Source organism: Vipera berus (genome assembly GCF_964194415.1).
Source record: "Vipera berus genome assembly, chromosome: Z".
Classification (NCBI taxonomy): domain Eukaryota; kingdom Metazoa; phylum Chordata; class Lepidosauria; order Squamata; family Viperidae; genus Vipera; species Vipera berus.
In genome coordinates, this window is record NC_138205.1 from 34,063,821 (window position 1) to 34,122,717 (window position 58,897).

A 58,897-nucleotide genomic window follows, 5' to 3' on the forward strand; every position below is an offset into this window, starting at 1 on the left:
TTACAATATTAAAGTGCCTATTTTCTGGCTTTCATCTGGTTGTTCCGAAAGCGTGCAGCATTTTATCATTATAGTTCTGAACATCCTTCCTCGGCTGACGTCCACCAGTGCTGTTACAGTCCCGCACGGAAGTTTGTGCATCATGGGGGCTGCAGTCCGGTGCCTCTAGACAGCAAAAGGTTGGGGGAGGTCGATTGAAGATGTCACAAGGGCTTTGGCGAAGATTTCTCTCTTTAGCCTCCGTTCCCTTTTTAGGATTTTAGTATCAGACAAATAAAGTGGAAGAAACCTTCTACCTTTCAAGTCAAACAGCTTATTTGTTGGAGCGATGAGCGAATTGAAGAAAATTATCAACCCAGGCGAACTTCCTGCTTGTCGCATGCTGATGACGTACTGAAGAGGGACGAAGTTAGTCATATGATCAATTGCCTCTAGTGCTGCCTTCCTCCTCGAACAGTTCAGATCCAAAGGCTGCTTTCTCCTTCTCCCTCCCCCGTGCAAAGATGCACCGCCGGGGCGTGGGGGCCGGCGCCATCGCCAAAAAAAAGTTGGCAGAGGTGAGGTCCTTTCCTTCAGACGAGTGAAGTTCCTCTTTCCTCTCCCGCTCTTACCTATGCTATCCTTTCCCGAAGAAAAGGGTTTCACTTCCTAGCGAAAAGTGCTGGGAGTTTTCTGGTTTCCGCCTCTGGGATGTCGTGTATCCAAATGGTGAATGGGCCTGGGTCGGCGCTGAAGAGGAATAGAGAATAGGAGGAGGGGGGGGGGAGGAGATACTTTGCACATGCCCAGAGGTATATTCCTCTTCAGTAATGATTGTGCTAGAAATTAACCATGGAATTTCTTATTTTTATTATTATTCAGTTCTATTGCTAATCAGCTTCTTTTCTGCTCCGGAAAGTTAGTCCACTTCGCATTCTTTCTTTAACTCATCTCTGGAAAATGATTACATCCCATTTTCCTTTATTAATTATCCATACTTTAGAAGGACTGATATTCTATCAGATTTATTTATCAAATGTATATGCTACTCACCTCATGGTTTGAAGTGACTAAGTGGCTTACAACATAAAAATATGAATGTAAAAACTATTAAGTATAAAAACAGATTAAAATTACAAAGTATTAAAACTAGAGAGCAGAAGGTGGTGATGACTTCTCTGTTATTACAGTAGCCACCCCCAGCCAATAGCTTATCTTTCAAGACCCCATGCCATCAGGCATAGGCAAGTTTTAAGATATTTCCTGAAGGTCAGAAGGGTGGGGACAGACATCATCTCCTGCAGCAAGATGTTCCAAAGAACAGGACCATGCAGAAAAGGCTCTTCTGTATCCCACCAGCCACAAGTCCTTGGCTGATGGGGTCCACAGTAGGCCGCTTCTGTCAGCATGAGGAGAGCAGGAGGGCATACTTAGCTTTGCCTTGCAGAAGGAAAGAGATTCTAGGTGACAAATTTTTCTAACCATCAGTTTTCTAACCATTCTCAATATTTTGTGGTACATCCTAAAAATGTATTATCTGGCTGGATTTGCCAGAGTAAAGATTGCCTTGAGTAGAGGTCAATTCCCAATGCCTTAATGTTCTTACAGGGTTTCAATTCTTCAGGGTAACCTATAGCCTTGACATTTCCTTGAGGTCTCTCATATATGTTCTAATCAAGTCTATTCTCACTTAGGTTTTTGAGATCAGCCAAGGTTGGCTAAATGCTACCATTGAATCCCTTAAATTGACTACAATCAATGGCCCTGGTGAGGGTGGCTCATATATTTTATATAGGGCTGACTTTGAAGCCACTTGGAAACTGCAGTTGGGGCAAAATGCAGTGAGTTAAAGCTACTATAGATGTTTTACATCTGCATTATGGCCCCTACATTGGCTTCCAATACTTTCCAGTGCAATTCAACATGCTGGCTTTTAAAAGTTAGATATAGCCTGGCTCCCAAGAACCTTCAGGACCATTTCTTTCCAAGGAATTGGCCTGTCCAGTATGGTTCTTAAAGGAACAATTATTAATTTGTTCCTCATAGGAATGTTTATGTGGTGGTGCTGGGTAGAAATTATAGTACTGATCTTACAGACTCTAGTTGCCTCTTGTGAATAAGTCACTCTCAATCTCTGTATTTGCACAGCATACTAAATTGTAGACTCTTTGTCTACAGAACAGTGACCATGTAAAGAATAAGGCCATATTGAGCATAGCATGTTGTGTGAGACAGACCATCATGTTACATCAGAATGGGGTTTGCTTGTTACATGAACATAGCTGCTCTGGTTTTTTTTTTACCATGGTTTTGGTTTAGTATGTTGTGCAATCATAGTTAACAAAGCTTTATATAAATATTTATGGAAAATGATTTTCTCATGTAGTAGAAAAATTAAGCCTTCAGTATCAAAATATGGAGAAAATCTATGTGATCACTAAGAGTCAGTATGAATAGCACATAATATGACTAAGATTATGAGCAATAATATTAAAATTAATGATTTCTTTTCTTAGGCCAAATATAAGGAACGTGGGACAGTTTTGGCTGAAGACCAGTTAGCCCAGGTAAGATAAGAAAATGTCTACATTTGTTTTTTGAATTGGATGGATATCTTTAGCTCTAATCCCAGGCATTAAGTTGTAACTCTAAGCTTCTATACAAAATGTATATATAATTTATGGAACTTGATTACAGGAGGTGTTGAAATGATCAAAAATTTCAGCAGGTTGGAGAAAAGATTAGAAAAGTTCTATGTAGAAAATGTGTAATAGTAATATTTAAACACCTGCAAACTTCCTATAAATTCTGGTCTTTTTCAGTAGATTGTTTCTTGGGATAGATCATTCATTGAGTTAAAGCATTATTTTGAAAACTGATATTTGAATTGGAGAATTCACAATAACCTTGAATTGTGAAGGTTATTTAAAAGATTCTGTAGTATTTCAAACCAGCTAATTTTGTTACTCTATTATCTTTTCCAAATACATTTACAGATGTCTAAGCAGCTGGAGACGTTTAAAAGTAACCTGGAAGAGTTTGCTAGTAAACACAAACAAGAAATCCGTAAAAATCCTGAATTCAGAGTCCAGTTCCAAAATATGTGTGCAACAATTGGTGTTGATCCACTAGCCTGTAAGCAATGGGGAAGGAGTGGAAATCTTTGATGGGGGAACCATAGCTCCTCAGTTGATGTTGAATACAACTAGCATTTCTTGGTTAGCTGCAGGTATTGGTAATTAAGCAATATCTGGCCTTCTCTGTGCTTTAGATATAAAGATGGTCTGTGCTGAGTATTATTTACAGCCAACAAAAATTAAAATAAAGAAATAACCATGAAACTTTTTTAGCAGATGGGAAATCTCTAGAATAGCCTAGTAAATCAGTCCACAAGTATGACTAATCTTCAGAGTTTTTCTCCCAAAATCATGCTAAGGTTTAAAGGCCTTAGAGGAGTGGGAAATCATGTAGAAATGCAGGATTATATGATAGTAAAATAGCTTCCTACCACAGAAACTGAAAAAGTATGGATGCAGCAATACAAAATGGATGGCAGAATGAAGAACATATTGTTTATTTCAGTGTTTCTCAACCTCACCAACATTGAAATGTGTGGACTTCAACTCTAGGATGGGGAATTCTGGGAGCTGAAGTCCAAACATCTCAAGTTGCTGAGGTTGAAAAGTATTGTTTTATTCCATCCTTTATCAGCTTCTATTCACATACATAGAATTCCTTGTCATCATTGGCAGCAAGGTGAGCTGTTCTTTCTTTGCCTGTTTCAGTAGGAAATGAACATAAAAGAGGAAATGGATCAGCATTAGACAGCAAATAGTTTCTAAAGCATAAAGAGAGGCAGTCATAATTTCCCTTTAAGGACTAGGAGACCTTGGTGAGGGGAGGGATATCTCTGAGAAAATGCATAGCTCATTTTTTTCCTAAAATAACATACTTTTTTTGCAGCTGGTAAAGGATTCTGGTCAGAAATGTTGGGTGTCGGAGATTTTTACTATGAGCTAGGTGTCCAGATTATTGAAGTCTGCTTGGCTCTCAAGCACAGAAATGGAGGTAAGTGTATTTAGTAATTCACATGCAGGGCCCAATTTTCTTCTTCCGAATTTTATTGATAAAATGCTCTACATGTAGGAGGCCTTCAACTTCCATTCCCACCTATCTCCCCCTACCAAATTAATGTGTTTCTTAGGCCTTTTTTTGTTTTTCTGGAATGTTAAGGAAGAGGGAGGCCCTCATATTCTCACCCCCTCCCCCTTAAAATTCAAATGAAAGTTCATTTTTTCCCACCTGGCGTGGTAAGGTTACTTCCCTTCCTTCCCAAGCCTTGGAAATTTGAGTTTCTAAATTACAACCCCTAAGCCCACTTTCATTGCCCATTTCTGTAATAATATGCTTTTGTGATTATCATAGCTTGCAAACCTTTTGGGTACCCTAATGTTGTCTTACAGAAATATTAACAATCCAGTGTTATGTATCATAACTAAGAAATTAATTCCATTAATAAGTACGTATAACCTAGTATAAAATCCTCACCACTTTTGCTACCAAGTAATCTATTTTTGGAGACACTTAATTTGAGAGAGTAGCCTTAAAAGCTTTACACATATCTACTATGCTGCAGCCTGTTTCACACATTCTGCTAAGTCAAGAGGGGGACACTGTGCAGCCCAGTAGCTCTTTTAAAGACTCCCAGAGTGCTTGTTTGCAGAATTAAAAGTCAAGCTCCCATTTTTCTCCCCAAAACAATGAGAATTTTGACTGTGTCTGCTTTAGTGGCTTCATAACATGGCTCTATGCTCATATTTTCTTTAAAAGAATTGCACTGCAATCCTATACACATTTATTCAAAAGCAAATTTAACTGTGAGGGTGAAAGTTAATTCTCTGAGCTTGTGGGTTGGTTTCTGAACATTTATTTACCAGGCTAAATAGCATCTTCAGCGGAGTTAGGGGGATGTTGGTGTCAGTGTTCTTCTATAAAGGCTTCAGGTGTGGGTATGTTGAGTGAAGGTCTGTGATGGTCAGAGTGAGTCTTGTAATGGGTCTTGTGATGGGAAGGTTACCTCAGGTCAGGGTTATTGGGAGGTGAACTGGTGGGGGGGCTTGCATGGATTGGTTGAGGGTCAGTGCTGTCTTTGGTTGGTTGTGTGGTTGATTTGGATTTTGGATTCTGAGAAGTTTATAGGCTGATTGTAGGTCGATTTGTCTGTTGATCGAATTGCTTCTGGAGTCCCAGGCTTCAAAGAACTCACAAGCATGGTGGATAGTAGCATGGCCAATGATTTGTGTGTTTCTCCAATCAAATTGGTGCTGTTTGGTGTCAGTTTGGGTAGCGATTAAGGATTTGGGATCATGGCATTTGACTGCCAGCTGGTGTTTATGGATCTTGGTTTTTAATTGACATTGATTGCAATGGTTACAGTTTATTTTTGTAGATTACAATGTTTCTTTCATCCTTCTGTATAATTCCTGGTGGAGTGTGGCTGTGGGTTTGTAGGCTATTGCTATTCCTAGGGTTGGAGAATTTTGGCTGTCATTTCTGACACCCTTTTGTGTATGATAAGGTTAGTTTTTGCACAGTAGTTGGCTGTGTGGTGTGTGGTTTGGGTGGTGTGTGTCAGAATATGAAGTTTTTTTGGATAGCTGTTATGGAGAAAGACATCAAGCAGTCATTTCTCTTCTGCTTTTCTTAGTGTTGTGGTACTGCAGTGTGTCCTGGCCCTTCTTAAGAAGGTTTGGACACAGCTTTTGGGTGCGATGGGGTGGTTGATTGCGAAGCTGAGGATCTGGTCCATGTGTGTTGGTTTGCAATAGACGTTGGTTTCCAGTTCTTCATTGTCTAGTCTCCTTATGTCGATGTCCAATCCAACTGTATTCAATGGAACTTACATCTTGGTAAGCATCTATGGGATGGCAGCAAAATTGTATGCATGCCTATTAAGAAATGAGCCTCATTTATTTAGTGGGATTTATCAGAGATTCTATATATATCAGCCTTCTTTAACCTAGTTTCCATTGAGACTACAACTCACTAAAGTTTTGACTAATATGGGGTTACAGTCCTGATATCCACAGATGGCAAAAACTTGGGGAAAATTGGTTTATACAATTACAGTCTTAATTTACAGAATCTTTGGTAGGATTCAACTTTTCTTACAATTTGCCTCATTTCCTTTCTCTCTCTAGGATTAATAATATTGGATGAACTCCATCAACAAGTGCTCAAAGGAAGAGGAAAATTTGCTCAAGATGTTAGCCAGTAAGTTTGCATTCATGGCTGTAATTTTTGCAGGGGAGTGGGAGATTGTAATTTTAACAATTAATGAAAAAATATGCAGATTATGTTAACCATAATGATTATGATTAACATTATCTGCCACAACCACAGTATTTTCATTAGTGATTAAGTTTTCTTGTTGAGGTATAGTTACAATATATTGTATAAAAATGAATACTTTGTTGTACCAGACATGCATACAGTTGTTTTTCAAACTTGGCAACTTTAAGCTTTATTGACATAGGGAGTAAGCTGTATACAAAATACCTGCTAAATAGACTGATTGAACAGATACTAGGCAGATTATAGCAGAAGAGCAGGCAGGTTTCAGAAAGGACCACAGTACTATAGATCATTGCTTTATTTTACAACACCTTACAATAAATAGATTGTTGTAAAGGTAAAGGTTCCCCTGCACATGCGTGCTAGTCGTTTCCGACTCTAGGGGCCGGTGCTCATCTCCGTTTCAAAGCCGAAGAGCCAGCGTTTGTCCGAGGATGTCTCCGTGGTCATGTGGCTGGCATGACTAGACGCCAAAGGCGCACGGAACGCTGTTACCTTCCCACCGTAGTAGTCCCTATTTTTCTACTTGCATTTTTACGTGCTTTCGAACTGCTAGGTTGGCAGAAGCTGGGATGAGTAACAGGCGCTCACTCTGTTACGCGGCACTCGGGATTTGACCCGCCAAACTGCCGACCTTCTGATCGACAAGCTCAGCGTCCTAACCCACTGAGCCACCGCGTCCCTTATTAATAGATTAATAGATTGTTAGGCAACAGTAAAAATATTTATATGCAACATTTATTGACTTATCATCTAATGCAATAAATAGAAAGACTATCTAATATCTACATTACGTGAAGACACTTACATGCAAGTATGGATAAATCACAAAGGCTCCCTAATAAATCAGATTAAAACTACAAAAAGTGTCAGGATTATATATATTGGACCCTGTTCTCTTTAATTTTTAAATAAACAACATTGTAGAAGAGTTTAAGAATCCTTTCTTTCTTGCCCCCTCAATGGGAACCAGAAAGGCCCCTATATTACTATATGCATACATGATATTCATATCAAAAACATTAATTGGAATTAAAAGAATCCTGACAAAATTTGGCACCTACTGCAGGAAAAAGTATTTACAGATAAATTATTCTAAAACCAAGGTTTTTGTCAAAAGACCAGGAGACATGGATTTACCCTAGATGGTGAGGAGACAAGTGGGAAGGGACAAGTGAGGTCATTTAAATATTTGGTTATCCAATTTGCTGAGGCTGTACCATGAAATCACATATAGCATCAAGAAGGACAATAGCCATGAGAGCCATTTGCTCCTTCTCCTTGAAAGGAAGACAATTAGTACAATCTATCCTCAAGATCTTTTCTAGGAAAGCAATACAAGAGTTAATATACGGGGAGTAAAGTCTGAAGGATTTCTCAGAAAGACATGTTGAGCTGCCCCCCTTTCTCTCTCATAGCCTATCTCTCACAGTAAGGAGTTATACAAGTTCCAAGTTCTCTGTATCTCACTGCAAATATTATTTTGCCATTGTTTGAATTTTTGAGGGTCAACATTGGCTTCTTAACATCTTTACAGCCATAAAGTCTAGAAATTTGTCTTTTTGTGTATAGGCTTTGACACAAATACTGTCATTGTTGAGAATTCATTCTGCATTTCCCAGAGCAATTTTCTGTGTATTTTGAGTAAGTGATTTTGAGGAATTGAAACGTATTGCCTTGGAAATAGTTGAAAATTTCTGTTATTCGTGCCTTATTTTTCCTCTTCTGATTCCACAGAGATGACCTTATCCGAGCAATTAAGAAGCTGAAAGTTTTAGGAAATGGCTTCGGGATTCTTCCTGTTGGTGGGACATACCTGATCCAGTCTGTACCAGCTGAACTAAACATGGATCACACTGTTGTGATACAGCTTGCTGAGGTGCCTATTCTAGAAAAGAATGAGTGAAAGGAATCATGAATGTGATTTATTCTGATTTAGCCAGTTGTAGAAAGTTTTTAAAATTTAACATGAAAGTAAATAAGTACTTCTGCATGATGAATTGGAGATTTGAATAGGAACTACAGCAGGAGAGATAAATTCAGGAATTGTATGATATAGTTTGCAGTCCTATATGTTTGTTGCATCCTACATTAAAAATATAAAAAATAAGTAGTTGGGAAACTTATTTATGGCAATATAAAGATGAATGCATTTAATAATTACTCATGGATCACAATTCCTTTAATCTAAGATATATTATGCTTATTTCACAGAACTATGCACATGAGCTATGCACTTAAACCACATGCAGTTAATAAACCAGGACCAAACTATCATTTCAAACTGTTTTATTACCCTAAATAATTATTCAAATTTCTGTTCATGCTAAACAAAAAAAGATGTACGTTTCGTATTAGACAGCATATGAACAAAGCAATTCTTTTATCCAACCTGCACTGTTCAGTCTTAGCTGTTCTTTCCCCAGGCAAATTTTAGAATTCTGTGAATTAGGCTTGAGTGAGTGCTATTTTGCATGAAACTGGTTCCTCATAATTTCATTAGGAGAAAATCTGGTAAGGAAATCTTTTCTAAAATCAATTTAAAATTGGAGATATTGGGATGTTATTCGATGTTTGGTCATGCAAAACACATGCTCTGCTTTTAGTATATCTTCTCCCAAACAGCAGTCACTAAATGTATTTTATTCTCTTTTTATTTTTTATGCATTCTTTTTCTGCCTTGGCAAATTTACTGAAATCCTATTTTTTCCCATTCTTAATTTCAGAAAAAGGGGTATGTGACTATAAGTGAAATCAAGTCCAGTTTAAAGTGGGAAATGGAACGAGCCAAGCAAGTGCTGGTATGTCAGTAATTTAGACCAATAAAAAGAACTGCCTGAATTTGGTAGTTTAAAATTCAGATTCTTAAAAAGTTGGAAATACTGTTTTCTCCAGAGGCTGATAATATTTACAGAATCCTCATATGGCATCTGGTTTAATTAATTAATTAATGGGACCACCATAACACTATATTCTGTAATATTTCAGTATTTGTTCTTGAAATCTTTCTTGTTTCTAGGCAACCATCAGAGCCATGAGATTTGGGGCAAGATCATTGAAATAGGCTTTTTCAACTTTTTTTTAAAAAGTAATAGTATGTATCTGTTACTGTTTGAGATGACTCAGTGGTATAAAAAAAAGACTATTGAGCTTTCCATTGTGTCAAGATATCTATAATTATATAATTATTACCTACGGGAACACCTACTGCCGGCGTCAACTTCCCTCCGTCCTGTACGTTCCCACAGAGAGGCCCTCCTCAGGGTACCACCGGTCAGAGAATGTCAGCTGGTGACCCCCAGGGGGAGAGCATTCTCGGTGGGTGCACCAATCCTTTGGAACCGCTTACCGGCTGAACTCCGGATGGCCCCCGACCTTCGCTCCTTCCGGCGTGATCTAAAAACTTATCTATTCGAACAAGCCGGCCTGGCCTGATGGGTTTGGGTTTTAACATTATTTTAACTAACCTACAACATTGGGCAGAATCATTCAACTTTAAATCTTGTAACCTGTATTCTTATTTTTATTGCCCTGTACACCGCCCTGAGTCCCTCAGGAGAAGGGCGGTATATAAATCAAATAAATAAATAAATAAATAAATAAATAAATAAATAAATAAATAAATAAATAAATAAATAAATTAAATAAATTAAATAAATAAATAAATATGAATTTCTCCCCATTTGGCATTTCATTCAGTCTTTTGTTTCCACCTTCTCTTCCAAATATGAGTCAGTATTCCATGGTGACTAAACATGCTCACTACTTATGACTGTTCATGCCACCATCCACTTACTTTTGGTTACTGTTTATTTCTTTGTTCTCCCTCCTTCCCCAACAAATATATTGTGTGGCTTCTTACAGGATCATTTGTTGAAGGAAGGGATGGCCTGGCTTGATACACAAGCTCCAGGAGAGCCACAGTATTGGCTACCTGCCCTCTTTACAGAACTGTACTCTCAGGAAATCACACCAGAAGAAGCAAAGGAAGCTTTACCTTGACAATATCAAAGATGAGTAATAACTGAACATTTGCTGATTGTTAATATGGTAACATTGAACAGTAGTTATTATTTTGGATCTTAAAATATTTATAAGAAAATACCTGCTTTGCTAATACCTAATTTCAGCATGTATTTGATACTAAATGTGGATTTCTGCCAAATGAAGATTTTTATTTCATTAGCAAGTTTCTAGTTCTTGTAATGAGGATGAGATGGCAGGAGGGAATCTGTCCAAATTTGTAGCCTTTTCTTTCAGTTATTGTAAATGTTTAGAATCAGGATTGATGTCAGATGCTGAAACTGTTTGATTTCTTTTCATTCACTTATCCCAAGTTTGTTGAGTATTATATTAACTGTATACATACTGAATCCCTTCATTTTTAAAGGGGTCTGTTTCTGTATGATGAAATAGCTGGACTTCTTTATTGCTACTTGGATTTTGGGTAAAGGACCAAACTATTATTATTATTTCCAACTTATGTATCATTGGAGGTTTGCACAATTTCATTTAAAAAAAAAAGCAGGAGTATCTTGAAAGACAGTTTAGAAAGTCATGGGTAAAACTTAGTCCAATTTCAGCCATTCATGCAGTCAGGGTTCCTCTGACCTGAGATACTGTATGAAAACATACCTTCACAACCGTAACCATGTTGTGCCTTAGCATGTTGAAATCTGTAAACAGTAAATATATTCTTCCATATTTGTGCAGTGCACATAAAAATTTGAAATTCATAAAGCTATGTATTAAACTTCATGTTGTGGGTATAAAATTTTATTGACCATTTTAAAAACCATTGACTGCATTGAAGTCTTACTGATTTCCATCAATCTATAAGCTTATAATTCATGGATATAAAAAACAGACAGGATAAAACTTACTACTCATGACTGAAAAGTTACTTAGGCTGGTAGAAGAATTTTCTTTAGCTATATTCACAGATCATGCTGTGCGGAAGAAGAAACTGCTTCCTGTAATATCCTAAGAATCATCTTATGACTTCATTCAAAATACAAGGAAGAATTTATCGGGGATAATTTATGTGCAGAGTTGGACTGCTATAGATTGATGCCCTATACAGTGGAGTAGATCTAGAGACAGCTGTTTATCTAGAAAATGCAAGCAATTGGCTAATGACTTCCCACAAAAAAGTATCGGACAAAGTCATACTGTAGTACAGGAACTCAATCTAAAGTGTTTTACTTCAGGGATTTTCAGAATTTTTTGGCCTATTAGTCATTTTTTTTCCAGAATTTCCTATTAAGAGGTGAAACAGTACTGATAAAACATTGGCAATAAAATGAAGAGTAAATGTTTATTTTAAATGCAAAATTAACACTTCCAATGTACAAAAAATAAAATCTGAATTTCACATTAATTTGGAAAGTTTGTTAATCAAGCAGATCAGTGATTTGGGCATTTTTCTTGTTATCCAAAAATGTACAAAAAAGTCGTTTTCACACACAATTCTTTTGAAATAGTCAGAACTTTTATTTTTCCAGTTGGAATGTTTCGTTTCCAAATGCCTTATAATTTTTCAGGATTCAGATTAGCCAATACTTGCACTCAACACACTAACATTTGGTTGCTTGTCTTGAAGACTATAGAAAACCAAAGTTGATAAAGGTCCATTTCTTACCTGAGCTTAACTTGTCTCATAAAAAGAAGCAACACCCAACAGTCCTGGAATCTGTTTAGCTTTTTTTTTCCTGTACCCGCTACAATTATATCAGTTTGTAACTAGTGATTGATATCTGGAAGTCTATTTATTAGGCCTAATTTTTAAAAAAACATAACACATCTTGAGTGCTGATGGCATGGATTTCTTCCATTGTGACTGCACCTTCCTGTTGCCTTTGCAAACACAGTTAAGTTTACTCTGGAAGAAATTGCATTCAAGAACAAGTCCAGGAATACATGCATTGCAGCCAAACAGTATAATCCTAAACGTCTTTACTAATTCCTGTAGAGCTCAATGGGACTTACTCCTAAGTAGCTATGTATGAGGGCAATTCGGAAATAAACCTCCGTTTGGTTATCAATGACAGACACTCGCAGATACAGAACCTTTATTGTACACATTAGGAAACTACATTACTTTTTGACATAACTGCCATTCAAATTGAGGCATTTGACATAACATCTTACAAGGTTTAAATTCCTTAGTAGTAGCCACTCGGTGCCAAATCTGGGCTATTTGGGGGCTGTGTGTGTGTGATCAAAAACATCCCAACAGAACTGCTTCAAAAGTTCTTTGGTGCATCTAGCGGTGTGCGGGCAAGCATTATCGTGAGCCCACACACAAAGTGGTGCCATAGAAAATCCCGCCAAATTTGAAGAGGCCAGTGAAGTTCATGACCATCAATTGGGGCATGCAAAGGAAATTCAGTATTAATTGCAAAGAATCTAAATCTCTGCATCTACACGTAAGTGGATTATATCTGCCTGAACTATGTTGTGGCATGTGACATCCATCAGCTGTAGCCACATTTTACAATTGTTATTTTCACCCTTTTTTTATAAAACACCACACCGGAAGTCAGCATGCCCTGACACTTCTTATGGATGGCTCGTCTCAGTTTTTCTAACATTTCACAGACGACTTCTGAATTGATGGTTGAACCACGCTCCATGAACTTCATTAGCAATACCCCCTTGGCATCTTCACATCTGGCAGGATTTTCTATGGCACCGCTTCCAGCATGGTGTTGGTTCACAATAATGCTTGCCCGCACACCGCTAGATGCACCCAAGAACTTTTGAAGCAGTTCCGTTGGGATGTTTTTGATCACACAGACACCCATAGCCCAGATTTGGCACCGAGCAACTACTACTAAGGACTTTCAAACATTGTAAGACGTTATGTCAAGTGCCTCAATTTGAATGGTGATTATGTCGAAAAGTAATGCAATGTTGTAGTTTTCTAATGTGTGTAATAAAAGTTCAGTATCTGAGAGTCTCTGTCATTGATAACCAAACAGGTTTATTTTTGAATTGCCCTCCTATATAGGATACCTCCGTGAATTCATTACAGACATACACACATGCAAATACTGCCTATAATGTGGAACATGAAGGGGAAGGAATCACCACAATCATTCTTGCAGAATCAGAATTTCCATCTCCACCTCCAATGCTTTCAGAAGAACAGGGTTGAGAACAGTTTCAAGGTCTCAGGCTGGAGCTGAACAATCTAGCTTCCAGGAGGAAATTTCAGCATTGCAGATCTGGTAATGATGCTGGAGAAATAGGATATATTGGGTATATTTAAATAGCTGTTCTTTCAGTCTCTGTAATACACATTGAGGGTAGGTAGCATTATTTTACCTTTCAGAAATGACACAGATGAACTCCAGATCCTGCCAAAACAAACTTTATTGCACACAAAAAAACCACCCCTTATGTACAACTGTATATAAACAAGGTTTCTTTATTTGAAGACCCTTGTGCATTTGTTTCTTTTTTCTCTTAAGCTTGTTAGGTCTAAAATTATGTCACCAACATTTGTCTAGATCAGTAATCTAGGATTGTCATTTCTTAAAATGGAAACGTTCAGAAGACAGATAATTATGGGCAGCTACAAAATCAGATTCCTTTTTTTTATATACCATGTGACTCACATTAAAAAAAATCACATAAGGCATTTTTCATGTTTTGTTTTAAAGAAATGTATGCAATACTTCAACAGCTAACATGCATCTGGAGTTAAGATGCCTTGAAATCAGTGCTCTAACCCAGAAGCACTTCTAGCCCTAGGGAATAGCATGGGGAAACCCAAAATTATTCAGTTGGCACAGAGTGCATAAGGCCTAAGTCTCACTGATTCCAGCAGGACTTAAAAATTAACTGTGCACTTACATCCCTTTGATTTTGAGGGAAATAAAGAAGAGAATAAGTAAAATCTGACTTGGATTGTATCTAATGAGATTAAAAGGAACATGATAAAATTAACTCTGCCTCTTGAGACCTTCCCTTTACAAGGCATCTACACGTAAACTTGTATTGCAATGTTAGTTTTTTTTCATATTCCACCAGCTATTCATGTCCCTTGAACAGACTCTTTGGGAGGGCGAGGAAAGACAGAGAAACAATTCTACTTGGTTCTTAAGTGTAATCAGTTTTTTCAACACCCAATCTGCAGGATATTTTGAGCAGCAGAATGCCTTCTCTTATATCCCAAAGGAAGTATAAGAACAGCTGGAAAGATACTGCCTATGAACACACAGGATGTTTAAAGGGAGAGGTGGGATGGATGGCAGATACAAGCAAGGAACCCTGTACATTACTAGGCTGATGGCTGAACACAGTCTTTCCTATAGAATGGCTCCTGCTTCAGATCACATGTGCATCAACAATCAACATCAATTCCTCCAATTTCCTAAAGGCTTAGAGCCAGTTCTAAAAGTGCTAAGTCTTGTGGATTTTCTTTACAAAGAGTTAAATTCCTACATTAAAAAAAAATCTTCAGAAGTCTGGAAACTTTTCTGTATTATAGATGATCTGGAAGAATGGAGTTACGATAGATTTTATAGAAAAACCCACCCACTAGTGTGCAACTCCTTATTTCAGTTTCAATAAACTCTTATTAAAATAAGACCGGATCCTTTGACTGGATAGTTCCAACAATTTACTCCCCAGGCTTAACAGTCTAAGACACATTGACCATATTTCTTCTTTCTCTGTCATGAAACTCCTAGCTGTGTTCTCCTTGCCTCCCAAAAATAAAGCACAGAAGCTAAAGCTACTTCAGATAAACATGCTAATTTGTTGGTGCTATTACACTTATTTGTATTTCAGTTCTGCAATCATTACTTCTCCTATATATAACCCATCCCTGAAATTATATCCAACTTACCAGGGAGAGAAAAAAATCTTTCTCCTTTAGAGTCACCAAACATGGACAGTAAAACGAGGTAAAGTTTGCTTTGGAAAGCTGAAGGTTGACTTGGACAGTAGGCTTAAAACATGAATTTTAATTATTTTCCTGGGTTGTGTTTTACTCCTTTCCTGCCTGGACTTTAGGTAAAAGTCAGAAAAACGAGAAAATAATAAAGCTGTGGAAACTTCGAAACAAAACAAAACACAAAGCCCAGTTCCAGCAGAATTTTTTCCTCTTTGGTCTGTCTAAGACAGGCAACATCAAACCAACTGGGAAGCTACAGTGCACCAGATCTAAAGAAATAGAATGTGATGTACAAATAGTCAAAAAGTGCTTCAACAAATTAAATTGCTGGGAGCCCATCAAGGTGAAGAAACAAGCTGGGAGGGAAGTGCTAGGAATATGCAGTACATTTATGAAACAAGTACAATGGAACAAGGAGCCATGCTTTATCTCATGCTCTTTGAGAACTGGCAGAACGGGAGACATAAACCTGCCTACAGGTTTTTCCAAAATGCTTTTTTTTTCTTTTTTTGGCGTGTCATTCACTCAGAGGTCTCCAGCAGAGGGAAGGGTCATTTCTAAAATGCAGCCTCTCACAAGCCCAGTTCAGTTTTAGCTCTTTTAACAGGACATACCTAGAGCGCTTGATGGAGATAACAAAAGGCTGTTTTTTGCACTTGTGTGCTCACTCTGGAACCTAAACAGTTCTTAGGTCTCTCTGGGGTCCTCCACAGCACCTGGAGTTGGAAGATCCCACCCCCGTGTTTTGGATTCCCAAGTAATCAGGTGGGAGGCACCTAAATCTTAATGCTCCCCTGAGTGTCTGTTTCTGTTTCGGAAGAGCTGCTTTCTGAGTCTATGTCTGGATTCTCCTGCTGGTGCTTCTCCTGAACCTTCAGGCGGATTCCTTGCAAACGTGCTAAAAGGGATTGGTAATCAAAGTGTCCTCGCTTCTCCCCAAAGGGGTCCTGGAAGGAAAAAAATGCAAATATAATAGATTTCAGGGTCACTAGCAGACCAGTAAATCAAAAGGAATTTAAGCATTCATCAAGTTAATTATTCCACTAATAAAATAATTCTTCCCTATCCACTCTAAATTACATTAACAAATGAGGACTTGAAAAAGCTGGAAAGAGATATGTAAATTCTGTAAGAAATACTAATTGGTGGGTTCAGAATTTCTTCATTTTAATGATACATCTTCTGCTTTGGGCTTTAATTTAGTTCTGATTCCTCAGTTACTTTGGCAGTCTTGATGACATCCTTGCTTTTGCGGTAGAACATTATCCCTGACATCCTCTTTTTCATTCAAGGAGCGTTTTCTTCTGCATGGATAATTGCAATTTGTTCTGGACAAAATGGAGAGCTGATTTTGGCCATGCTGCCCTGCATCAAATATCTTCAACCATTTTTTTCCCTTCACCCAAAAAGGGAAGTTTTAAAACTGAAATCCCTGCAGGCTCTTTCTAAACTGAACTGCTTCAGAGAAGGAGAGAGGGAAGGAAGAGACTTGGCAGCAGAGCTTTTGGGAGAAAAATGACTAACTATAATTTACTTGAACTAACTTGCATAATACATTGAACCATACAATAACCACACTGACTTAGTTCAAACAACATACTGAGCCACCAACTAGCTAAACCCAATATAGCTTAATATGCTGTGCACACACCTGATGTGAATCCTCAGTGGCTCTAAACCCAAATATAGTTTCTCTTATCTGCAATGGAAAGTTTGACTATATATCCAGCATTCATTTTAAGATGCTGCTATGGTCTAGAAACAGAATTCACCAAAAAGTTTCTTGCACTAAAAATTTCAGAGGAGCTTGCATATGAGAACAGTGAGCTGAACAACAGCCAATGGCTAGAACTACTAAAGAACTTGTCAATATCAAAAATATTGACAAATCAAATCAAAAGTCTACATTTAGAATCTTGTATTGAGAAAAATATGGTCAGTACAAAATATTATAAAGCGTGTGTTGACTCTTCTGTATAGAAAATGCATCTCTAAACAAACTTATTAATGCCAGAAAAATGCAGTGACCAGATTCTTTTAGATAAGCTGAGCAATCTTTTTGGTGAGCACAGATTCATGTTTTACATAAGGTGAGGAGAGCAAAAGAAATGGTCCAAAATAGGAACATTCATGTCACATATATGGGGCCATGATCCTTGAGGGTTTTTTCCCCAATTTTACAACCTTTCTTGCCACATTTGTTAAGTGAATCCCTGCAGTTGTTAAGTTAGTAACATGGTTGTTAAATGAATCTGGCTTCCCCACTGACAATGCTTGTCAGAAGGTCATAAAAGGTGATCGCATAATCCTGGGATTTTGCAATCATCATAAATATATGCCAGTTGCCAAGCGTCTTGAGTTTTGTTCACATGATCATGATGATGCTACAGCGGTCATAAGTGTGAAAAAATGGTCATAAGTCATTTTTTCCAGCACTGTTGTAATTTCAAATGGTCACTAAATGACTTGTTGCAAGTCAAAGATGACATGTATTTTATTTTTATCCATTAATACATTTGGTGGGTGAAATGATTGGTTTACCTTTTAATAAGTATATAAAATAAAAGAAAGAAAATTCCCCAACTTAGACACAAATCTTTGTCCAACAAGATTGATTCAAATTGCCTTCCATTATTCATAATCATTTCCTGCTTGCTGTAATATACTAGCACCCATTTCTCTAACATATCTGAACAATGTGAGAATTCCAACTCAGATTTTCATATTCCTATTCAGAAAAAAATTCTGCTGAATGAAAAAATTATTTTCTCAGATCAGAAGATGAGAAATCAATCCCTGATTATTGCTAGTCTTTTAATAAATCTTCCATTCCAGTCGACATGTACACATGTCGTCCTTACCTGCATGGACTGTCCTTGGAGATGAAGCCTCTCTTTGCATACCCCCTCATAAAAATCATAATATTCCATGAAGGACTTCTCCATAACTCCACTAGCATAAAAGAAATAACAAAATAAGAGACCCACTGGCAATAAAGCACTTTTTTCCATCAAGGAGTTAATGCCCAGGGTTTTTTAATTATTTTTTTAAACCCACAGACACAAAACAACAGTTTGTTCAACAAGGCACAACCATTACACATATTATTCCTAAGTCCAGTGGTACAAGGGCAGACTAGCCTTTCATTTGTTTATTACATATAACTAAATATCTACTGTATATAGACCCCACTATTTTCTTCTCTAAGAGTGAAAACAATAAGGATTTTTTCACTATGCAAAGATCATTTCTTTCAAAAAAATATCACCTCAGTATCTATAGCTGTGTTTGTATTAATAAAAAAGCAGAATTCTGAGAATCTCATTTTATCATTCAAAGCAAGTGTGCTGCTACATGCTAATCCATTACTCCAAAGTTGACTTGAAGAAAAAAATCCATACTGTTACATCCTTCAATGTTGCTTCTTAACTATATGAATATCTAAAATAATTTATTTTTTGCTTGTTTATAGAAAACAAATCAAGCTGATTTAGACTTGTCAAGAGCTAGGTTTGAAGAACAATATGAGTAATAAATTAGGAATGAATGCGTCTCCAGATTGATTTGTGCATTTTATTTTGACAAAATATGTTAACTTCATAATCTCAAGAAAAATCTGTTACTTTTAAGTTAGCCTAATACCAGAGGAACACTTTGCTTTTTCCCATTAATTGCATTAGCTGCATTAATTAACCCACTTTCAGGCGAGTCTCTGAAAACAACTTGCACCAACATTTCTTGAACCAGTGAGCTCCAGATATATTGCAACACTCAGAATTCCCAGCGAGCATGACTATTGTAAATACATCTGGAAAGCACTAGTTGGAAAACACTGATATATTGACAACACCTTCACTGGTGAAGGATCACTAATATATTTCATATATAAATTCCCTGATATATATAAATCATTCAAACATTCTATAAATTGTTCTAAATCTTTGGGGAAGGAAACACAATGAATATGATAAAGTGTAGCTGCTGATGCAGCCATTAGGAAACTAAAAATGAACTTGACACTAGTACATTTGTATTAAAAGATTGGAGAGTGGAAGTTAACAGCTTTGCTAAAGGCCTAAGATTGTGAAGAAGAAATCTGAATATGACTGTCCTAATTATTTGAACTTTTAAACTCATTAAAAAGGGGGGGAAACACCACCTATTGAAAAGTCAGGTGTTAAGTGATGGGATTTCTTTGGTCCCTTCAAAACTTTTTGTATCGATCCAATCCTTTCTCCCATCTTGACCAAAGAAAAAAAAAGAAAATAATTGCCATATCTCAACACTGCAATCTCATTACTTACCTACGCCAGGCTTCCTCAGTCTGTTACACACTATGCTGAACTAGAACAGCCATCATCCTTAGCCAACATTCAACATAACTGGAAGGTACAAGGCTTGAGAAGCTGTATTATAAAACTGCAAAGTTTTTCTAGAGTTGAATGCAGAATCTCCCAGAATATTAATTATGGGGCTAGAAAAAAGTGAAGTTTGAACACTCAAATGGTTAAGATTATATTGCCAATTTTCCCAGAAATGAGTAAAGCTTCATTCAGAAATATATTTTCTGAGTTTTTCAAAGGAGAACAGAAAGTGAATCTGCAAGTTAAATAATGGTATCTCTCCAAACATACCGTAAAGGTTCTGGACAAGGGCATTTCCCTTCCAGCATGTCACATACAGCGATGCGGATAGTTTCATGTCGGATGCACTCGTTGTAATTTTTACTGTCTCCTGGATGCCTTTCCTACAAAACAATAATTGCTGAGAACCTCTCCATTTAGGATAATACAAACAGAAAAAGAATTATTCATAATATACCCCACCACCAATAATCCAACTATTGTGAAAATAAATAAATCAACAAAAAGCAAAATAGAAATTGGATACAATAAAATAAAAATATGTCAATATATATTCGCAATCATCATAAAATAGTATATAATCTTCCATTTGTTGTTAGTCGCTAAGTCGTGTCCGACTCTTTGCAACCCCATGGGCCGTAGCATGCCAGGCCCACCTGTCCTCCACTGTCTCCCAAAGTTTGCCCAAATTCATGTTCAATTAATCGATGGCACTATCTAACCATCTCATCCTCTGCCGTCTCCTTTTTCTTTTGCCTTCAGCCTTTTTCAACATCAGGGTCTTTTCCAATGAGTCTTCTCTTCTCATTAGGTGGCCAAAATATTTGAGATGTGAGTTTTGATATTACTATATGAAAGATTTTGAAGCTGAAAGAAAATGTTCATTCGGTGCTAACTCCAATCCAGCTCCAATCCCATTGATAAAGGTCCATGGAAACATAGTCCTTACTTTTAAAAAAGTTCCTCGTCCTTTAGTAACCTATGAAGGCTTCAAAACCCTTTAATAATTCTTTATATCTCTCATAACATAATAGGCTTTAATTATAATTGGGAAGCAGATACATAATTGGAAGTCCCATTATTTCTGGGATCAGAATCTCGATTTAAAAAAATATGTAGGTGGGCTTCCGGTGTCGACGCGACGCCGAAGACAGCCGTTTTTGGGCTGCCCGCTCCGCAGCTGTGTTTTTCCATCGTAAACAGCGCCGATCAGCTGTTTAGATGGATTTGAAGCCCCCTCCTCGGGAGAAGAGGAGGGGGTGAGGCCCCAGGTAGGGGTTGAGCTCTCCGGGGCTGCCTGAGCTGAGAGTTTGGGCGGCTGAAGGATTGAGCCCCCCCGAAGCCTGGGTTGCTCCGAGCTGCGCAGCGCCCCTGCTCCGGGATTTATGGAGCAGAGCCAGGCGTTAGCAACCACCCCTGCCAAAAGGAAATACTTTTGATTATCAAGATGCAGGCAGAGCGGTACAGGAGGTCAAGGTGATGTGGACTCTTATCTTTACTCTCTAGCTCAATGGATTTTATAGCTTTAAAGTGAAAGTGCGCAATAAGTGAAAGTGGGGGAAGATGGCGGCTAAAACTTCTAAAGTTCTTCGGAGTGCGGGGTCTTCCCTGGTGCAACAGACCTCATTGCAAGCTTTGCTTCCTCCTGCACCTCCTCCGGCATTGACGCTTAAGGATTTACAAGATGCTCTTGGAAAGCATTCACAATTGATGTCTGACATGATGGATGAAAAGCTGAAAAAGTTGGAGGAGAAACTGGAGAAGATGGAAGAGAAGTTTAGAGCAATGAGGGTGGACATGTTGTCTATGATTGAATCTGTAGCTGAATGTGTGCAACAGCTGGATGAAAAAGTGAAGGATCTCAGTCAAAAGAACTCTATATTAGAAGCAAAGGTATCAGAAAATGAAAATATAAGGGATAAAATGGACGGAGAATTGAGCCTTGCTCAGTATCATCAGATGCAGTATGCTATTAGAATCAGGGGTTTAAAGGAGAACTGTAAAGAAGATTTAAAGCAGCTGATTTCTGAGGCTCTGGAAGGGGTATTGGGCCAGCCAGCATCTGAAATTAAGGGAAATATGGACAAAATTTTTCGTGTAAATTCATGGATTGCAAGACAAAGGAAGTTACCCAGAGATGTGGTGGTCTATTTTACAAAGAGAGTAATTAGAGATGAAGTTATTCAAGCTGCTTATGATACTAAACTGGTAGTGGCTGAGCAAGAAGTCTTGGTTTTAAAAGAGATTCCTCCGAAGATTTTAAGGAGAAGGAAAGATTTTGCATTTTTAGTACAGGAACTTAAGAAATGTGATATTAAGTTTAGATGGGAGATTCCAGTTGGACTGGTGGTGACGCATGAAGGTAAAAGACATCGTCTGGTTACTGTGGCCCAGGCACGTGATTTTTATAGCAATGTGTTAAAAGCAACCCCCCTATCATTTTTGGAAGCTGTTAAGGGATACGGCGAGGGAAAGCTTCAAGATGTTGCAGACAGACAGATAGAGGACAATGGTGTTGGAGGGGATCAAGATACAGTTTCATTGGATGCTGCAGGAGGCCAGAGGAAGACGCGTGCCGCCCTAAGAAGAGCGAGACGAGAGCAAGAGCAAGACCAGCAGATAGTTATGGAATCTCCAAAGTGTATTTACAGTGAAGATGTGGGAGGGGCGCGGTCCAAAGAAGTTTTGGGGGTCATGACAGACGTGCTCCAAAAGTTTTGGGGCGTTAAGATTGCTGATTAAATTTTTAAATTAATGGATTAAATGGATTAAATGGATTAAATTTATCATAGAGGAGAAAGAAAGTTTTTTTTTTAATATTTAACACAATTTAAGATGGATGTTATTTGCTTGTTAGAAAAGTATATTAGGGTTATGGACTAAAAGTATGTGTTGAACTAAGAATGGGTATGCAAGCTCCTAATTAGCAACAAGTTGTCTTACAGACTGCTTAACCCTTTTTTTTTTACTCTTTTTACTTGAATTCAAGGATGACTTGGAACTGCGAGACATTTGGTGTGATATATGCAAGAATTATTTTTGATTATGGTTTAGTTTGGTTGGAGATTATTAAGGTTAATAGATAGGCGCTTTTGGCGCGTAACTGAGAATTTGTTTATTTTTTTTTCTTTGAAATTAATATGAATAAGGACTGGGATTAAGAAAATCTATTCTGAGTAAAGCTCTTTTCTGTTTTTCTCTTTTTCTTTTTTACTTTATTTGTAATATTAATATTGTTTGTATTCATTTTACATGAGCTAGAGGGAGATAGAACTAATAGTTTATTGCTGATAACATAGGGGTGCTTATGTTTGTTTTTTGATTTTATACCCTGTATTTAGCTCTGGGAAGTCGGGGGGGGGGAGGAGGGAATGGGGGGAAGGGATAGGGAGGGTTGGGTGGGGGTGGGGGAGGGGGGGATTAAAGTCAAAATGTATTGTAAAACTTTTTAAATAAAAAAAAATATGTAGGTGTCCTATGTATCTTACTACCTAGCAGATTTCTTTGTATTTTGTGTTTGTATGCTTTATGTTTGAAAATGGAAATGAGAAGTAGAGAAAAAAAATGCAGGAAATATTTCCCCCAATGCATTTCTACCCTATAATAGTTCAGTATTGAATTGCATCATTGATGGTTCCTCGATTCTAAACCCTTCTCCATCCTCCTTTTTGGTCATGTAATTGACAGTGAAGGTCCCGTGTTTCCCAAAAAATAAGCCCAGGTCTTATATTTATGGTTGGTCCAAAAGACCCATTAGGGCTTATTTTTGGGGGGGTGTCTTATTTTTTTATCACAAGGCCCAGCCTGGCCAGGGCCCCCCACAGGCAACTCAGGTTTCCCTCAGTGGGGGAGGAAGGCTTTGGAAACTGCCTTTTCATTTACATTCATCATCAATATTGTAATCTGTCCCTTTATTTTATTTTTTAAAAAATGATTTGTATTTACCACAATTAGCCTCCTTGAATGCCAATGGGAAGCCGCGGTGTGAATTCTGCGCATGAGCCTCGGATATACAGACATTCACACCCTCAAAGCTCACGCCGCTTCCTCACTTGGGGCGCACCACTGCTTTACCTGTGTGTTCAACTTTGTGGCTCAGCTAAACTCTTCAGTTGGAGTGGGCCGCAATTTCCATCACCTTCAGGAAGCCTGGGCAATGGAAACCTTAAGCCAGGCTCCTCGCAGCTGAAACAATCCAGCTCACCCAGGATCAGGTTGGCAGTCACAGGAGACGTAGCCCATCCCTGTCCTCCAGCTCCGGCCCACATGTGGGATGAGCCTCCCACAATGGCCAACCTGACCCTGGGCGATCCTGATTGCTTACAGGGAGAGGCTGCACGTTGCAGGAGGGCGACTGCAAAGGGTGCACGCAGATGCTTGCAGCTCCTGGAGGCTCCAAGCGCTGTTTTTGGCACCACTCGGTTTCCTACCCCATCCCCGCCAGGGTGATCTGGTGGGCGGGATTGCCTTCCCTTTCCCGCCACTGTATTGGCAGCAGAGTCTGTGTGCGCATCTGCCTCACTGTTTTGGGGGGCACCGGTGCCTGACTGCCCCCCTTGGATCAGCTGCAGCCCACCATAGAGAGGATGGCTGAGGTTTGGGGGATGGTCTATCCCCATTCATAATGTGGCCGACGCCCAATTGTCGCGCCTCTTGGAAGGGCAGCATCAGCCCATGTTACACCAATCTTTTCAGTTACCCTATGAAAAAATGTCCCATTAGCGATATAATCCAAAATTGGTGTCTTTACCTGTTCAAAGCCAGGTTCATTGTGATAGGGATTCTCAGTCATTAAAGACTGTATCGATATAAGTACCGAAGAAATGCTCTGTGCAGGACTCCAGGCTGGACCAGTCCATGTGCTGTGAGATAGCAAAAAAACCAACAACAACAAATAGCTTATTTCCACAGGTGCAAACACAAAATAATTTCTTAATGGATGCACAGGGACTTCAATGTATTTTGATGCAGCTTGTCACATTTATGAATCCAGCTAAATAAAAAAGACATTTTCTAGTAGTGGTAAATAACTCCTGGGATTCGAGGACAAAAAGGTACTTCCGAGCATTCAGGGACACATAGGTAATATCTGTCCGCAAGTCTTTAAGCAGTTGTGCCTTTTACTGGGATCGTGTGGTCACTGTAAATGACACCTAAGATATGCAGGGAAAAGATGTCACTTCATTATAAAGAGTTCCAGATGAGTGCTATGTGAATGCTCCAAGAGACTCAAGTACCTTTTTCTGCTTGAATTGGAAGTATTGTATCTAGGTCCACAAAATGGTGAGTCAAGACTTAGAAACAAAGAAGAAAAATATTACATTCATGAAATGTCTTAATAGCATGAAGAAGAAAAACACCAATAAAGATCAATATACATTGTCCAGCAATAAAGCCTTACCAGTTGCTGACTTAGGACAACTTACTTATAGGCATGATCAATGTAGTAACCTGAGATAATATAACCCTAATCAGAAAATATCATCACTGGGGAAGATTATTGCCCATAAGTTGTCCAAAGTCAGCAACCTTAATGTGTTGTGTGCCTCCTCTTTTCTGACTTTTTTGAGCTGTTTGGAAACGATACATTACCACAGATCTGAACTAATTGCCAAAGTCGTCTGTAATTAGGCCTAAGGCCATATTCACAGTATCCTAGGACTGGAAGGACCTCAGAATTCTTCTAGCACAGCCCCCTGTTCAAGGCAGGACCTTTATACAATCCAAATCAAATGGTTGTCCAATCTATTCTTGAAAACCTCCAACGCCCGGGGGCAAGCTATTCCACCCATTAATTGTTCTCAGTGTCAGAAAATTTCTCCTTACTTTTAGGTTGGCTCTCTCTTTAACAGCTTCTACCCATTATTTCTGATGCCCTGGAGAATAAGCCAATCTCCATTTTTTGTCAGTCCTGCAAGACAACTATCATGTCTCCCCCCCCCCCCCCCAATCCTTTTCTTCGCTAGGCTAGACATACATAGCTCCCTCAACTTTTGTCATATGATTTTGCCTCCAGACCCTTTATCATTGTTGCTCTTCTCTGCAAACTCTCCAGGGTCTCAACATCTTTTTTTTTGTATTGTAGTGACCAGTACTAGATGCTGTATCCCAAGTGTGGTCTGCAGAATCCAATCTGGGTCAGTCACTGGGACCACAGGTTTTCCAAGTCTTCCAAGCTTTCAGACTTGTGCTGGAGCTTGGAAGACTAGATTGGATCCTGCAACATTATTCTTGGGCACTTATATTTGTCTTCATTCACAAATGTGGTCTCAGCAGCACAGTGTAAACCAGTATTATCATTTTTCATTATCTTGATGCTATCCCTCTGTTGATGCAACCTAGGATCCATTGGCTTTTTCAGCAGCTACAGCACATTGCTGACTCATAATTAAATATTGGTCTACTAGCTCTCTCTCACTGTTATTACTATTAAGCCATATACCACTTTTCTACACCTATGCATTTGGGTTTTCCTGCCTAAGTGCAGGACCTTATTTTTCTCATCACAGAACTGCATTTTGTTGGAATAGGTCCAATGTTCAAGTCTGTAAAGATCCTTCTAGATCTTGAGCCTGTCTTCTAAAGTGTTGGCTATTCCCCCCAGCTTGGTGTTGTCTGAAAATAAGTTCCTCTTCTATTTCTTCATCTACTTAATTTATGAAGAAGTTTAAGAGTCCTGGATCCAAGATTGAACCTTGAAGTACCCCACCACATGCTTCTCTCCAGTAAATGTAATTAAGTTGAGGATAACCCACTGAGTGTGGTTGGTCAACCAACTGTGAATCCATCTAATGCTGATATTGTTTACCCAAACTATTATATCTTACCAAAAAGTAGATTGTATTCTACTTTGTCAAATGTGCTGAGGTCCAAGTATACTACGTCCACAGCACATGGCTGATCCACTAATGTAGTTACTTTATCAAAAAAGGCAATAAGATTTGTCTGACATGATCTGTTTTAAGAAACTCATGTTGACTTCTAGTAATCACCTTGTAAACACCTTGTTTGTTTCTAGGTGTACACAAATCCTGTGGCTCATTATCTTTTACGGGATTTTCCCAAATATTGATGTCAAGCTGATTGGCCTATAATTTCCTGGATCCACTTTATCCCCTTTTTGTAGGTTAGAACCTTATCAGCTCTTTTTCAATTTTCTGGTATTTCTCCTATATCAGTGGTCCCCAATCTTTGCAGCTTGGTGACCCGACTTGTATGAGCAGCGGGCTGGTGTGCACACGCATGTACGCACAGGTCAACTTGGGTAAGTTGAGCTGTGCACGCATATATATGCACGTCGGCCCACCACTTGTGCAAGTCAAACTGCCTGCTGCTCATGCAACCCAGTTCCTAATAGGCTACAGCCCTGTAATGGGCCGTGGCCTGGGCTTGGGGACCCCTGCCCTATGCTACATGATCTTTGAAAGACTATGCAGAATTCCAGTCTCCAACCTTTGCGGCTTGGTAGCCCAGCAGGGGGGAAAGGGGAACCGAGCCACGTGAGCAGTGGGCTGGCGGGCACACCACTCATCTTAATGTATGCAAGTGGCAGGCTGCTGCACACAGCTCAACTTGTGTGAGCACCAGCCCAGCACACAGCACATGCAGCTCGACTTGTGAAATCTGAGTATACGTGTGCACACACGCCTGCCTGCTGCTTGCGCAGACCGGTTCCAAATAGGCCATACCCTAGTAGTAGGCAGCGGCCCAGAGTTGGGGACCTCTGCTATATTTTTAGTGGCTCCGAAATTACATCTGCCAGTTCCTTCAAAATCCTGGAATGTAAAACTATCAAATTTAGGATTGCCAGTTATCAACCCACTGTAGAGATTAGACCTGATATACAATCTCAGAAAAGCACTATAATATATGCTAATGTTTACAGCGGGCAAAGAATTCAGTATCTTAATAATTGTTAGCTGGAATGCTTTTGTTTTTATGATACAGTAGTACAGAAGCTGGTTGGGACACTATAGAAAACACCCAATGATCAGCACATAAGTAAGCAAGGATTATTTATCTGGAGTCATCACACCATTTCTAAGCACAGTCTGTAAGAGACCTTGTCTTCCCTAAAATTACCCTTGGCAGAAGTTCTACTATCTAAAGTTATGATCAAATCACATCAGTATGATGTGCCACCAAGCCATCCCAAGGTGTTATTGTTTATGCCTCTTCTCTCTTAAGTATAAAAAAGTATAGAAAAAGTCCCCAGATGAGGTAGTATCCAGACCGCCTAGTTCTTGCTGGGAACTATTTTTGGCAACAACCTACTGTCAGAAACCATTCTGGTTGAAAAATAACAGTATATAGGATTTCTTAAAGAGGAACATGAAGATCAGGTAACAGTTCCAGACAGGCAGCAGTGTTGTAGATAGTGTGTAACCATACATCTAGGGTAGCAGCCCACAATCCCATGTGAGGTAGACATGCTCTATATCTTGATCCATCTGGATACTACAGTAATTGAAACCTGGCTGCCCAGTTGAAATGCATTCTGTTTTTTCACTTGAATTTGACCAAAATTTAAGTCAAGACTAAATTTATCATGATTATAAAAGTTGGCTCTAGGCACAAAATATTTGTATCTTGTTGGATGTGCAGAGCTCCTTCTTGAAAGAGACATCAATTTTTGTCATTCCTTTAGCTGAATTTGCAGCCCTTAGGAAATGCTGCTTTCCTCACTAGATGTTCTATGGCACAAGGGTTTGGAGTCCTAAGTAGAGATTTGTGAATTGATACATTCTATTTCACATAACAAAACTGTTAACAAAACAAAAAGCTTACAAATGTACCTATGCTTGTGGGTTAATAAACACTCTACATCAGACATGTCAAACTCGCGATGTCACGCAACATATCAGGACGATTTTGCCATTGCTGGCAATGGGGTGGGTGCGGCTTCTGGATGATGCGTCTGGCCCGCGGGCCGGCAGTTTGACACCCCTGCTCTACAGAAAGCAATTACAGGTAGTCCACATTTAGCAACTGTTCAAAGTTACAGTAGTACTGAATGAGACTTATGACCAGATGTGGCCATCATGCAATCATGATTCAGGAGCTTGGCAACCAGCTAACAAATATGATATCACAGCATCCTAAAGTCACCTGATTGCCATTTGCAACCTTTTACTGCCAGTTTTTCACAAGTAAAGGCAATGAAAGTCAACAGGAGGTCACAAATAGTGATCACATAATATCATGCCTAACGTCCATGAAACTGCCCTTGAGTGTGTGGTCATATGATGTTATATTATGACCACGTTGCTTAGCAAGGGAATTTCCAGTCCTAATTACAGTACTGCCTGTAGTTAGCTTTGGAATATTCAAACAAAGCTTTCCAGGTATACCTTGCTTGTTTGAAACTGATACAGACATGGTATTGCTAGAAGGGGTCACAAACTTAATAGTTATAACAGCAACCATTTTTTATTCCTTTATCTCCATTTAACTAGTTTATCTTTTTTTTTCTTTAAAAAAGAAAAAAAATCCATACGAATAGAAAGAAGCCTTCTTCTCTACCAGATCCACACAAGTGCAAGTAAATAGAAACAAACAGATGGCACACAGGAATATGGAGCAATCTTTCAAAGGAATTTCTTTGTGGTTACGCAAACATTTTTTGTATGTGTGCACTCTTTCTATATGTATGTACCAAACGTATGCATACATTCCAACAAACATACAGAAAAGTTACACACTATTTATTTGATGGATTGAAGAAAAAAATCAGCAGCCTAAGAAGCACCATTGACCCCGTGAACCACTCTGGCATTAAGACTGGGAGTGCACTAAGTTGATCAAAAGCTGTAGAAAAAAAGTACGCAAATTTAATTGCCCCAAGTTTGCCTCTACATTAAAAGATGATAAGCATCAGCTTGTGGCCAGAGATGGCTTGCGGTTATGTGGTTGATTTTGCCCCATTGTGCTATAATTCGCATGCTTCCCCTCTGGCCTATTCTTTTGAAAAAGACACATTCACATATAGTCCTTGAGAAAAGAACTGCACATTAGCCTTTCCAAAGCACCCACCTGGACTTCCCCTGGAAAAGAGCTTGAGCTGAATGGGTCCTTACCCTAGAATACTGAGGCAGACCTTCCCATTTCGGTAGAAGTTGGGGTTAAATCTCACTGTATTGTTCCCAGTTGTCATCAGTTTGACCCGCGGTGGATGGATAGGATAATCTGGAGGACAGCGAAACAGGAACAAGAAGAAACCCCCTTCGTAAGGCGTGTCAAAGGGGCCTGTGATCAACGCATGAATCTGCAAGAGAAAAGCCCAGGCTTGCGCAAACACTTCTGATGGAAACATCAGTGGCAGCACCTGCCCAGTGCCAACAGCTGCTGACACAAGTCAGGGAAGGCAAAGAAGGTTCTCTGCAAGCAGTCAGAAAAAAACTCAAACACTTCTTTAAGCGGTACAAGTCTCAGATTTCATTGCTATTTAGTTGAAGCGATGAAAAATATTATTGCTTTGCAATGCAGCGGAGAATTCCATAACAACTTCTCCAGCTTCTTCTATTTTTCTTAAGAGGTAATTCTTGACTTACGACTATTCATTTACCGACTGTTCAAAGCACTGAAGACAGAGACTTATGACCCATGCCAGAAGTTATGGCAGTTGCAGCAACCTCACAGTCATAATTAAAATTGGGTACTTTGCAGCCCGCATGCACTTAACAACCGCAAGAGCACTGCAACGTCCTCACTTGCCTACCTCCCCCATCTATATCATTTTGGCCCCCTGCCATCCACCACTCCGTCACCCAGCTGACTTTCACCATCTTCTTGCTCTCGCTGTTGAGATATGGCTAGCTGCTGGACCAGACTGGAGCTGGCTTCAGGCTGCAAAAAAGGAAAAGGCCTTTTTCCATGTTTTACAGCATGAAGCCAGCCCCAGTTTGGCCCAGCCCAGCCTCGCCACCAGTAGGAACAAGAAGATGGTGTGGCAGAGTGTAAGATGGCAGGGCTGTTAGAGTTCAGGATGACAAGGTCAACTGAGAATGGGCTGGGGTAGCTGCGGCTTTCCAAGGCACGGCTGGCAGCTCCAAAACCTTTCAGTTTGAGGGCTGATTGCCACCATGAAAAATAGGATGAAGGCCCAAAGGACAAAAATGGGGAGAGAGAGAGAGGGAGAGAGGGAGGGAGAGAGAGAGAGAGAGAGAGAGAGAGAGAGAGAGAGAGAGAGAGAGAGAGAGAGAGAGAGAGAGAGAGAGAGAGAGAGAGAGATGGGTATAGTAAGTAGAGGCATTCCCTTACCTTACTCAGAGCTGGGAGGGACCAAGCCTGAAATGGATTGGAGTGGATCCTTGGCTAACAATGGTAAAATTTGCTTAAGAATGGCGACAGGAATTACTAGGATTACAGTTGCTCAGTCACATGACCTTTCACCTTGTGATTGTATTGCTTAGTGACCAGAATTTCCAGTTATTGTCCTAAGTCAAGGACTACCTATAATTAAATCAATAGTTTTGATCTTTAAAGCCCTAAATGGATTGGGAACATGTGAAGGATTTGCCTCTTCTATATGAATCTGTCTAACTATAAAGATCAATCAAGTGACTCTGTTGTAGGTTCCTATTAGTTGGCAAGCACAAGACATAATGGTCTTGTCAATCCTGCATCTACTGTATATCTGCAGAATTCCCATTTAGACAAATTTTGTTCTATCTTTGCTTTTAAAGGGAATTTTAAAACTTTTACTTCACCTGTTTTATTTAGTGCATGTCTTTTAATGTGGTTCTACTCTACCTTCACCAGTTACATTATTTTAATTTTGGACTCCATATTTTCCCTCCATCAGCTGCAACTGCCCTACGTGCCCTAAATTTTGTTTGGAAAGAATTTCATCAAAGAAGATGGTCATTTCAAAGGCTTAACTTCTGGCTACATTAGGGCCATTCTCACTGGATTGTTTACAGGTACCCCACTGAGGTCTGATTTTGAAATGTGAAAGGATCATTTCCATCCCTGCTAATTAACATATCAAAACTTTACATTGAAAAAGCAATGTATTAATTGTTATCAATTGTACTGGAAATCTTTCTGAATAAAAAATGGGATAATATATATTTAAAGTAAATAAGCATTTACTTAAATTCCAAATTTGCTTGGAAATCCAAATGCTTAGTAAAGTGTCACAAATTCATGTAGGGGTGTCTCAATGAGAATTTCAATTCACAAGGGATCCTTAGGGTTATATATCAGCTTTGGATTGACACACTATTCAGTTGTAAGATCAATTATTATAACTAACTCGTGAATTGATCATTATTTGACTCTATAAAAATTGTGTGAATAAATAAAAAATATATACTGTCAGCAAAGGTTAGATTGAGGCTTGCTGCCTGTCCTTAGTCTTACAGCATTTGGAGGGAAAACCCAGAGATGGAACTTTTTTTTTTTTACTAGTCATCTGTTATAACTGCAGGCATGTCAAAACAAGAATATTTTCACTAGTGCTGAAACTGAATGTCCAGTGCTTAAAACAATGGACTGTAACAACTTTTCCACTCTAATTCAATCATAATCTTGTTAGGACATATAGGCTTATTAAACATTGTTGGCCAGATTTCTCTCCTAGGGCATTTTTGAAGGAAAAATGGGAGGCAGACTATGTACAACAAAGAACTTTTGGAGTGAAAGGCAGTACACAATTGCAATAAATAAGTGCTATTTCCTTAGATTTACCACTACTTATTTTATTTTTTGTATTTATTATTCCAAGTTAATCAGATTCACAGGTTATTTACTTTGTAGTTCTAATGACAATGCTTAGAGTATTTGATAAAATTTCATCTGTCACATGGCTTAATCTAGCAGAATGGAATAGCAATAGCAACAGCAATAACAAAGAGACATATATACTACTTCATAGTGTTTTACAGCCTTCTCTAAGCAGTTTACAGAGTCAGCATGTTTCCCCCAACAATCTGGGTCCTCATTTTACCAACCTTGGAAAGATGGAAGTCTGAGTCAACCTTGAGCCAGTGAGACTTGAACTGCTGAACTTCTGGCAATCACAGTCAGCAGAATTAGCCTGCAATACTGCATTCTAACGGTGCATAGCATAGCACAGCATAGAATTCTTTATTGGCCATGTGTGACTGAACACAGAATAAATTTGTCTCTGATGCATAAATTCATAGTGTATGTATAAACAGCCAGTAATAGGCCATAGATTATAAATCTTTGTTATAATCATTAATCATAAGTTACAAACAATAATTGATAAATCATAGAAGATAGTAGGAAATAGTAGGAAAGATGAGAAATGAGGCAGTGCTGTGGGAATTAAGTGTTCAGCAGAGAGACTGCATGGGGGGCAAAGTCTCTGGGTCTAGTTATTTTGGCATGCAATGCTCTATAGCGACATCTGATTATGATCAGGATGTGAGGGGTCTGTAGATATTTTCTCAGCCCTCTTCCTGTAGTATACAGATTCTCAACAGCAGGCAGGCTGATTGTGAAGTCTGTACCTACCCTGTTTGGTTGCTGTGCAAAACCAAACAGTTGTTGTTGTTGTTAGTTGCAAAGTTGTGTCCGACCCATCGCGACCCTATGGACAACATTCCTCTAGGCCTTCCTGTTTTCTACCATCTTCTGGAGTCCATTCAAGCTCACGCCTACTGCTTCAGTGACTCCATCCAGCGACCTCATTCTCTGTCGTCCCCTTCTTCTATTTCCCTCAATCTTTCCCAGCATTAGGCTCTTCTCCAGTGAGTCCTTCCTTCTCATTAGGTGGCCAAAGTATTTGAGTTTTAGCTTCAGGATCTGGCCTTCTAAAGAGCAGTCAGGGTTGATCTCCTCTAGGACTGACCAGTTTGATCACCTTGCAGTCCAAGGAACTTGCAGGAGTCTTCTCTAGCACCATAGTTCAAAGACTTCAATTCTTTGGCGCTCAGCCTTTCTTATGGTCCAACTTTCACAGCTATACACTGCAACTGGGAAGACCATAGCCTTGACTATACGCACTTTTGTTGGCAGGGTAATGTCTCTGCTTTTTAGTGTGCTGTCTAGATTTCCCATGGCTTTCCTCCCCAGGAGCAAATGTCTTTTAATTTCTTGGTCCAGTCCCCGTCTGCGGTGATCTTGGAGCCCAGGAAAATAAAATCTGTCACTACCTCCATTTCTTCCCCATCTATTTGCCAGAATGCCAAATAGAGGGGGCCGGATGCCATGATCTTGGTTTTCTTAATGTTTAGTTTCAACCCAAATGACAGACACAATAATTCCTCTGTAGAACTGCATAAGTAGATTATTGGACATATATGAATAGCATGCAACTCAAGGGACTTGTAGAATTATTATTTTTCCGTAAGGAACTCAAATCAAAGGAACTTTTTGTAGTGTTTAACACATTCATGAATTTTAAAAAATGGTGTCTCCATGTCTCAGCCTTTCTTCCATAAACACACAATATTTTGTGACAAAAAAAATCAAGGATACAAGACTAAGCATGTCTTCCTAAAGATCAATACCAAAGGAAAAATTAGCCCAGTTCTATTTCTAAATAAACACCTTTTAACTATTTCATCTTCTCCTTACCACCAATTTCCTAACCCACTTCTGTCTTTTTTGACTGCAAACCTGAAAGGCAGAACCTTTGCTTTATATTTTACACAGCAATGCACAGTACATAAAAATATTAGAAGTAGCGATCCAAATATACATACTGCATTTTTTAATACCACCACTACCTTTGTTTTGTCTCATTTCAACTAATTTCTCAATATAAACACAATATAAGCTGGGCATTACTGAAAATTTCTTAAGGTGATATTGCAATCAATTAATCTCATTTTGCTATTTATAGCAGTTTTTCCAATAATGTCAATGTCAATGCCAAGTCATTATATTACGAAGTATTTCTTTAAAACTTTTAGCAGGACTACAGAGCACTTGAATACCACCTACCTTGGTCATATCATGGGGGTCAGGTACGACAAACATTCCAGGAGGTGGTTCCTTATATATTGACATGATATCTCTAGGAAAGAAATACAAATATATTTCTGTATTTTGCAACCCATTAAGTTTCCTCTTAAATTACTGACAATTAATCTTACTTAAAAATGGGGAAAAAATGCCTAAAGTCTAAACATTGCCCAAAATAAATACCTTTGACCTAAATTTAAGAATCATCTATAATTTAGATGATTTCTTCTGGTCACACAGTACCTCATGTTAACTAGTAAATTGTTCTGCTTATTTGCAATTTATTAATCACATCTCTTCTTATATCACATAAGTGCAAAACACATGAGAGGAAAAGAGACCTCCCATAAGGGGGGGGGAGAGATATAACATGAAACAACTTATCACAGCCCACACCTGTCAATAAGGAACTGTTCCCTCATCCCTCAAACTGTCAGCATACATTTATCAACAAAAGTGTCTATATTGACAAGCTGTTTTGAAAGTTGCTGCCCACCAACTTACTTGTTAGTACTTTCTTTTCACTAAAGCATGAAATAAACTGAAAGATGAGCATAGTGACCTTGCATTCCCCAAATATACAAATATATATATCAATAGTGCTTGAATTTTCAGGCAATAGTTTTGCCTGAAAATAGCAGCCAAAATTCCTCTAGGGCGGCATTCAGTCAAACTTTTGAGAAATACTCCTGCAAGTAGACTCTCACTTTGATGCTCTTGTATTTGTTCCAGCAATATAAGTGGTTACATAAAACTGCAGTTAACCATTTCTGCAGTATTTATATGTTTAATAATGGGAATAACCTCAAACTGTCCTTTATAGCTAGTCCTCACTTTTTTTGCTTTAAAATAAAGGTGTACTTTAATTATATGAGAACACATAAAACCAGCTGCCTAGTAAACTTTACTTAGCAGCTGTTGGGTAATGAAGCATCTGCAAGAAAACAACCAACCTTAGAGAGCACCAAAGACACCCTTCCCCCTGCAGCTTTTCTGGTTTTCAGAATCTCCCCTGCAAGTCTCACCTAATTGCCCAGGCAAAGATCAACTTGTGGCCTTGTTTGTGCTAAGGAATATGTTAACTAGCACTTGAGCAAATAACAGAAAGGACTTCCCTTCTACTGCACTTTTTGACATGATCTAATAAGTTAATTAAAAGAGACTATAGGCTCAAAAAAATCTTTGTTCTCCTGTACCCTTCAGCTACACCTGGATATATAAAGTTGGGTATCTTTTAAATAGATAAATCTATTTTCTATTAAGCAATATTTGAATAAGAACTCCACAGACAATAAGTACAATAAATATGTACGATAAAATACCAGTACACAAAAAATAAACTGGAGGCTTGAATGCAGATTTATTTCTACTATCAATTCAACATATGCCCTTGGGCAATAACCTCCACAACAAAATAATACTGATTGCCTGCCTTTAAAAGCTATTGATGCAAGACAAAAAGCATACAGAAAAGACTACAAAATGATATGTAATCAAATATATAGCGCTGCTTAGAATTCTCCTTCCTTGGATAGCTATAAATACACAGAACATATTCTTTGAGTCTACTCATTAGTAGAAATTTAACTTAAGTTGTAAATATGTTAAATACCAATTGCTTTCTGATGCAAAATAAGGAAGTCAGATTTACAATGAAAGCAATTTTACTTCAGTGTCTTCATTAAAGTTCAAATGACATTGGATTTTTGTGTTCAGGAATTCTGGGAATTGCTGAGTGATAGGAAATGATAAGGCTTTTGTAATCAGAAGCTTATTCCATTTGTATTTAATAGTTTAGATTTTTGTATTTTTATAAGAAAATGTAGGAACGAAACAGATGAAGTTGCCCCAATGCCTCAATCTATCACCAGCAGGAATATAAAATAAAACTTCAAACAGGACTGAACTGTGGAAGCCATGAACCCAGCTCATCCCGAAATACAGGACACAAACCGAAATGCTTGGGTGGAGAACTAAGCACTCTGCACATGCTCAGAAATATTATCCCCTTTCTTAATAATTCGCGTTTTGCCAGATATTGGCTAAATTCTTTAATGGAAAGACCGGATTACTAACATTTACTTCCTTCTTTCGTTTTCCGGAGTTCCTTACCGTTTGATACGGAGCAGGCAGGCAGAGCTCGGTCTCTCTCCGTCCCAATCACCACTAGTCGTGGGGTCCCAAAAGGCCGAATGTGAAAGGAGCACTCCGGCGGCGGCGGCAGCGGCGGCGGCGGCAGGGGGAATCCCAGGCACTGGGGCTACTGCAGAACCGACTCCGGATCCTGCTCCAGACCCGCCTCCTGCCGAACCCAATCCCGCTACCGCCCAGAGCTCGGCTGGCAGGAAGACGCCCATGCCTCCACCACTCGCTCCGGATCCCGGCCCTCCGCCTGTCGGGGCCGCCAGTACCGCGGCCGAAGCTACCTCCTCAGCAGCCGGACTCTCCGCCATCATCGCCAACAGTCCCGGCTATGCTTCCGGGACTTCCCACACCATCGACAGAGGTGGGCAGAGCGGATCACGATGCGCCGCCCACTAACAACAGTGGGGCAGATTCAACCACTGAGGTAGAGAGTTCCAGAGCGCCCTATGTTGTTAATTTCTTCAGTCGCAGCTAGTGGAACATCGATTGCATAGAATTCTAGAGAGCTGTCCTCACTTCCGGTTCCGAATACTAAGTTGGGTGAAAAAGTTCTTACGAAAACAAATCGGAAAGGGAAAACTTCTGCTACGTGCCTATGGTATTATTGCCAAAACCAAAACCAAGCTTCTAATGTTTGCTTCCGGGATGTCTTTCCCATTCCTCAGTCTAGCTGACAGCTGTCGGTTTTCTTCGTGGCCATCTGTCCAAGTATTAAGCAGATCTGACCTTGCTTACCATAACTTTATTCAGGTAGGAAAACTAGGAACTTTATTCGGGTAGGAAAACTAGGAACTATTTTTTAAAAGCCCTTTTGTGTTTGCGCATCGACAAATCTCTTAATGCCTTTAAAAGCGACATAACAACTACTTATCGTCTCCCAGGCAACGTTCGTTTTGATTTTATGATGCTTATTTTCATAGAGCTACCACCCGGAGTTTCAATTCTATCTTTTAAAAATAGATACACTGAATGGATAAAAGATTTAACTGCTGCATTATTCACTTGATTGGCAAACCAGCGTAAGGTTTTTTTTAAGTGCACGCCATTTTAAAAAGACTTATGAAGGGAAATAAAACCATTTAATTCCTTTTGTACGACTCTGAACACACGGCACGTGGCAAAATGTCAGCTTCAATTTCCATTCTCTTGATCTGCACACGGAGGACTCTTATTGCATCCGGAACCAAATTTCAAGGGGGGAAAAAAACCTTGCAGCCCTTTGCATTTTTTTCCCTTTCTGCAGCAATGCTAGAATATCTCCGCGGGACCTCCAAGATACCTACAAGATTAGACCTTTTTTCTCGGGACGGAGCACTAAATACCTAACATATTTTCAAAGAAACTGTTGTAGTTTATCCTACGAAACTCAAGGCAACGAATTCCCACCTGCCTTAAGTAATTCTTTCAAAAAAAATTCCTTTTAAGGGCGTAGACGCCACCCTTCTGCTTCTGGCGTAGTTTGCTCAGACGCGGGAAAACAGAAGCTCCGCCCTCGCGCCTGTCTGGAGGTAGGTCCCAGCCTAGACCTCTTGGAAGAGCTGCGCGCGCTGATCTCCGCGACAAATAAGGTGTATTTTTGTAGCACCATCGCTTTTATGCTGTTAATTCTGGCCTCCACGAAAATATTTAAGTCCGTTTCAGAAAGGCATTACTCAGAATTAACTGGTCTTCATTCCTCATAACAAGGTACTTGTAGGAAACTCGAGGTCAGAGTCTTGCACTTGTGTCAAAATGAGAATAAATCTAAAAAAATAAATCTCCAGTATCACTCTAATTATACTATTTAATAGTAAGCTCTGTTTTATATATCCCAAAATAGAATCAAAACAAGATTGCTGAAAACACAAAGGGAACCTTAATGTACATTAAATTTGCAAACATCAAAACAAACGTATACATTTTGTTTCCTGTTTATGGCCCCTTGCTTTTATATATTTTTTGATGAAGAAATTTGTAGTATTCAGAATATTCTGCAACCCTTTGCACTTGTTTTGGTTGGAGTTCAAACTTGCTGGAGAAGAATCAAAGAGCAAAACATCAGATGGAAAAGAAACACATTCAGCATGGCTTGAACTTTCATAAACTATTTAAATTAAATATATTGGTTACAAGAAACAATCAACTCTAGAAGAGAACTGGGTCAAAAATGGGTATCAGATGATGGATTCTGTGAATGGAGCGGTTCTATATATAAAACCCCAATTTAAGCATAGGCTAGTTTTATCATATAAATACGGTAGATTCGTAATTGTGGAAATTGAATTTAATGGAATAAAATCAATAGTGATTGGTCTATATGCGCCAAATGTGTGAAAAAGCAATTTTTTGAGTATCTTATGGACCACCTCTTGCCTTTTTCATATGAAAATTGGCTTATACTGGGGGATAGGAATGGACTTCACCACTTTGGGATAAAACATCTAAAGGGATCAAACCATCTCAGGGCAAACTACTAAAATCATTTTTTGAAATGATGGACAATTTAATGCTAATAGACTCATGGAAACATAAAAATGGCTCTGCAAGAGAATATACCTTTTTTCAAAAAGGCATAAATCTTTCTCAAGGATCAATATGATGTGGACCTCTAAAAACTTAGCAAATAGAATTTTGAAAGTTGATATCTTGCCTACATTTTTTTCTGACCATAGCCCGGTAGGCCATGAATTAAGGTTTAGTTGACATGTTTACCTATGGTATGACAAAGTAAATGTTGATTTTAATAATCATTTTACTAGGCGTGCCATTTTGAGAGTTTGGAATAAATATAAAACAAGGTTCTCTATGAAGGTGCCACTTTGGGTTTCCCCACAAGAAGCTTTTTTAAGAAGAGATGGTAATGAGGCCAAATTGCTGGACCTATGGTAAAATATCTTTTAATTTGGGTGAACCCACCCTCAAATCCAAGGAGGAGCTAGAAACAGAAGGTCATGTTTGCAATTGGTTTACAAATATGCAATTGAAAGATTTAAGTAAGATAAAAAGAATCATTTGTTTAATTTTGTTAAAAAATGAATTGGAAATCCTACGGTGCAATAGTAATGAACATATTGCTAGAGTTTATAAAATGTTATTGAATTTAAATCTGGAAAATGAACAAATAAAACTATGATTCAGTGGGCAAGGAATTTTGAGTATAATATAATGCTTGAACAATGGGAAAATATGTGGAATAAAGGATTAAAATCTACATTAAATTAGAATTTAAAAGAAATTTTTTACAAGATGATGTAGTGTTGGTACACCAGACATGTTATCAAACATGTATAAAGATATTTCAAATGAATGTTGGAAATTTATTTATTTATTTGATTTGTATACCGCCCTTCTCCCTAAGGACTCAGGGCGGTGAACAGTGACATAAATGTCAAAATGCACAAATACAGAAAATTGAAAATTAATTAAGCCCTACTGCCCAAATGTAGAAGATAAATTAAAACCACAATTAAAATTAAACCCCTCAGACCAGACCGGATTGTTTAAATAGATATGTTTTTAGATCGCGTCGGAAGGAGCGAAGGTCAGGAGCCATCCGGAGCTCAACCGGTAAATAGTTCCATAGGTCAGGCGCGCCCAGAGAACGCTCTCCCCCTGGGAGCCACCAAGCGGCATTCTCCGAACGGTGGCACCCTTAGGAGGCCCTCTCTGTGGGAGCGTACCGGGCGGAGGGAAGTTGATGCCGGCAGCAGGAAATCTAAAGAGGGGACTTTTTACCATTTATGGTGGACGTGTGATAAAGGAAGAAACCTTGGAGTAGGATTCAAATGTTAATACAGAAAATTCTTAAAGTGAATATAGAAAGAAAACCAGAGACTTTTCTCTTGGGGCTAATGAATAAAGACCTGGGGAAAAAATATGGAACTTTGATGTTATATATGTTGATAGCAGCAAGACTACTCTAGGCTCCGAAATGGAAGGTAGTTACAAAAAGGAGAATAGTTACGAAAACTGGTGGAGCTAGCAGATGGCTAAACTGATTGTACTGATTAAATAAAAGAATACAGATACTTTATTGCTACGTGGAAACCACTTCTAGACTTTATGCTTGAGGTGGGGAAAAAATGAAATTTTGATTTTGGGTTTTACCAGTTAGATAGACTTGATGTTATGTTGTTGATGTTATCGAAATGGCTATTTTATATTATTTTGTAAAAGTAAAAAGTTGAAGTTGACACTCGACTTTACTGCCTTTTTTTCTTTTTTTCTCTCTTACCTCACTTTTCCCTTCCCCATCTTTCCCGCTATTTACTTTTGTATTTTCATTGTATTGTATATTATAAACTACTGTATTTTTCCGTCTATAAGATGCACCCTTGTATAAGACACTCTGGCATGCAAGTTTCTCTGCACCTATCAGCTGTTTGGCGGAGCGCCAAACAGCGGAGCTGGCAAATCTGGAATTTTGGCCAGCTAACGATCTTGCCCCCTCCCCCATCCTGTTAGTGGCAAGCCCACAGGGGCTTGACACCTGCACCAGGCAGCACAGCAACCCACACGGGCATGCCCTGGGCTGTGGAGGTTACCATTATTTTTCCGTGTATAAGATGATGCACTAGTATAAGACGCACCTGATTTTTGAACAGGGTATTTGCAGGAAAAAATAGCGTCTTGTACATGGAAAAATGGTGGTTCTCCTCCTTTCTCCTGGGACGCTCGCAGTCGGTGTTGGCAGGAGGACAGAGATCGACTCCGAGGCCTCTCGTTTGTGGAGTCCCTCAGGGGTCGGTCCTCTCGCCTCTCCTGTTCAACATCTACATGAAACCGCTAGGTGAGATCATTCGTGGTTTTGGAGTAGGGTACCATCAGTATGCTGATGACACCCAGCTTTTCATCTCAACTCCAAACAACATCAGTGATATCCTCGACGTGATGTCCCGTTGCCTGGAAGCGGTTCGGGAATGGATGGGGAGGAACAGGCTTCAACTTAACCCGGACAAGACTGAATGGCTGTACATACCGGCATGCCAGGATACTCAGAACATTCCATCCCTTAACATCGGGGGTGAGTTATTACCCCCTGTTGATAGGGCCCGCAACCTGGGTGTCCTCCTAGACTCACAGCTATCCTTGGAAGATCACATAGGAGCTGTGACCAAGGGGGCCTTCACTCGGGTTCGACTGGTGCGCCAACTACGACCTTATCTGGACCTGGATGCCTTACGTACAGTCACCCATGCACTTGTGACCTCTCGCCTTGACTACTGTAACGCTCTCTACATGGGGCTGCCCTTGAGAGCCACTCGGAAGCTTCAGCTGGTGCAGAGTGCAGCTGCACGAACACTTTTGGGGGCCTCCCGATACTCCCATATCACACCTCTCCTCCGTGAGCTGCACTGGCTTCCAGTTGCCTTCCGAGTAAAATTCAAGGTGCTAACAATGACATACAAAGCCCTACATGGCATGGGTCCGGATTACCTACGGGAGCACCTTCTGCCAACATCAACACCCCTCCGTCCTGTGCGCTCCCACAGAGAGGGCCTCCTCAGGGTGCCACCGCTCAAAGAATGCCGGCTGGTGGCCCCCAGGGGGAGGGCATTCTCAGTGGGTGCACCAACCCTCTGGAACTGCTTGCCTACCGAAATCCGGATGGCCCCCGACCTTCGCACCTTCCGGCGCGACTTAAAAACTTACTTGTTCCAGCAGTCCGGCCTGGCCTGATAGCTCTTAATAGGGGTTTCATTTATTTTTACTATTGTTTTTTACTATTGTTTAACTGTATACCTACCTTGCTCTGTACACCGCCCCGAGTCCCTCGGGAGAAGGGCGGTATAAAAAAACAAATAAATAAATAAATAAATAAATAAAACACAGTAATAAAACTTTACATTAAGATTTAAGGGAAAACATTTAGTTCCAAACCTCATTACATACTTTTGAATACCAATTTTATATAGACTCTTACTATGAGTTTTGTGGACTAAAATCCATTTTGTTAGATGATTGAAATATCCCAAGGTTTTTATAAACTGGCAGAACAGGAAACAATGAGATAAAGAGAAAGTAGGATGAAGGTACAGTATGTTATTTTAGTGCGATGCGTTTTATTTCTATTTTAATCAAGCATAAATCTCCTAAAAAGAGTACTAGAAACTTGAAACCGACTTCCAGTGGAAATAGTAGGTCAACCATCAATAACTGAGTTTAAATATGCTTGGTATAAACATATGTCCATCATCTGACAAATCTTTTTTTTTTTAAATTAAAACTTAAAGGGTAGACTCAGTCATTAGGTCATTTTCTGTCGTCAGTTTTCTATGTTTCCCTGTTTCTGTGTGAATCATAAAAAATAATGACAAAACCCGGAAAAAACTTGAATTATATTTATTTAAAGTTTGTTTATATTTCTAACACTTCAGTGAAAGAAGCAGGCTTAAACTGAGAGGACAGCAGAGGCTTTTTACATGGCAAACAGAATCAAGAACGCCACCATCAAACAGAAGAGGCCCATGGCTTCCGAAAGGGCAAAACCTAAGATGGCATAAGAAAACAATTGCTGCTTGAGGGATGGGTTCCTGTAGGTAGAAACAAAAGTAAACCCCTTACTTTCAGTGTTTTGCCTGCTGGATATATTAATTTTAGTATAATTAATATATATATATATATATATATATATATATATATATATATATATATATATATATATATATATATATATATATATATATATATATATATATATATATATATATACACATTGTACGTGCCTTTTCTGCAAAAGACATACTAGTTGCAAAGCTACATAAAATGCCATTTATTGAATAAAAGAAACGAAAAGCCTGTGACATAAATTCCTACTGAATTCTCTAGAACAGGGGTGTCAAACTCAATTTCACTGAGGGCCGCATCAGCATTGTGGTTGCCCTCAAGGGGCCGGGTGGGTATGGCCAGGGTGGGCGTGGCCTACTGGGTGGGCGTGGCTAGAGTGCGTATGGCCTACTGGGTGGGCGTGGCCAGCTCTACATCGTTCGCATCAAGGGTGCCTATGGGGACCTGGGCAGGAGTGGGAGAGATCTGAGGGTCTCTGGCAGAAGGAGGGTCTCTGGGCCAGGGCCAAGGCAGTGGGGGCCGTTCCCTCACTGTTTCCAGGATGGCTTTGCGGGCCGCATGAAACCACTTCACGGGCCGGATCTGGCACCCGGGCCTTGTGTTTGAAATGTCTGCTCTAGAATGAAATATTATGCAATGTTTTCCAAACCATTATCACTGATAAGTGTTAAACAGCATAGATTGTAAGTATCTGACTATAATTTATTTAAAATCTGAGGAAAATTTGCATAGTTTTTCTATTTAAATAAAGGCTATATATCCATGGAAACTCTTTGCTTTGTCAGCAGTGGATGACATACATATTTTAGCTTTTCTCCTGGTGTCTTTGTCCCTAGAGTGAATGGAAGGAAAGATTTAGGAAGCTGGAATTGTTTTTCTCAAAACAAGGATCATTTAAACCAAGACACCTGAATATGGTCTCAGTATTCCCTTTAGTTTAAAACTCAGTAAAAGATGTTCCTAAATGCAAAATGCTTTACAGGTAGTCCTCAACTTACCATTCATTTAGACATTGATCAAAGTTACAATGGCATTGAAAAAAAACTTATGACAATTTTTCACACGACCGTTGTAGCACCCTGCGGTAAAACTAATTTAACAATCATTGCTTAGCAATGGAAAATTTGGGCTCAATTTTGCTCTAAGGTCAAGTACTACGTGTATCAGTTTTCAAAAAAATATACATTTTTTTGATTCTAAGTTTTATGACCACATGTATACAGTAAAGATAGGGACGCGGTGGCTCAGTGGGTTGGGACGCTGAGCTTGTCGATCAGAAGATCGGCAGTTTGGCGGGTCGAATCCCGAGTGCTGTGTAACAGAGTGAGCGCCTGTTACTCGTCCCAGCTTCTGCCAACCTAGCAGTTCGAAAGCACGTAAAAATGCAAGTAGAAAAATAGGGACCACTACGGTGGGAAGGTAACAGCGTTCCGTGCGCCTTTGGCATCCAGTCATGCCAGCCACATGACCACGGAGACGTCCTCAGACAAGTGCTGGCTCTTTGGCTTTGAAACGGAGATGAGCACCGGACCCTAGAGTTGGAAACGACTAGCACAGATGTGCAGGGGAACCTTTACCTTTACCTTTAAAAGTCATAAAATAGATTCTGACTACATATAAATCATTCTGGCATGTTAGTTTACCTGGCATAACCAATGATTAAACTGCCAAACACTGTTCCAATCCCAGCTCCTGAACCAGCTACTCCCACGGTAGCAGCACCAGCACCAATGAACTTAGCAGCCGTATCAATATCACGGGAGACAGAGCTGGTTTGGATTTTTCGATTAGCCAGCTGATGAGTGGAAAAGCCAAAAGGCTGTGAAAGGAGCAAATAATTAGTACAGTTTGAGCCAAACATCTGAAAGTTCCATGTTTTTTTCTTGCACAAAAATATGTAATTCAGCTGTTAGCTAGTAATGTATCAGGACATATCAAGGACAGGTGTGAGGTATAAAGAAACAAGAGCAAGGTTAATGTCTTGCCAAACTTTTAGCCAAAGATAGAAGAAATGTAATTTTCATGATAGTTTTGACCTCTAATTCCCATCAGCCCCGGGCAGCACAACTGATGGTAAATGTGATAGAGCAGTGCTTTTCAACCTTTTCACAGATTGTACCACTTTTAGAATATGGCAATGTTGGAATTCTACCAGTTGCCTAGCAAGGTGTCAAAAACCTGATGATCAAAAAAAAAGGAAAAAAAGTGATAAAGTACAGGTTGTCCTCAACTTAACAACAGTTCAGTGTGACTGTTACAATGGCACAGAAAAAAAGTGGCTTACGACAATTTTTACACTTAGGACTACTGCAGCATTCAGTTGCTTGGCAACTGATTCATATTTATGATGGTTGCAATGCTTCGGGGTCATGTGATCCCCTTTTGCAAACTTCTAACAAGCAAAGTCAATGGGAAAACCAGATTCACTTAACAACTGTGTTACTAATTTAACAACTGCAGTGATTCACTTAACAAATGTGGCAAGAAAAGTCGTAAAATGGGACAAAACTCATTTAACAAATTTCTCAGCAACATAAATTTTGGGCTCAATTGTGGTCGTAGGTTGAGGACTAACTGTACACCCAATTACCATACTTTTAATGGGAAACTTGTGCCTGTTTCTCTGACTTTAATCCTTGCACTGTTCTATCCCCTTCTCTCCCTCTGCTTGTCTCAAAGAAGCCACTCCTCCGCCTCTCTACATCTCTTCTCTATCCCCATCATTTTTTTTCCTCTCCCTTTCCCACCGAAACCTCCTCCTTTTATATCCTCTCCTCTCTCCCACCTTCTCTTCCTTTTCTCCTTGGTGCAACTCCAGCTGACTCCTCTCTCCAAGACTGTGTGCTTCTCCATCTCTCTTTCTCTGTCCCCTTTTTTCCCCCATCATCTTTTTTTTCTTTCTCTTTTCCACTAAAACCTCCTCATTTTATATTCTCTCCTCTCTCCCCCCTTCTCCTCCTTTTCTCTTCAGTGCAGCTCCAGCTGACTCCTTCTCCCCAAGGTTGCACTCTGCTCCTGGAAGCGCCAATCAGCTGGAGCCCTGCGCCAATCCTGGGTGCTTGGCAGAACTCCAACAACACCGCAAGTCCAGCTGACTCTTCCACAGGCCTGTGCGGCACTGCCACTGCTTTAGCTCATCCTCCCACTACACTTTTACACTTCTTTTTACAGTGCTTTTCAATCCATGGTACATGTACCACCTGCCAGGTGTCGAAGTACCACCAGTGGTATGCATACCAAGGGTTGAAAGCACTGTCATAGATATTATTATTCAATAGCTTCTGGAGGACTAAAGGCTTCTCATAGTTTCTAAGTATTGGAGGTCCATAATAATAAAACATAGCCAAATGGGAGGTTTTGTAGAACAAAAACAGTTAAATTTCCAAGAGTCAAACTCCCTATTAGAAGTATTAGAAAATCCAATGCCTACTTAATGCCCTTTAAATGCCTATTTAAAGATGACAGCTACCACTAAACTACAAATACCTAGATTCTGAAAACCACAATACTGGACAGATACACCTGAAATGTTTGTCCATATAAGAGATCCTAATTGGGTGGGTTTTTATGATTAAGAGGAAACTCCAGAAAAGAACTGAACAAGAATAATAGAAATATAGTCAGTTGGAATCAGGCAACTTTGAATGAATGTATAAATATTTATTTAAATAGTACTTGGAACTTGAAATTCCTGAACCATCTAATTCAAAGTAATTTTTATACTGAGGATAAGAGGTAAACACCCACTGAGAAATGGCAATTAGGACGCTTTTTCAACTTTCACTGAAAAGGCTAGTGGGGAAATAATATCAGGATGGACACTGTCTTCTTTCCCAGGTTTGTGTTCACCTATGCTTGTGGTTTATGAGCCATTGCAAAAGAATTCTTTCTGGTATTACTTAAGTAACATTAAACATTCCTGATCATACAGAAAGAATAGTTCTCTATGGTGAGATTGACCTCCTTTTTGTGGAGGCAATCTCCCCAAAATGCTGCTCCAACAATGCTGTGCGTAAGACTATATAAAATTCTTCTAATGCTCCCCAGTTTTTCAAATATTATAACGAGGTCAGTGAAATACTATAGATCTAAGGATCAAATAGCCCATTTCTGTACTTTCAGAGTATAATGTATAATAATAACTCCTTATACTTACTTGTACAGTTTGAGTCTCAGGCCTGCTCAATAAAGATAGGGAAACTGGCCTAGTTAGAATTCGAGAACAACAGCGGAGCTAGAGAGAAAAACATTTCAGTTTATATCCAACTACATACAAATCTATACAGTAGTCTAAGCTATCCATTCAAATCTAAATTAATCCAAATCTATCTTTTTAAAATTCCTTACATTTACACTGAAATTTTTTACAATGAGCTTCAATATGTTCTCAAGCAAATAGCAAAAAAGAATCTTTTTTATATTATTCAACACAATCGACGTTTATACACATGGACAGCACCAAATGGAAAACTTCGAAGTCAGATAGACTTCATCTTATGGCAACTATGCTTGAAATATTCAGTTGCATCTGTTAAAGACACTTCCTGGTGTTAATTGTAGCTCCGACCATCAGCTAAACTGAAGCTCAGAGTGAAAAAAGGTACTATATCCCAAAAATTCAATGTGAACAGCATATCACCTATACATGCCATAGAAGAAAAGGTTTGAACCACTGAATCTAGAAAGATCCAAATGAGCATAGTGAGAAATCCAAGGTAACTTCACTGAAATTGCTGGAATGGGTTAGGATGCTGAGCTTGTCAATCAGAAGATTGGCAGTTTGGCGGGTCGAATCCCGAGTGCCGCGTAGCAGAGTGAGCGCCTGTTACTCGTCCCAGCTTCTGCCAACCTAGCAGTTCGAAAGCACGTAAGAATGCAAGTAGAAAAATAGGGACCACTACGGTGGGAAGGTAAAAGTGTTCCGTGCACCTCTGACGTCTACTCATGCCGGCCACATGACCACGGAGACGTCCTTGCACAAGTGCTGGCTCTTCGGCTTTGAAACAGAGATGAGCACCGGCCCCTAGAGTTGGAAACGACTAGCACGCATGTGCAGGGGAACCTTTACCTTTAGCTTTTATGAATCATGCCAAAATCCAAAGAGAACAAGTGGCTATCTGATGACACTAGCAAAAAAGGGCAGCCAGCCAAAGCCAAAGGTAAGAAAGGTGAAGTTAAAAAGCTGAAAGCAATTTTCCAACATGAAGCCAGGAAAAACAAAAATAGGCAGTGTGAGAAGGAGTGACAATATCTGGAAGAAGCTAACAGGAAGGGACATGCTTAGGTTTGCCATAGTGAAAATGATGTGATCCAGCTTTACAGCATGGCAAGGAACTGTTAAAGAATGCAATGGGAATGTACTAAGTGACCAGCAGAAGATCAAGAACAGGTGGAAAGAATATACAGAAGGACTCTATAGCGGTTTGACTTACTGTCAAGATGACAATGATGACAGCCCAATTAATAAAGAACTAAGCATTTTTCTTGAAAGTAGTAGTAGAATGGGCCACAGACAAACTGTCAAACTGGAAAGCCTCAGGTATTCATGGAATACCTGCGGAATTACTAAGTGCTAATTAATATTATCTCTGCCCTAAGTCAAGAGATATGAATTACATATCAGTGGCCTCAGGACTGGAAAAGCCCTGTTTTTATCTCATTAGTAAAGAAAGGAAATACCAGAGACTGCTCCAACTATCGCATGATTGCACTGATTTCTCATGCAAACAAGATTCTGTTAAAAAGCATTAAACAGAGGCTACAGAATATCAGAGATCATGAGTTGCCTGGTGAACAAGCTGCCTTAGAAAGAGGCGCGGCATTCAAGATCCCATGGCCAATTTGAAATGGATTATGGAAAAGGCATGTGAATATCAAAAGAATCTATATACGTTTTATTGATTACAGAAAAGCTTGTGACTGTGTAGAACAGAATAAGCAATGAGCAGCTTTGTACAGTTTTGGTGTCCCAACTCACCTGATCACTTAGATCACTATACCCTCATCAGAAAGTCACCATGTAAACACTATTCTGTGCAGTGGTGACACAAACTGGTTCAGGATCAATAAGGGAGTTAGACAGAAATGTATTTTATCAGCATTTTTGCTCAATCTGTATGCTAAAATGAGCATGCATCAATTACTGTAGATCTAAAACTGCCAGATGTTAAGAGTGAAGACGGGGGGGGGGGAGAATCACACAGGGTAGATTTGATTTAAATCAAGTCAATTTAAATCACGATTTAAATCACTAGTAAAAAGGCTTGATTTAAATCAACTCGATTTAAATCATAATTTTTAAAGAGCAACTGTCATCTCTGTCCCGCAGCGGCTCCTCCTCTGACCCGCTATTGACTCACTGGCAGATCCATGATGGGTCTGAAATGACAGATGCTCTTTAAATGTAAAGACTCATTCTTGCTGGTAGTTAGAATCTTTAATATTATTATTTGCAAACAAAATGAAGGTTTCCTATGTAGAATAATAAGCTGTCAGGTTAGTAAAACAGCGATATCAGAACCAATTTTAGGTTAATGGGTTAATCACACATAGTTGGAGAATTACTCAAATTCTTTTATTTAATTAAAAAACTTAGAGCCTGGTACAGATGCATTTCTCTTCAATCATACACTTTACAGTGTACATAGATTTGCAAAACAATGGGATAAAGGAATATTCCTGAACTTTGTTTTATGAGTTACCGGTATCTCATGGTTATTGTGAAATTGTGTGAATGCATCAGTGCAGTGCACGTTATCTCAGCTTGCAGAGCTTGGATTCATTGAATGAGTTTACCAAAAATGTAAATATTGAAGAATATACAGCTTCATGTTACATAACTAAGCTCCATTTCATACTGAATAAACTAAATTATTAATGTATCTCAAATAGAAAACTATATTTAGATAAATTTTTACTCCAAAAGCATTTTACCGGTATTAAAATAAATTTGATTTTAAAAAATCCAATTTAAATACCTGATTTTTTTTAAAAAAAATCATTGATTATTATCTACCTTGGAATCATAAATAATTTGAGGTATGCAGATGATACAAAACTTTTGGCTGAAAATAAGGAAATATCAAGGACAAAATAAGGAAAAATCAAGGACAAAAGTGAAAAATTAGGATTGAGTTTTAAAATCAGGAAAACAAAAATAATGATAACAGCTGCAGATGGACATGAGTTATTTAAAATAAAGGAGGAAACTAAATTAGTTCAAGAACCTATCTTCCTTAGATTAAAAATTGTTCACGATGACAGTTCTCCTCCTGAAAGCAAACACAGGATAACCTTAGGCTGCACTGCAATAGGTAATATGAATAAGATCTGGAAAAGCAGAGATATTGATATAAATACAAAAAAGCAGGCTAATTAAAGGAGTAGTCTTCCCTATCCTATGATGATAAATGGGTATGAGAGTTGGACATTGAGAATGAATGATCGAAGAATGGATGCCTTTGAACTATGGTGCTAGCATAAATTATTGTGTATACCATGGATAACCAAAGTGACCAAAAGAAAGATATTAAGTCATATAAAACCATACAGATCACTAGAAGCCAAAATCATAAAACTACATCTGATTTATTTTGGCATGTCATGTGTGTAAATTATAGGAGAAGTCAATGAGGCTAAGAATGGTTAGTGGGACAAGAAGTGGCAAGCAAAGAACATGCTGGTTTGATAACGTCTAAAGTTATACAAAGATGATCATCCCATAACTGAAAGAAGCTGTGCTTGAAAACAGCATGGAGAGCACTTGTTTATAAAGTCGCCAAGAGTCGGACATGACTAAATGGTTAAAACAATAATACTTGGATGATAAATTACTTTAGCTACCTTAATCCAAATATCTAGTTAATAAATATTTTTATGGTACTAAAGTAGGGATGGACAATATGTAGACCTTCAAATGATGCTAGACTATAACTGTATCATCTTTCACTAACAGCTATACCAGCTCAACTGATGGCTATTGGAATTTAACAAATCAATTCATTGTCCATTCCTAAAGCCAGCTAGATATTTCCTTTAAAAATATTCAGGCATTCTATGTTTATTATTATTTTAAAGAACATTTTATCATGAGAATTGCTCAAATTATTCACACCATTATACACACAACTCCCTAAATAATACATTCAAGCAAAGTAGGGGAGACTGAATTAACCAAACATGTTTTCTTACTGTATGTTTTTTCAAACAAGATTGAATAAGCTCTTATTTTTTTAAAAAAATTAATGAGGTCTCCTTGATGAATTTTATATAAACTATCTACTATCAGACAGACATCAAAGTAATAAATATAGATCAAAAGGTTTTGCTTTTTGGCAAAAGGATACATTAGAACAGTGCTTTTCACAGATTGTACCACTTTTAGGACATGACAATATTTCAGTACCACCAGTGCTTAGCAAGGTGTCAGAAACTTGATGACTAAAAAAAGGGGGGGGGGGATTTTGGGTTTTACTGATTAGATTCATTTTGTTGTTATAGAAATGGCTAGTTTATAATATTATGGAAAAGTAAAAAATTGAGGTTCATTGTTAATGCTTCCTTCTGCTGCAACAGAGGAAGTCTGCTGGAAGTTCTTCGAGCAACAGCTTCTTCTTCCCTGTTTTTTGCCTCCCTGCCTGCTGAGCTCTCCTTCCACGGCTTCTTCTGTCCCCTTCTCTTTCCCTGTTGTCTTCTTCCCCTTTCCCACCAAAACCACCTCCTTTTATATCCTCTCCTCTCCTCCCCCCCCCTTTTCTCTTCAGTTCACCTGGAGCTACGCACTGCTTCTGGAAGCGCCAATCAGCTGGAACCCTGCAGTGCTCCTGAGGCTTATGCCAGTCCTGCAGTTCTAGTTGCCTCTCCCTCAGGCTTGGGTGGCTTCAGCTCATTCCCCTCCCCCGCTACAATTGTCTAGGAGGGTCATGTACCACCTGCCAGGTGCCAAAGTACCACTGGTGATACGCGTACCACCGGCTGAAAAGCCCTACATTAGAATATTGAATCCTCATCAAGTGGGGTGATTTATAAAAAAGGTTTATTTATGAATATTATCATCTTTTATTGTTTATATCTTTAGCTATATTCTAAAATAAGACCATAATAAAGTATTATTTAAATTGTGGGGAAATGGCAAATATTGTAAATATATACAATAGGTTATTGTACAGTATATAAAGTACTTTATTATGGTCTTTAGTTTACTATTTTAATTGTGGGAAAATGGAAAATATTGTAAATATATACTGTACAATTGTATTTTCACTTCAAAACATAAAATGTTTGTTTGCACTTTTTACACAATTATATGACCATTTTAATAAATTCTTAAGAAACTAATTTAACAAGAATCAACAAGTAATTTGCCAAAATTTATTCTGAGGCTTAGAAAAAGTCACTCAGCTTTCTCTGTAAAATAAGAGTGTTACTAAAATAGATCAGCTTGATCAAATATAAGAAAAATGAAGTTATTTATTACTTCCTCATTAAGTCAGGAATAAGGCAAACATTCCATACCAGAGCCGGTGAAGCCAGAAGAGCTACTGGAGTCTGCATTCTGATTATCCTGAATGAAGGAAAAGAACTACAATCAGGTACACATAGCTTTAAAAAAAATACAGAGTTAAAAAAGACATACAGCTCTGCCACTGTATGGCAAAATATTGCCATTACAAAGAGCCATTTTTTTCTTTTTAGCTGTTGGCTTCCCATTACTAGTATATTTTTAACGAAGTATAAATGAAACCATGGCTGTGCTTATGATTTTACTTTGGCTTTCCTTTGTTTTACAAACCTTCAAAGATAAAAAATGCAAGGATGAGCATAAATTTACTTTATGGGAGTGAAAGTTGGACCATAAAAAAGGCTGAGCGCCAAAGAATTGAGGCCTTTGAACTGTGGTGCTGGAGAAGACTCCTGCGAGTCCCTTGGACTGCAAGGCGATCAAACCCGTCAGTCCTAGAGGAGATCAACCCTGACTGCTCTTTAGAAGGCCAGATCCTGAAGCTAAAACTCAAATACATTGGCCACCTAATGAGAAGGAAGGACTCACTGGAGAAGAGCCTAATGCTGGGAAAGGTTGAGGGCAAGAGAAGAAGGGGATGACAGAGAATGAGGTGGCTGGATGGAGTCACTGAAGCAGTAGGCGTGAGCTTATATGGACTCCAGCAGATGGTAGAGGACAGGAAGGCCTGGAGGAACGTTGTCCATAGGGTCACGATGGGTCGGACACAACTTCGCAGCTAACAACAACAAAAAATCTATCAGTTAACAAGCATTCTATGGAAGGAAGGAAGCAACGACCGTATGTGACAGGAATTGTGTTACACTGACTCGCACTGACATAAGTACCATAAGATAATGAAAAATTATCAGAAACGTAGATGAATATCATAGCTATATTAACAGAAAATGACTTTTTTCCTTCTCTTTTTTACAGGCTATAGATTCTTTTAATGATAGGAAAAATATTAAACCGTGACTGAAAGAAAATGCTCATAGATGATGACACATATCCACACCTGTTACAAATGCACAACTACAGCAATCTCATACAAAATCTCTTTTCTCAGTTTTCCTGCTTCAAACGAGCTTTCTAGCCAAACTTTTCCAGATGCTAGAATGCATCACTAATAGCATCCTAGTACTTTTTCTTTAACATACCCAACCTACGTATGTAAAAAGTTTAGATGCCCTCTTCATTTTTTCCCATTTAAGCTTCCATTTTTATCTGTTTTGCCAGTTTCTCAAATTGCTAACAGCACAACACACAGCATTATAGGGTCAGAGTACAGCCACTCATCCGTTTGTTCTCCCCTACATCAGTCAAATATATATTTATTCAGAAGCCAATTTCACCGTGTTCAATGGAGTTAATTTTTGTTAGTAGCAGGATTACACCTTGAAACGATGGATTGTAGTCTAACTCTTATTAGTAACCTCAACAACCAAGATTGGGAGTTCTCCGAAACTTGCCAGAGAACAGCCTCTGCAATTTCTGGAAGCACTGAAAGATGTTAAGCCATGTTATCTTGGTTAGTCAGAAAAAAAGCTTTTGTGGGGGGAAAATGAAATTACCACTGAGGGGCCTTGGTCCCATCTGACTTCCTCCGTGCATCTCTGTACATGATTAATCATTACTTTCTAGCGGTCTCTACCCTCAAATACCCTGACTTCCTGCACAACTACCACCTCCTTCAGGTGCAGCGCCTACTGCTGCTTGCGCCGTCCCTCCGAAGCGCTACGCTGCTCACCTTCTACAGCAAAGAGATTCCACCGAATCCTCAAAATCGCGGCTCTTTCAACCAGCACAAGCCAAGCCCCGCCCATCTTGCTCACCTTGCCAATGTATCATTGCTTCCTCCGCTCCTATTGGTTGACGCGACGCAAGAAACGCTATCCTGCCGTGGCCCAGTGGCTGACGGGATATAACTTTTCGCTGCTCGCGATTTGGGCGGGCGGGGACTCCGCGCACTCCTTTTTTTTTCACTCTGGGAGGATTGGGTAGCCATAAAAGATTCCTTGTTCGCCCATTGGCTAGCTGTCGGAGATGATTCATAAGATGATGTAGACTAGAGCAGTGTTTCTCAACCTCAGGCACTTTAAGATATGTGGACTTCAGCTCCCAGAATTCCTCAGCAAGCTATGCTGGCGGAAGAATTCTGGGAGTTGAAGTCCATGCATCTTAAAGTACAGAGGTTGAGAAACACTGGACTAGAGGAAGGAAAACAGAAGGGGTGGGTCACGCGCTCTTTCATTGGAAGGTTGGATGTTTTTTGCGTAGTGTGCGAGTTTGTACAGGAAATGGACCAGCCACGCTTCGTAAAGCATGGGAAATTTTGTGTACGAAATAGCCGTCTGTGTCATTTTTGTCGGCTGTGGCATTTCTGTAGAATTAGAAGATGCCATAAACTTTGAAGAAAATCTATACAGTACTTAACAAATATATCCTTAACACAGTTAGCATATGTTTCAGGAATGCTTAAGGTTAAGGTTGGTCAAATAACAGTGATTTTAATGTCTTTGTTAGTGGATTATTGATTAAAAGACTACATTAAACTATCAACTGCTCAATGATGGCTTATTGATAAAATGATTTTCTCCTGTTGAGAATTTGAGCCATGGTTTATTTAGCCAAAATTTGTTAAAACCAAGTTGATTGTATTCACATTTAATTAAAAATAAACCAGTTAATAAATTAGAAGAGCTCAGACTGCCCAATATCCTAAGCAAGAAATCGAACTACTGTACATCACCTGAGTCCATCCAACACACCATACAATAAATCTTGTTGTTGTTAGTTGCAGTCGTGTCCGACCCATCACGGCCCCATGGACAACGTTCCTCCAGGCCTTCTTGTCCTCTACTGGAGTCCATTTAAGCTCAACGTCTACTGCTTCAGTAACTCCATCCAGCCACCTCATTCTCTGTTGTCCCTTTCTTCTATTGTCCTCAATCTTTCTCAGCATTAGGTTCTTCTCCAGTGAGTTCTTCCTTCTCATTAGGTGGCCAAATAAATCTATACTGACTAGTTTTATATAGCATTGTGAGGCACAGGTTAGCAAACCATATTTTATCCTAACATATTGTCTAATGTGCATAGCCAGTGAACAGCTGCGTGAAACAGGCCTTTGTTTTTTCAAACAGAACATTCACTGAAGCTTGAATCTTGATTCATTTCAGGGACTAGTTAAAGAGATGACAGACAAAGAGACAATTTTATACATCTATTGAAATGAATGGAATTTACTTCTAGGCTTGTAGTTGAACAAGTCTGAGCTATCAAACACAGTTTACATAATGAAATGCAAAATAGCTCTCAGAATAATTGAGATATGAGTAAAATGATCAGTAGAGGCACACATCCTTTGGATATGATGCCCTTGGGGAGGTTTAATGAGGAAAAATGAAGAGCACTCTATCCCAATCCTACTCTCATAATTATTGTTGTTGTTGTTAGTTGCGAAGTTGTGTCCGACCCATCGCGACCCCATGGACAATGTTCCTCCAGGCCTTCTCTACCATCTTCTGGAGTCCATTTAGGCTCACGCCTACTGCTTCAGTGACTCCATCCAGCCACCTCATTCTCTATCATCCCGTTCTTCTCTTGCCCTCAATCTTTCCCAGCATTAGGCTCTTCTCCAATAAGTCCTTCCTTCTCATTAGGTGGCCGAAGTATTTGAGTTTCAACTTCAGGATCTGGCCTTCTAAAGAGCAGTCAGGGTTGATCTCCTCTAGGATTGACCGGTTTGATTGCCTTGCAGTCCAAATGACTCGCAGGAGTCTTCTCCAGCACCATAGTTCAAAGGCCTCAATTATTTGGCACTCAACGTTTCTTATGGTCCAACTTTCACTGCTGTACATTGCAACTGGGAAGACCATAGCCTTGACTATACGCACTTTTGTTGGCAGGGTGATGTCTCTGCTTTTTAGTGTGCTGTCTAGATTTGCCATGGCTTTCCTCCCCAGGAGCAAATGTCTTGGCTGCAGTCCCCATCTGCAGTGATCTTGGAGCCCAGGAAAATAAAATCTGTCACTTCCTCCATTTCTTCCCCATCTATTTGCCAGGAAATGAGAGGGCCGGATGCCATGATCTTTGTTTTCTTAATGTTAAGTTTATCTTAATGTTAAGTTTTCATCATTAGTAGTTGAACTTTTAAAAAGTAGTGGATTCCTAAATGATTGCTTAGCTAGGACAAATTGCATCTGACTTCAAACGTAAGTTGGACACTATAGCAAAGGTGGGGAGACTATACTCTGTTGCAATTTTCTATGGAATAAGAAATTCAATATTCACAGGAGATGACAGGATTACTTTACAAGATTGACAAAACAGTTATGGACATTGTGTAAAATAGATTTGGCAACTTTTTTTTAAAAAAATCCTGTTTTTCTGTGAATTTTGCTCAAGAAAATTTCTTTTCCATATCAGACTGGATCAAAGTGAAAATTAGACTTTTTTCAGTTTTAATAAACCCTGTTCCTAGTTTCCTCCCCCCTCAGAATCCTTAATCATGAAATCTTGAATTTTAATCCTAATCTGGATTAAATCCTGCCATCTTTTTTTTTGTCCACAATGGCATTGTCATTTTTTTCTCCATCTCAGCTCAGACAGCCTTAAGTCATTTTTAACTGATCCATTATTAAAATGCTGTATCCAAAAGCAATATATGCCAATTCCAAGTTGAGCAAAATACCAGACACACTGTATGCAGATGACAGTAAGATGTGGCGTCTATTGGAATCAACATGTCCTTCTCCTTCATTACCTGCAAATTAAGCCTATTCATAGGTCTTCTTAGATTATTTGTTTTGTTAGCTAGAGTCTCACCATTAAATCAAGTTCTCCCTCTTTGCCCATGACTTCCTGCAGTCTGCAAATCATCTGATTGGTGAGTTTTATGAAGTGACGAGTATCAAAAGAACTAGTTTTTCTGTATTACACTATCTCTCAGAGTCTGCTGATGTGGTGACCAATAGGCTACAAGAAGTGTCAAGTCTGATATTCTTATCAAGCAGATACCCACCCTGCTGATTAGCAGACTTGGGGACTACCCAATAATATGGGAGAGTTCAGCTCTTTCAGGACGTGGATTCTTGTGAGCTTACCAAATTGTTCTAATGTGACCTGCCATTATCTGATCATAATGGGATCAGCACTGATCATCACTCAAGAAAAATGTACATTTATTTGTGCAATATACTATGCTCTGTCCAGCAATCTTTTTACATCAAGCTCATATGTGGTGGGAGTCTCCCGATACTCCCATGTAACACCTCTACTCCGTGAGCTGCATTGGCTTCCAGTTGCCCTCTGGGTAAGATTCAAGGTGCTAGTTATGACCTATAAAGCCCTAAATGGCATGGGTCCGGGTTACTTATGGGAACATCTGCTGCCGGCATCAACTTCCCTTCGTCCAGTGCGCTCCCACAGAGAGGGCCTCCTTAGGGTGCCGTCGGTGAAAGAGTGTCGACTGGCGGCCCCCAGGGGGAGGGCATTCTCTGTGGGTGCGCCAGACCTGTGGAACCATTTACCGGTGGAGCTCCGGACGGCTCCCGACCTTCGCTCCTTTCGACGGGACCTAAAAACATATTTATTTGAACAAGCTGGCCTGGTCTGATGGGTTTGGGGTTTTTTTAACGTTTTGTAATTTATTAAATTGGGCTATTGTATTTAATATCTTTTTAATTTTTATATATTGTATTTTATTGTATTGCCCTGTACACCGCCCTGAGTCCTTCGGGAGAAGGGCGGTATAAAAATTAAATAAATAAATAAATAAATATGTCAATTTGCTCAGATACCACCAGGAGGAGATATTTAACAGCCTTATATTTTGGAAACAGTGGACCTAAGTCACTACCTGTGCATGAAATCCACCAAAGAGTTCTTTTCTAAGTTTACTAAGATAACAACTCAACACATGCAACTTAGATGGTATTCTTTGCAGACTTGTAATGACAAAACTGAGACCAAGGGCCAATTTTCACTTCATTCTTTCTTGCTTTCTGTTTTGGTTAATTCCTAGGGTAGAATTGAAATTTGCCCATAATAATGAAAGAAAATGTACATTAAAATGTTTGTGAGATGCTTTAAGAAAAGCAGCTAAGTGTAAAGCATATTTTCACAAGGAGAAAAAGTGAGGAAATAAGTCTCTTATCATTTGTATTA

The 58,897-nt window shown here is 39.1% G+C and overlaps 3 protein-coding genes and 1 long non-coding RNA gene across 5 annotated transcripts; 2 read left to right on the forward strand and 2 right to left on the reverse strand.

Moving 5' to 3' along the window:
* Positions 1-391: 391 nt before the first annotated feature.
* Positions 392-11,568, forward strand: SNF8 (SNF8 subunit of ESCRT-II). The gene is made up of 8 exons (XM_081343621.1): positions 392-557; positions 2,496-2,546; positions 2,976-3,114; positions 3,943-4,047; positions 6,180-6,252; positions 8,071-8,212; positions 9,060-9,134; positions 10,198-11,568. The coding sequence occupies exons 1-8, from the start codon at positions 504-506 to the stop codon at positions 10,333-10,335; spliced, it is 777 nt and encodes a 258-aa protein (XP_081199747.1). The 5' UTR covers positions 392-503; the 3' UTR covers positions 10,336-11,568.
* Positions 11,569-11,802: 234 nt separating this feature from the next.
* Positions 11,803-37,205, reverse strand: UBE2Z (ubiquitin conjugating enzyme E2 Z). Of its 2 annotated transcripts, XR_014028457.1 has the most exons (8): positions 36,652-37,205; positions 34,519-34,591; positions 29,679-29,866; positions 24,353-24,464; positions 19,873-19,985; positions 18,100-18,190; positions 15,191-16,185; positions 11,803-13,574 (listed from the first exon to the last, which is right to left on the reverse strand). XR_014028457.1 is itself a non-coding variant. In XM_081343620.1 (7 exons), the coding sequence occupies exons 1-7, from the start codon at positions 36,993-36,995 to the stop codon at positions 16,015-16,017; spliced, it is 1,092 nt and encodes a 363-aa protein (XP_081199746.1). In that variant the 5' UTR covers positions 36,996-37,205; the 3' UTR covers positions 11,803-16,014. The 2 variants fall into 2 exon arrangements, 1 of the variants encoding a protein (XP_081199746.1); XM_081343620.1 differs by having other exon boundaries at positions 11,803-16,185.
* LOC308677352 lies at positions 29,881-31,673 on the forward strand. The gene is made up of 2 exons (XR_014028458.1): positions 29,881-30,020; positions 31,406-31,673. It is a non-coding gene; the product is annotated as an uncharacterized lncRNA (long non-coding RNA).
* Positions 37,206-42,278: 5,073 nt separating the features above from the next.
* Positions 42,279-54,552, reverse strand: ATP5MC1 (ATP synthase membrane subunit c locus 1). The gene is made up of 5 exons (XM_081343622.1): positions 54,480-54,552; positions 52,744-52,792; positions 47,387-47,464; positions 44,874-45,049; positions 42,279-43,196 (listed from the first exon to the last, which is right to left on the reverse strand). Exons 2-5 carry the CDS (start codon positions 52,780-52,782, stop codon positions 43,082-43,084), a joined length of 408 nt encoding a protein of 135 aa, XP_081199748.1. The 5' UTR covers positions 52,783-52,792; positions 54,480-54,552; the 3' UTR covers positions 42,279-43,081.
* Positions 54,553-58,897: the final 4,345 nt, after the last annotated feature.

Coding starts and splice junctions, on each gene's coding strand:
- SNF8 (XM_081343621.1), top strand. CDS start 504: ATGCACCGCCGGGGCGTGGGGGCCGGCGCCATCGCCAAAAAAAAGTTG. Junction 558..2,495: donor CCAAAAAAAAGTTGGCAGAG/GTGAGGTCCTTT, acceptor TTCTTTTCTTAG/GCCAAATATAAGGAACGTGG. Junction 4,048..6,179: donor TCTCAAGCACAGAAATGGAG/GTAAGTGTATTT, acceptor TTCTCTCTCTAG/GATTAATAATATTGGATGAA.
- UBE2Z (XM_081343620.1), bottom strand. CDS start 36,995: ATGATGGCGGAGAGTCCGGCTGCTGAGGAGGTAGCTTCGGCCGCGGTA. Junction 29,867..34,518: donor ACCCCCATGATATGACCAAG/GTAGGTGGTATT, acceptor TTTCTCTTGCAG/ATTCATGCGTTGATCACAGG. Junction 24,465..29,678: donor GTCTGCCTCAGTATTCTAGG/GTAAGGACCCAT, acceptor GCTATCTCACAG/CACATGGACTGGTCCAGCCT.
- ATP5MC1 (XM_081343622.1), bottom strand. CDS start 52,782: ATGCAGACTCCAGTAGCTCTTCTGGCTTCACCGGCTCTG. Junction 45,050..47,386: donor CTGAGACTCAAACTGTACAA/GTAAGTATAAGG, acceptor CTCCTTTCACAG/CCTTTTGGCTTTTCCACTCA. Junction 43,197..44,873: donor TTAATCATTGGTTATGCCAG/GTAAACTAACAT, acceptor TTCTACCTACAG/GAACCCATCCCTCAAGCAGC.